This window comes from Rissa tridactyla, chromosome 3 (genome assembly GCF_028500815.1).
Source record: "Rissa tridactyla isolate bRisTri1 chromosome 3, bRisTri1.patW.cur.20221130, whole genome shotgun sequence".
Classification (NCBI taxonomy): domain Eukaryota; kingdom Metazoa; phylum Chordata; class Aves; order Charadriiformes; family Laridae; genus Rissa; species Rissa tridactyla.
Genome location: NC_071468.1, coordinates 50173111 through 50245199, shown reverse-complemented (window position 1 = coordinate 50245199; position 72089 = coordinate 50173111).

Sequence of the window (72089 nt, the reverse complement as noted above, 5' to 3'; positions counted from 1 at the left end):
CAGTTGTACCAGCACTTGATTTCTGAAGGAACTGGGGACACACCCTAGAACACATAGCACAATAGCTGCACAGTCCAGGGTAGCTTCCTTAGATAGAAGTAAAATTTAAAACCTTTCACTCGAAAATACGTTCAGAATCTCTTTTGACTTTGCTCACTGTTTTCCAATATGTCCAACTCTCAGGAGACTAAGAAGGGAGTTCAATGCTAGCACCATTTTTAGACTGCAAAATTTTATAATTGGGCATTAAGCTAGGCAAAGAAGTCAGGAGGCTCAAAAGTTTAGGTTCCCACAGCAACAGTAATTCAGCCACATTTAAGATATATAGCAGAGCATAAATTAACAGTTATTGAAAATGCTGCGTATGTGCAATGTGGCCATGTTAACATTGCTATGGGAACCTTAACTTTTGAATAGATAAGCATTCTACCAAAATAAAAACCATACAAAAGAAATAATAATTACAGATTTTTCTGGAAAAGACTACAGCCAATTCCTCATCTGCAATCTGTTGATGCAGAGCATAAGGATGCTAAAGTCTAAGAAATCCATAAAGGTGAAAAAAATCATCATGAAGAACAGTGGGTGCCAGAGCCATAACCATGGCTGATGCTGAAACTTTACTTCAAGTTTGAATTTACAGTCAAACAGTATGCAAAATCATTCCAGAAATTACAAGAGGAAAACAAGAAGCCCATGAACAGCTATCAGCCTTCCCTCTTTTCCTCTCAGATTTTTCATACATTAAATACTTTGGACTGGCTTTAGTCTTTTGCAGCACATTTCAATTTATAGAAAAAAATTAAAAAAAAAATAAATCAAGCTCTAATCTAGTATACATTTATTTAGTAGCAGCAAGTCTGCACTGTCTCCCTCATATTATTCTAACTACACCCAAAGTATTCACTTCAAAAAAGTTTTATTTGAGCAGACCTTTGGGGATGGAAGTTTTCATATTTTTAAGTGAACTTAGTGACAGTAAGGCTGCTACAAGGCTTTACTCTCTAGTGGACTGGACGTTGCTTTGGAGTAAAAAGGCAGCATTCCGCTCCTTGTTCTACCACTCCATCTGATTCTCTGTGCTGTATGATGTTGGGCAAGCCAGGCTCACTTCTCTACACTTCAGTTCCTTGAGCTGTGAAGCAGGAATAATGACACTCACTTCCTCTTCATGCATGGGTCCAGCGCTTTAACTAAGTGGGTTTTCTCCCCTTTTTAAAACAACAACGAAATCTTCAAGACAGTCCTTTTACACTATTTGAACAAAATTCCAACAGCATCTAAAATAATGCTTCTGCAAAAAATTCTGCCAACTTGCCACTTATGGAAAGAAAAACAAAAGAAAAGCTCCTTACTGCCACTCCATCCTTTTGTTGCTGTGTGGCATATATGGTTAGCCCCATCCAAAATCCTGTTGAACAAGTTTCTTCTCCAGAGTGACTGCAAGATCACCAAATATTTTGGATATTGGTTCCAGAGTCCTGGAACCACAGAGGCAAGATAAATAGCGTTCTTCAATCCAAGCCAGTGCAACAAGCCTTCTCTATGATATCCTGGCATGCACGCCTGGAATTGTACTGACATCAGCAGGATTTCCTTGCTCGTAGAAAAAGCAGGATATTGGCTCCAAAACAAGCCACACGGTTCAAAGAGAACCTAATCTAAATTATTTGAGGTGACCCTACTTTCTTGGTATTCATAGCATAGACAGACTTTATGAAGATTACATAGCCATATCACTTGAACGTGTTTTCTGTGTATCATCAAGATTTTCACTTGGGCCATAAACTTGAGTTTCCCTAGAGTGATTTAGAAAAAAGAAAATAAGGTAACACTGATCAGAATGGTGCTGCCTTTTACAAAGAGAGATATACACTTAAAATAGGTAGTGACATCCCTCACTAGTAAATGGGTGCCAGACAGACAGAAAATTTTGCCCATGCATGACTGACTGAGTTTCTCACAGCAAACAGCCACTATATTATTTGGTCAAAATTGAAGAGTTTATACTCCTTTATACCCAAAACACTGATTCCTCCTTATGTTCTCCCTCCAACCCCTCCAGTCAGAGTACTGTATTTTCTAGACTAGAAGAAACAAGGCTGCTACGAATGGAGCCTGTGAAACACAAAGTTTAGGTGGAAGTATTGTATTTTCAAACCATACTTAAGAGGTTGCCTGAGAAGAGGAGGAAGCATGGGTTTACTTGAAGTCCTTGCCATTTCAAGATATTTACAGTTACCTTCAGCAAATTGCAAAGTGCTTTGATAAGTAGTTGCCTTCTGTATTTAGTCATCCCTCATAAATGGTAACCTGCACACATTTCAACCTCCATACCACTATGTCCAGTACCCCAAAACCACTCTTTCACTCTAGCCAGCACCCTCACTGTCTCTGCTTGCCTTGACCCCAGCCCAGCCTCACAGCATGTAGGACACATTTATCTGGACAGCCTCCATTGCTGTACAGTTCCCTCCTGACAGCTCTATTCCTTACTGCTCCTCCTACACAGCTAACCAAAACATCCTCAGAAGCTGAACTGTTGCATCCCATTTCTTTTCCTTCAGCGGTTACATCAGCTGTGATGAAGTCAGTATTTGCTCTCTTAGTCCATGGAGTGAGAAAAAAGGCATCACATTTGCTAGTGAAGCTGGTAAATAAGTTACCTTTAAGTTACCTATTTTTCATCAATAGATTGTAAGTGAACTTCTTCAGGTGTGCAGGTGGTAAATTTTTGAACAAACGCTTCCCACCTCAGGAACTCAACTCTGATGACTCTGATGTTTTGGGAACATCCCTAGGCTTATAGTCTCACATTTATGACACACAGAAATTATTTAGCTTGGTTTTCTGGGACAGCAATGTGAGTCACTGACAGAGAAGATCCTTCCAGGTACTTTGTGTCTGTATGACAATATCCATCAGTCTGTCACAATTTTATCATGCTGCCTACGGAAATCACTTCCGCTGTTACAGTGTGTTTTCAGCCATTACCTGCCCTCCTGATCTCCAATAGCACTCCATTCTCAGAGGCATCTTCTGATTCCAGGATATATAAAGCACTTGTCTCTGCTGTCTGTCATACTCTGGAAAGCGTAGAGTACCAAAACCATCCTACTAGCCTACAAATTCCCTTTTCACTTCAGCATCCACTGCTGGGATGACTTACACTTGGTTTAAAAATTAATTAATTAATTAAATAAATCAAGATTATGTAGTAAAACTCTTCCAGACTCTAGAACTAATCCGGCACCAACCTCTGTCCTATACATAACATTGTGACTTTTGGTAAAAATGACTTCTTAAAAATGACTCACTACCTCAAATAACCACCATATAGCATTCAAACATTTAAAACAGACAGACAACATAAGTTTTTTCTCCCACTCTTAATTTTCTTTTTCCTTTCAAACCTATCCCTTGCTAAATGCAAGCTAAAAGTAGTTCGTGATTTTTCCCAAGCTATTCTCCCTTTCAATGGCATAACATAGTAAGGGCTAGAGCACTGGTAGGGAGTGAGGCAGATTATATATGCAAATGTAGCGCTTCCTGGGTAGATGCAGATGACTTTCATTTATAACCTGATGTCTTGTCTAAAAGCTACATATCCTGTATGCAAACCATTATGCTAATTTGCTTTATTGAATATCCAAATTCATCACACTAAAATGTTAGTAAAAAAAGTTGTTTCTGAAATGTCAATGAGATTAAGCTCTGCCTAGATGTTTCTGTTTAGATAGTACTAAGTGTACAATGATACATATCTTAATATACACAAGTTATAATGAACACTGGCAAACTGGAAACATCTGCATGTCCCTTTATAGGTGACTTAGTGCAGGTTTGTTTCCCTTCAGGTCACATTCCGTATTGCTTCTTAGTGCCCCGCCATAATAGCACATTGTTATTCTAAAACACTTTAGAGAAAATAGCAAGGATTGCCCAAAGTCCAGGTAAAGTTCCCATTCTGCATATCATTTAACTGTATGCCTCTTCTATCACTGAGATGTTGAACCTCCTTTTTCTTTTGTTGTCAATGACAAAGATGGCAAACACGGAAGTCATGTTTCTTTGCCTCATGATCTACTTTTGTAATCAGCCATCAACAAATTCCACAATGCAATGTACAACTGGAAACAATCCCTGAAGGCTTTTAACTCACTCAGACTTTGAGACAACAAAGAGAATCACCGAGACATTCAGTGTAGCCTCATTAACGTGTGGTATCCAAGTCTCTTCTTTTCCCAAGCTCCAAAGAGGGAAAGCGAACAGCAGAAATTCTCTGAAGACCTGAACAGTTATCCACAGTCTGTCTGTTACATGATCCAAGTCTCAGAAAAAGCTTACAAAATATGCAGGAACAAGCTAATGACAGATTTTGGTTGAAGAGTTAAATGATTTTTTATGTCATTCAAGATGTCTTCTGCCACCTAAAAGTTATGCCATGTTTCTTGCACATACCATCCCAAGAACAAAATTTGCTTTCCTTTCTTCCTTTGCTATTGTTTTTGGTGCTTATAACTGTAAAATAGTAATTAAATAAAGAGGACATGCATAAAACCACACAACTCAAAAGATGATACACCATCAATGACCAAAGTCGGTCCTAAAATCTGCTACAACCCAAGTCATGGCAGTTTGGCAGCAGCATACCATTAAAATTATTAAAATCAATTTCCACTTTAAAATGAACTATGCTGAATACCGTATCTCAGACAGCTAGGCCTGCAGACCTCTTATCTGTTACACATATACTTGATGAGAAAAGGACCAGAAAAAAAACTTCAAATATGACTTTTCTTTCTGCATTATTAAATCTCATCCCATTTCTACTGTTATTGAAGCCCTCAAGACAGTCCATTTTTCTCTGTGTGATAGCCTAACCCTTCTCTGTATTTACAGAGCTGCTCAAATTTCTGCCATCATCCAATTTCATCGTTACTCCCAATTTTCGTGCCTGAGGTCAACATCAAAACATTACACGCAGGAGGCTCAAGACCAGTTCTCAAGGAATTCCACTAGTAGATCCTCACTCAGCAAGCCTGGTGCTTTCTTCTTCATCTGTGCCTGCTACCCTCCTGACTTTATTTACATCCTTACATATCATTATAGTACCTGTTTCTTCTCCTTTCCTTCTGTTTAACCAAAAGTTCTCTATGTGGTACTATACTAAAAGTTCAACTTTACTGCCTTTGGAGACAGCAGCAATATTTTCCTCTCCATTTAGTGTGTTTAGATACCCATCTAGCCACAGAAGGGGACAGCTATCAAGTGGGTGAGCAGATGGGAGAAAAGCGTCCCCAAACAAGGTAGCCAGCCAAATGCCACTCGCTAGTGACAGCTGCCACCTTCTTCCCACTCTTACCAAACCTGCTTTTCCTATCCTGTATAGAAAGCTGCATGGTACAGCAGCCCTCGATAAACAAGAGGTGCAATATGTGATTATTTCACAGAATCATAGGGTTGGAAGGGACGTCTGGAGATCATCTAGTCCAACCCCCCTGCCAGAGCAGGGTCAGCCAGAGCAGGCTGCACAGGAACGCGTCCAGGCGGGTTTTGAGTATCTCCAGAGAAGGAGATTCCACAACCTCTCTGGGCAGCCTGTTCCAGTGCTCTGCCACCCTCAAAGTAAAGAAGTTCTTCCTCATGTTGAGATGGAATTTCCTGTGTTCCAGCTTGTGTCTCTTGCCTCTAGTCCTGTTGCCGGGCCCCAATGAGAAGAGTCTGACCCTGTCTTCTTGACACTCGTCCTTTAGATATTTATAAGCATTGATAAGATCCCCTCTCAGTCTTCGCTTCCCACCTCTCCTCCCCAAAAAACCCAGAACCTGCAAAGCAGCAGAGAGTCAAGTCTTATCCCTACTCCAGGCAATGTCCAGTTAACAGCAGAAAGCCAGCCACTAATAATAATTTTGCTAATTAAGCAAAAACATCTAACTAAAAAAGAGCTGATCCTGAACAAGCTGCCAGTAAACAGGGGCTTGCTTTCAGCTCTTCGGGCACAAGGCAGGATCAAGCCCCCAAACTGCCATGTGAAAACAGCAAGACAGTTATTTTTAATTATTTACCCATTCTAATCCTGCTTATTAAAAACATTTTAAGGATTAGAATATATGACATTGACCTAGCCATGAACTACAACACGAGTACGTTGCCCATTACAGTTATATTTTCACTGCCAATGTCATTCTCGGAATCCTTTTATTTTATTAAATGTTTGGGAGACTTTACCAAGCCAAAAGAGAATTTTCGCCAGCCATCCTGTGTAAGTGATTGCTTGTAATAAGGATAAGCAGTTTTACCTTGCATAACTTTCCACAAAATAAACAAAGGTCTCACAACATCAGTTTTGTAAGAGGTTTTTGTTACAAATTAAACCCAGAAAACTACTGGCTAAACACACATAATATGAAGACAAACCTACCCACCTTACAGAGATATTTCCATACGTTTGTTTAATACTTGGAGTATGAAGACATCCCTCTTCCGATTATGCTGAAGTAACAATCACAGACTCCAAGCAAGCAGGCAGCACCGCTCAAAAAAAATATTCTAAATCTGTCCAGTAGAGGGCAACGACATACACACACACATATATACTGAAAAGTTGAATTTGAAATGCACACTTGTAAAAATAAAATAAAATTAAAATAAAATAAATGCTTTAGAACTGTAAGGATATTTTAAAAATTGTTTTATATATAATATTTATATGTATATAGAATTTATATAGAGAGATCACTGTCCCCCATTTTAATGCTTCAGAGGACTTCAAACCTCAAAATTATACATTAAAAATCTTCCTGATGTTTTTGCAAAACTGACCACCATCTATACAGCAAAAGGACAGCCTTCCATAAAAGAAGAACATATCTCTATTTTACATTTGACTGTAGGATGAATGCCAGAAGTGTTTTTGTCCCTTTGGCAACCCATATTTTAGTTGCTAAAAACCTTGGCTTTTTGTTTAAAATTGGTCCAGAAGGATACTGTTAAAGCACTTTCTTCCTGCCACACACCCATCTACTGCAAAGAACGCTCACAGCCATTAAATAAGATATCATGTTTACATGGAAAGCTGTTGCTGCAGTCCAACTGTTTCTTTTACAATTCTCGGAGATCTGTGCTTTTTTATTATTTTTTTTTATCCAACTATGCTTAGAAAGAATCCAAAACTTTTTCAGGGGTCTGCAGCACGTTCCCCTGACTTGCAGGTACAAGGTAGTCAGGGGCTGAAGCACTGAGCCACCCCTGCCAGCTCCTCACAGACCCTAGGAGCGAGGTAGGACTGTGAGCAGTGCCCAGCACCCCGATTTCTTCAAGGACAGGAGGAGCCCCGCTGGAGAAAATAGACATGGTAGAAAACGTGATGGAGACAAGACACACACTCTTTACACAAGCCACCACAACAAGTGGCTGTTTACATCTGTTTGTGACTTGTTTCAAATGGTGTCACCTTGGGTTATTGAGCCTCCTAAAACTTTCCACTGCAGAGCTTGGTATGAGCTCAAGTCACATTCCCAGGCTTCCTACCTCCCAACTGCAGAAATGGGGCAAAAACATCTGTGACATATACCCCGCTAGCAGGCATGAAAACGAGAAGCTGCTCACAAGTAATGGCACATTTTCCGATTTTTTTTTTTTTTTTTAGGAGGGAGAGGGGGGACTAGGAGTGTGGCTGTTTGGTTTATGTTGTGCTTTGGTTTTGGGGTTTTTTTTTTAATATGGCATTGAATGGTTCGTGTCAGCATCTGAACAGTTTTTTCCAGGGTATCCAACTCACTTGGCTGAACGTGGTAGTTGCTAGGACATCTGGTCAGGATTCAGAATCTGCTACAAAAACTCCGCAATACACCCCCTCCTTGGAGGGAGGAACAAGCCTCCCAAAGCCCGAGTGCACTGGCTGCCGCCAGCATTCACAGGCAGCTGGCAAGAAGCCTCAAACTCCTGATATCAAGATGTTGATCTCATGATCTATTGGTTTCCTAGCAGCTGCCACAGCTGGAAGTGCGAGGGAGTCCCCCAGCCTGGAGAAGCATCCATGGAGCAGCTGCCCAGTCTGCGGAGCGTGGAGGCCCTGGAGTCTGAGGCACAGACAGCAAGCCAGCAAAAAATGTGTGTTTCAGTGAAAGCTCATCAAAGCTGAAACACTTCTAGGACAGCCTTACACTTTATATGGTTTGGATCTCACTGTGCAGAAGAGGCATTGTAGAAGATCCACAACTTGCTTTAATTCGCACCTCACGGAGCGACTGTTGCAGTTGTACGGTGACCCCTCACTGCACTGGTTACATTCACCTCACATATTTTATGTTTTCTTCATCATGAAGACACCTCAAGTGTGTTTTGTTTTTTAATCAAAACAGATGTTTTAAGAACTTGACTGCAGTTTCAGAGCAGCACAGATATGGCTACCTACATATGCCAACTGGTTTAAAGGCTTGGGTATAGTCTGTGTACAAAGCACCAATGAAATTTATCAACTGACAGAAGAATTATCTTACTGTTAAAAAATAATTCAGGTTAAAAAAACTAAATTATTTTTTATAATTTTTTAAAAGAATATTACTTTTAAATAAATTCAAACTCACTGAAGAATTTACTTTATAGGTTCTCAGAAAAAAAAACCCAAGACTACATATTGATACTGCTTTTTTGTAAGTTAGATGTTGATTAAATCTATTTTAAGGGAGAAATAATTTGTTGGTTTGTGGGGTTTTGGGTTTTCTTGTTTGTTTTTTGTGTGTGTGTGTTTGTGGGGTTTTTTTTTCTTACTATTGTACTTTATTTATGGCTCCATTGCAATAAAAGATATTAAAATCTTTCCGTTAAACAGATCTTAATGTGACTTAGCTATCAGAATGCTAGTTAAGTATAATCAATAATCTGCCTCTCGAACGAGGGCAACACCCCATTTTAATGAAATTATGCAGTCTTCCCTATTGTAGGCTTACCTTATCAGGAAAGCAAAGTAACTAGATATATCTAGAAAGGATATACGTAGAAACTGCATATGATTATCATCCAACTTCAATGAATTCCTATCTTTCAACATAGAGGATTTCTGTAAACTTGATTCAAGGAAATCCCTTCAAATTAGGCAAAGCAAGCATTTCAGCATTTCACACATGTACCACAAAAGCACCTGTACCTTTTGCTCATGGGTTTGAATCTTTTTTTTGTTAGATGCTATGCAAACACCAAACAACAGATAAATCTCCTACCTCAAAGAGCTTTTGGCAAACTATTAAGACAAAAAAAGCCAGCAAATAAAATATGTCCTCTGTGATACACAGGACCTTGTCAGATGGCACCAATCAGCATTGAGCCATGACAGCTAGGCTACATTCACCAGGTAAGAATTCAGGTACAGCATGCTGTGAACCACAGTCAGCATGCAGAAACTACATAGGAGGAATTTCAAAACATATAGTTTAATCACATAAGATGGCACAGAACAGAGCTCAAGTGTGCCTCTGGGGAAACCTGACAAATACACAGAAAAAGTCCGCACCCAACACGCTCTTACAGCACAGGAGGTCCTGCATCAGGAAGGCAGAGTCACTGCCTTCACATTAAGGCCTTGCGGGGCAGTTCCAGTACTTTTGCTTAATATAGGTGGAAAAAGTCAGAGCCACCAGCTAGAAAAAGCTGTTTTGTGTTACGTGAATGGGAATTTTTTGAATGTGGTAAAATCATTCTCTTACACTGCCAGGAGAGAGCAGTCCCCATGAGATACCAGCATACTGTCCTCGGGTCTAACAACAATCATTTTTCCCTGCTCAAAACCCCAGTGAACCATCTGCTCTTCAAGCAAAGGTATTTCCTGCTATAACTAACATACCCCAAAATAAATTTTCTATACATTCTCGTGAAGCAATTTCTTTTCCCATTGGGCAGCAACATGCTAACATAACTGCCCTCAAAAAGTTAACTTCAGCTAAACCTCACCTATAATGTAATTTCACCTCTTGAAGGCAAGCATACGGCTCACGTGATGCCTATCTCAGGATAAGACCTGCGCATGCATCCCCTACCACCTTGGTTCCCCAGGGAAACAAACTCAGGAATGCAGGCATGTAAGGAGCCACAGCAGGACACATCCTCAGTCTGGGCAATTAGAAGGCTCACAGCATACCTGATTTATAGACTAGATGTGACCATGTTGACACTGTTTTGAAGATGATGAAAATATAGCTTTGCTGGGCACAAACAATACAGATACCATTAAGGCAGGCAGTCTTTACACACACTAGCAAGCGAGCAGGCATACTGGTACTATTTTGCAGAAAGGGGATTTTCAGCCAGCTTGCCTTACAGCCTCAGGAAGCTGAGTCACATTGTATGAAATGCACAGCTTTGGGGAAGGTGAGAGATCCTCCAATTTCTAGATGGTTTGAAAAGGGTCAATCACATCCAGTACTAACCAGCTGAGACTGAAGAGAACCTAAGTAATGAAACTGTCTCCCCCTTCTGAAATTTGTTGCCTGGGTCATGAGCATCCTTTTACCACTGTTACGGCTTTGCAAGGTCTGACAAGAGCCCCAGACAGTGGCTGATACAAAACATTCTTTCTGGGGCTGATTTTAGCCCTTTAAGACATGTTCACAGATCCATTGAGCAAGGTAAAAGATACAGATTGCTTAATAGACCAGAAACAGCCCTTTTACTCCTCCCTACCACTTGGTCTATCCCAACTTTGAGCATGAGATGCTGGATGGTGTTGCAATGAAGACCCATAGACCTCAAGGTCCCCTCTTTGGAACAAGACTGAACATGGAAATATGTTCATCTGGGCCTTCATTGTAAAGCATGGTACTTATCAAATTCCACATTCCAGTATTTAAAGCCTAGCTCTGGAAATAACCTGCTAGCCTTAGCCATTAATGTCTATAGAACCTATTCAACTGCTTCTCTTTTTATACCTCACTAAGCTGAATCAACAAGATTGCAGAGATACATCTTGAAATCAGAGTAACTGCAGAGCTGAATATAGCCCAGTGGTATTTTTGTTTAAAGGAAAAGCACAGAATGGAGAAATACTGTACTTATAAGTGTTTTTTGGACTGCATGGAGGACAAACTCATTAGGCTGAAAAGCAGTATTTCTATCAATATCTAGTAAATGTATGGATAGCATCTTAACCAGTTCATCTGGAGGTTCCTTTAGTAACTACTGTTTTCTAAAGAAACTTTTTTTTAAGGGCTTTATTGCTCTGTAGAGGAAAGGAATATAGCAATTGAAATATAAGGAACTGTATGAAATGAGACATGCCTAAATGTCATATTTTCACCAATTCACAGAATTATTTCTTATTTCTTGCAACATACTTCAAACAAGAAAATACAATCCCTGCACCTGCCTCCTCTCGCCAAAGGGAACAAACAAAAATAATTTTAAAACACGATATGAAGGTGCTACATGCAATTCGTAAGATTATAGAATAATTCAGGTCAGAGGGATCTCTGGAAGTCTCTAGTCTCTTTTGCTCAAAGCAGGGTCAGCTAAGATCAGACCAGATTCCTCAGTTGGGTTTTGAAAACCTCCAAGGATGGAAGTTGAACAAGCCCTCTGGACAACCGGCTTCACCGTTCTCAGAGTGAAAAAGCTTTTCCTTGTAGCCAATCTAAACCTCTCGTTTCAAATTATGCCTGTTGTCTCTTGTCCTTCTGCTATGCACTACTGTGAAGAGCCTGGATACACCTTTTCAATAACCTCCTCTAGAAATTGGGGGGCTGTCATTAGGTCCACCTGAAGTCACCTCTTCTCCAGGCTGAACAAGCCCAAATCCCTCAACCTCTCCTCACCAGTCAAGTGCTCCAAGCCCCAGCCATCTTGGTGGCCCTCTTCTAAACTCACTACAATTTAGCAACATCTTTCTTTTATTTGGGGATCCAAAACTGGACACAGTACTCCAGGGGCAGCCTAACAATTGCTGAGTAGAGGGGGATAATCACATCTCTCTACCTTCATGCCATACTTCTGTTAATTACAGCCCAGGATGCTGTTGAACGCCTCCTTCACTGCCAGGACCATCAGTTTCTTTTCTGCAGAGCAGTTCCCTGGCCTGTACTGTTCCAAGGCAGGGTTTCTCCCCAGGCGCAGGACTTGGCATTTGTTGCTGCATTTCATAAAGTTCCTATTGACCAATCCCTCCAGCCTGTGTAGGTCCCTCAATGGTAGCTCTGTCTTTCAGTGTCCCCCCAGTTCAGTGTTATCTGCAAACTAAGCGCAAGCCCTCCATCACCTCCTCCAGGTCATGGTCAGAGATGTTCATTGACAGGTCCCAGGACAGGCTCCTGTGGTACTCGGCTCAAGCGGACACATTATTGAGAACGTATCCACCTGGTACATCCAAACTCTGAGCATTTAATAAGCCGGCAGGATTCCGAGGCTTAAGATTACAAGTATAGCAGTATATCCAAATTAAACATTTAATCTAGTCATAGAAATCAGCTTTTAGGGTGGTATTTACGTGACCTAACTTTAGCATTCAGTCTAGTCACCATAGGCTTCCTTTATACTCAGCAGAGAGGAAAAAAAAAAAAACACACACACACACACAAAAAACCTAGTACAAGCTGGGGACCAACGGGTTAGACTGGTTAGCAGCTCTGCAAAAAAGGACTTCAATACAACAGGGTGTTCGCACACTGGAGAAAGTAGAGCAGCGGAGCACTAAATGACTAAGAGTGTCAGTTAAGAATCTGGAGGTACTAGAAGATATACAGGGAGAGGCTAAAAGAACTGGGTTAGCCTTCTCTTTTTCAAGCTAACCTAAGAGCCAATTGCTGAACTCAACTAGCTAAAGGTGAGTTGTAGAGAAGGCGTCACAAAAGTCTTCTCTAAGGTGCACAGCAGAAGGACAATAGTCACAAATTCTGATGCAGAAAATTCTGATCAGACGAAAGGAAAAAAATTAATCAAAGTGCGAGTAGTTCTGCACTGAAAAAGGTGCCCCGAGAGACTGAGAACTCTCCATCCTTGGACATTTTCAAAACTCAACTGGATAGGCCCTGAGCAATCTGATCTAACTTGGAAGTTAGCCCAGATTTGAGCAAGGGGTTGGACCAGTGACTTTGAGAGGGCCCTGCTAGTCTAAATTTTTCTATGATTCTATGAGAAAGGCCCCTTCACTGGGTGATTCATCTTTTCTTAAAATAGGTGTCTAAAATAGATTAGATGAATCACCATCTGGTGGTGCCTGTGTCTCACTGAATATATTCTCCACTGAATACAAAGGCAACCTAAGCTGACCGGGAACGACTAGATGTCTTAAAGTGAGACATCTGTAAAACAGAAGAGATGAGAATCACCATTACTGATTTGTGCCCCAAAATGATGAAGATCTTGCCTTTTTTATATATTATGCTTTTAGGGCAATAAGTCACTTTCTTAATAGACAATTTCTTAATTGTGGGAGAAAGTGGACAAGACCCTCGTGTAAAATCTAAAATTTAAAAGTGAGAGTAACTTCGAATTTGACCTACACAGTTAACTTAGGTAGTTTGTTGCTGTATGAGCACTTACCTTCATAATGCAGTGGCTACAGTTTTATGATTGGTTATACAGATTATAATATGTAGTAGCTTTGTCTTCAAAGACATCTGGCTAATTAGAAGCTGATACGATATTTTTCCCTAGTATAAGGATATTTCTATTTTGACAGCCTTATATATTAAAGACATAGTGGATAAAGGAGAAAAGAATTTAAATGCTCAGGTCATCTTGAAAAAAAAATTGTAATTATTTTATGGACTGTAAATCCTTTAAGAACATAGTTTAGAGTTGTCTGAAATTTTCAATCTTTTTTCAGCCTTCCACATGAGCAGAAAACTTCTGTTTCTTTTATCTGAAAAACTGAAGCATAATTAAAAGTATTAAAATAATTTAAGAAGTCAACTTAAGTTTACTGATACTTTTCCTCTTTACCAGCTCTTTTTTCTCATGCTCTGCAACAAGACTATATTAGAGCCTTGGACCCTACCCATGTGAATTTAATCACAAAAATACAACAGGAACTATTTATTTAAACTGTTAAGAGTTTTGTTACAAAGGAAGGAGAAGGGTCAAATAGCGTATAGTGGGATGTAACACACTTACTGAGGTCAGCATTCATATTATTATTTACTTTGGCTTGTAATTTCTTTGGTTTTCCTTCAATAGCATTTTTACTTTTAATAGGTACGCTTGATAAATGCCTTTGGGTTTAGATACAGCAGTTTGAAATAACAAAGCTTCCAAAAAACATTGAAACTTTTTAAATGCACTTATGTATTGAAAAAGTAACTTAAGCATTCAAACTCACAACCATGAAACACAGAAACCCAGCCTTACTTCTTGGTTAAGACTCGAAAACTTATTTGGATGCCTTCATCTACGGTCACATTTAAGTACTGTCGAGTGTTCGTGTCTAGGGAACAATTTTCTGGATAGCCTAGTCTTTCAGCTGACTCCAAGGTATCTCACACCTTCATCAGCAGACTCCATTAACACACGTGGCAGGGAGCAGGTTGGCAAAACTCCCTTGTTCTCCCTGCCCTTTCTTTGGAGAAGGTGATGGAAACCCAGATGAGTATATCTGGCTCTAGCTTTCCAAAGACGACATCAAAATAATTGTCTTTAGGCAGCCAATATGGTGAATATGATGTAAAGGCTCTATTTTTCTATCTAGGCTCTGTACTGACCCTGAACTTTTACCCCCAAAAAGCTTTCTTGAGTAAACAACATCAATACATATTTAACAGTTATATTTTCCTTTTTAATACTGAAACCTTATCAGAGCAGTAAAAACAAGTCAGGTTCTGCAACAGCGAGGCAAACATTTCCTCGGAGTGAGGTACAGAGATACAGGATAAACAAATATTCTTGGTTTTGGAAAACAGCAGAAACTGTCTAATTAACATTTTTTTTACACCCAAAACAATGTCCCATTTCAATAGACAACTAATTCCTCTAGACCTTTTGACTTCTACAAGACCGCACTATGCTCAAGCCTCAGTTGTCTCTATCAGCACAAGAGGATACAGTGGGGAAGAGGAGATGAGCAAATGCAATTAGACCTCCTGTAGCAACCACACACAGCAAGAAATAGTGGACTTTTGGAGGTAAATTTTGAAAGATACCTGCATGATTGCTCTAAAAACTGTGATACTGCAGTTCTGGTATATAAAGAGGATATAACAGTTTGTAGCAATTATAAGACCAACCGATAAGCACTTGATAGCATAGAGAAATGCAAGCTAAGCGTAAGAAACATTAGTCTCTTATGTGCAGAATTCATTCTCAAAAGACAATAATGTACTTTTGCTATGTGGAGCGTACCTGTAGCCACAGTACACATTTATATCCTCTAACAAGATTTTGACTACCAGGTATTTGAGAACCCAGGAGCCATAATAAGAACTTCCATTAAGGAAAAGGAAGTTTAACACATGCTATACTTCTATATGAGTTTAAAAAAAAAAAAAAAAAACAAACGAAAAACTTAGAAGTACAAACCTTTCAAGTGTATATTTACTTTGCATCAAAATTCTCAAGAAAAAGTAATTCCTGAATTTACAAAAGCAAGTCTACATCCTATAGAAGCCAAAAAATGAACACAGAGGGACACCTATATGCAGGGTGAAGTATTCATTAAAAGTGTTACATTACCAATTGTGTCTTTCACATTAGCATCCCAAAGGTTTTAATTCATATATGGCTTCCCCATCAATGGACGTCCCTACATGTTACAATTTACAATTGATTTTTAATATTTACCCCAAACATAAAAAAACCCACTTCATATAGCATAATAAAAACATGAATTATTCCTTTGCAGGATAAATTACCCCAGTGCACCCTTCTTTTCAGATCTACCACAGCAAAACAAGATGCTTATTTAACAAAATGCACCCGATAAAGGCTTATGGAGAAATGGCAAAATCCTAGCCAACAGCATGTGTACGTGCATATTTTGCTACATAGGATGAAAATTCAGCTTGGAATTAATGATCAAGGTGACAGATTTAAGAGGAGTCAAACTTGAAACCTGTTCACAAGTCAGTTTTATATTCAGACAGGTAACTGCAGTGAGGTTCTGCAAGACACTCCTTCAGCTTTGTCCAGCACTCCTCTTTTCCAAAGAGCTTACTGCAGAACTCAAAAGAACACCATTTGCTCCCCATCTGACAGCTTGCCAGCACTTCTGAATTAGCTATTAACCTTATTAAAAAAGTAAAAAGTTAAACGGACTTCAGCTTTGCCAGAACAAACCCAGAGGGAAAGAGAAGGTATTTATCATGGAAAGGTTGAAGGATATTTTGAAGGAACTGTGACAATGCTTATGGGGAAGACCCATGTGCTAAAAGCTTCTACAGAATGTTATCCTCACTGTAAAACCTATTAGATTAATTTAAAAGAAAAGCCATAAAAAGAATAGTATTTTCTACTAAACAATTAATGTTGTCAAGTAATGCCTATAGAACTGTATTGGTTCCACATCTAAAAGTCAGAGTAACTTTTTCCTAAGGGAAACGGCATCTTTTTTCCTACATATACTAAAAAGTTCCCCTCTCCATGTTCCAGAGATTCTCCCAAAGCCAGCTTCCCTTTTTTTAACTAGATAGCCAGCATCCAGCTGTTTGGTTCATCGCATAGAGAAGAGGAAGTTCCCTGGCTGCAAAGAACGACCCAAAATTAGAGCACAGCCACAGAAAACTATGGTTGGAGGGGATGGGAAGAACAGAAGCAGCAAGTAACTTCTGCTACGTATGCTTTGTTTGGCAGCAGAAACAAAGATGGGCTTTGTTGGGCCTGCCAGGATGTGAGCAAATACATTCTGAAAAGGTGATCCTGGTTTCACCATGCAGCTGACAAAGTCTATGAAACTCTCACAGGTCTTCCTACCAGCCTGCTGGAAAGTCATTCCACACATTCTTGAGCAAGAGAAGAGTGGAGTGGAAGGACACAGAGACAACTGACAAACTGACATTTCCACATGAGAAATGGTCCCAAGCCAAGCACTACCTCTCAAGGCAACCTATTTGTTAATTTAGAAGCCAGACTTTCTCTATAACTACTTCCCTGCCACAGCAGTGGAACGTACCCAAACACAAGTGCTTATGCCTTGTTGTGACTTGGCCATCACTAAAAAAAAAGACCACGTCCAAAGTATCTCGGCCCAACCCTCAGGAGTCCCAGGCACTGGGGGAAGTAACGGGGAAAGAAGACGACTTCCCTTGGGTTGAGGAGGATCAAGTGGGGAATCAATTAGATCAATTAGATATTCACAAGTCCATGGGCCCCGATGGGATGCACCCGAGAGTGCTGAGGGAGCTGGCGCAAGTCATTGCTGGGCCGCTCTCCATCATCTTTGAAAGGTCCTGGAGAACAGGCGAGGTCCCTGAGGACTGGAGGAAAGCCAACATCACTCCAGTCTTCAAAAAAGGCAAGAAGGAGGATCCGGGGAACTACAGGCCGGTCAGCCTCACCTCCATCCCTGGAAAGATGATGGAACAGCTTGTTCCAGGCGTCATCTCAAGGCATGTGGAGGAAAAGAAAGCTATCAGAAGTACTCAACATGGCTTCACCGAGGGGAAATCATGTCTGACTAATCTGATAGCCTTCTATGATGGCATGACTGGATGGATACATGACGGGAGGGCGATAGATGTCGTCTTCCTTGACTTAAGCAAGGCGTTTGACACGGTCTCCCACAGCATCCTCATAGGGAAGCTTAGGAAGAGCGGGCTAGATGAATGGACAGTAAGGTGGATAGATAACAGGTTGAAAGACAGAGCTCAGAGGGTTGTGATTAGGGGCAGAGTCTAGGGGGAGGTCAGTGACGAGTGGTGTTCCCCAGGGGTCAGTACTGGGCCCAGTCCTCCTCAATACATTCATCAATGACCTGGACGAGGGGACAGAGTGCACCCTCAGCAAGTCTGCCGATGACATGAAGCTCAGGGGGTGTGGCTGACACACCAGAAGGCTGTGCCGCCATACAGAGAGACCTGGACAGGCTGGAGAGTTGGGCGGAGAGAAACCTTATGAAATTCAACAAGGGCAAGTGTAGGGTGCTGCACCTGGGGAGGAATAGCCCCACGTACCAGTACAGGTTGGGGGCTGACCTGCTGGAGAGCAGCTCAGCTGAAAGAGAGCTGGGAGTCCTGGTGGACAACAGGATGACCATGAGCCAGCAATGTGCCCTTGTGGCCAAGGAGGCCAATGGCATCCTGGGGTGCATCAAGAAGAGTGTGGCCAGCAGGTCGAGGGAGGTCATCCTCCCCCTCTACTCTGCCTTGGAGAGGCCTCATCTGGAGTACTGTGTCTAATTCTGGGCTCACCAGCTCAAGAAGGACAAGGAACTGCTGGAGAGGGTGCAGCAGAGAGCTACCAAGATGATTATGGGACTGGAATACCTCTCTTATGAAGAAAGACAGAGGGATTTGGGTCTCTTCAGTCTGGAAAAAAAGACGACTGAGGGGGGATCTTATCAACACTTATAAAATACTTAAAGGGTGGGTGTCAGGAGGATGGGGCCAGGCTCTCTTCAGTGGTGCCCAGTGACAGGACAAGAGGTAACGGGCACAAACTTGAGCATAGGAAGTTCCACCTAAACATGAGGAGGAACTTCTTTACTTTGAGGGTGGCACAGCACTGGAACAGGCTGCCCAGAGAGGTGGTGGAGTCTCCAACTCTGGAGACATTCAAAACCCGCCTGGATGCGTTCCTGTGCAACCTGCTCTGGGTGACCCTGCTCTGGCAGGGGGCTTGGACTAGATGATCTCCAGAGGTCCCTTCCAACCCTATGATTCTATCTTTTAGTTGTAAATTTCTGGGACAATGATAATCTGAATCAAAACTTAACTTTTATTAGGTTGAAAAGCAGCCTACACTGATTAAGGAGAAAAGCTAATCCTACAGAAGTCTATGACAAAACCACCAAACCCAAGATTTTACATTTGACTCCTGTTTCAGACCCACCATTGGAACTTTTACCTTTCAGCTATGCCAATATGAAAACTTTATTCTTTTACAACTAAGAGACCAATGCACGCATGTTTATTCTCAGTAAGTACCAGTCTTTACTCCAGAGGTGTTCTGTTGGCTAATTGTAAAACAGGAAATTACTCGGTATGAACAAAAAGATTTCGGTGTCTGGGTTTTATTTTAGAGCATTAAGATTTCTATATTGACACATACCAAATACTGTCAGATCTTATTTTTGTTTTGATCTGGGAACTATGAAATATTGTTTCCTATGCAAGAACATGTGTAACACTTCTGGTTTTAAAAGAAGTTTGCCCATGCTTTTCCTATAACAAGGCCAGATCAAAAACTGCAGGGGCAGGCTCTTCGAATTTTGAATGAGTTGTAGTCTTACGAATATCTTCGAGCACGTTCAGGCAGTCAGCTTTAATCCCACATTCTGGGAAAAATATTTTTTGTTTTGTGTATTGTTTCTAGTACTTTGTGCTGACAGATCTCATGCTTTATTATATTTTGTGTCTTACCCTGAAATGCCATCCTATTTTGCGTGACTGAAATTTTGAAAGCTCTAATTGATTCATTGTAACTACAGTTAAAATCATCACGTATTATGTTATTCTGTTAAAAGTCCCTGATCCCCACAAGGAGGAAAAAAAAAAAATAAAAAAATCAGTTAGCCATAGTTGTGAAAAAAAGAAGAGGAGAAGAGGAGGTGTATATGAAATTGCATTTTTTTCTAGCTTAGCTATTCAAAACTTTTTCCGTCATAATCTCACAGATCAATACAAAATCCAGTTTAGGACCTCCTTGTAACTTCTAATGGCTAAACATTAGCAAGATACCAGTACCTACTCTCCAGTGGGGACAAGTTTGTGATAAAACTTGAAATCAGAGTCATCATTGTTTTACTTCAGCAAATTTTACTAGTCCTGATTGTGACAAAAAGAATTGGCGCAATTTGAAAGTGAAAACATTTGTTTTATCAAGCTTTGTAACATAAAAGTGATGGAGAACCTCATTTATCAGACATATGAAAAATTGGTAATGCTACTGAGCAATAGCTAAGTAAATACAACCACCATTTATCAAAACACTCAGACAGAAAGACCAGCTGCAATCTAGGAAGGCATTTCAGAATGTAAAAAAAAAAAATACTTTGAGTCAAGAGAACTTCGGGTTTCTTAAATGTTTTTACATAAGGATTTATAGGGAAAAGGAGAAAAAGAGCCACCAGATTATCAAAACCAAAGTCAAAACCAATCTGCATAAAGTCCAACTGCGTATCGACGTTCATGACCACAGCTTGTAAGCACTACTGACATATAAATAATAAAATACTGAAAGCGCCTGGAAGGCACAGACTCAAGACACAGAACCATTCAGTAACAGCTCTGGTGATTTTCAGACCAAGTCCCTGATCTCCCACCCAAACTTTGCAGAAATTCAGATCTACACCAGAACTTTAGCATATCTTCAGATACACGAAGGGGCACAATGCTATAGCAGAAAATCCTAGAGTAACCGGCATAAAACCTTTAGGTTTTAAAAATTCACTCTTAAAAACTTAGAGAATAGAAACTTGCATACTTTCTAATGAGAGAAGGGAGACAAGTCAGACACCTACAAAGCATGAATCTTCTAACAGAAAACACTATAAACATTACTCAAACAAGGTATCACTTAACTCTCCCAGACCACATGCCACTAATCACAGCACAGTAAGTAAACATGGTCAGAAAGACTGTTAGCCAGAGGAAAGAAACAACGAGAAGGCACAAAACAACATAGGGATAAGACAATGAACTGGGGGGGGGGGGGGGGGGGGGGAAGAGAGAAAGAAGACAGAGAACCAGTTTATCCCTATCAGTTATGTTTAACTTTCCAATACAGTGAATGCACAGAGAATAATTTAGCTATTAAGGGTCAAAGTAACTTTACACAGAAAGGGTAAAATGAAAACAGCCCTTTGACACCTTATATATTCTAAGAAGGCTTACAGTATATGACAAATACACACTACAAATTCACACAGATATATGGAAACATCATTGTGCTAGGTTCACATGGGCTCTCAATTGCTTTAAAGCTTGGGGGCTGAATCATCTCAAAAACCCTATGTAAAAATTTTGTTTGGTATTGAAATAAGATTTTTAAACACAACCAAGCCTGAGGTTGCTCAGCTCAGCCTGTGGGTTTCAGCTGAGCTTTCAGGCAAGCTGAAGCCTAGGTTAGAACGTGTAACAAAACAGACAAGCAGCTCGGGCAATAAGTAGCCCTAGGTTTCCTAGGCACCACCTTACAAAGCAGCTTTTTGTAGTAACGGACACTAGCGCATTCCAAAACTCTAAAGAAAGCTTGTAGCAATAGTATATGTATAATCATATAAATTCCATAAACTCTATGAAATAGTCCTGAAATGTTTCTATGCAAGCTATAAAAGGAACGGGATGTGTACAGTGGAACGGCTTAATATTTCATTAGATATTCCAGGACTTTTTCAAGACAATTGGCAAAAATTGTAGTGCATGTTTCAGCCGCTCCTACCCTTCAACACTTAAATAACAGTTTCTGCAATACACGTTCCTGATTTTTTTAAAACAAGCAAGCAAGGTCTGATTCAAAGCCCACTGAAGAAGTCAACAGTTCCCCATTAAATTAATTACATATATAAAAAAAAAACCACCACACCTTCACAGATGAGCTTCAGCACCCACCAAAGTAAAAGAAAAAAAAACAACTTACTTCCATTGTGTTTTGGAGATTGGACTTTTGAGTCTAAGGAGGCAGGAGGAAGCCAGTTGCTATCAGAGAGATTGCTAATAGCAAATCAGCTTTGAGAGCAATAAACAAGAAGAATCTCCTTCACCTCCTAGCTAAAAATGGAAGATCAAAATCATTTTCAAACCATTTATAACCTCAGCACTCCTTTCAGTCTTCCATCAATTAAAACAGACGTTGTGCCACTATAATTGCTATTGAATTCACAGGCTTCCAATTAATATATGAATGCTTTTTGTGCATGTGGGGTTACCTTCTGTGATGACTTGCAACACACAGCAGATAGCACTTCAAAAATCCAGTTGGGTTTAGGACCACAACCAAAACTCCCCCACCCACTTTATAATGGCCAACTCTGATCACCTGCACCTTCTGCCAAGCAGCCAGATGCTATACCTCTGTCAACATGAAGATAAGAATGTCACCAGAGGGACAGTGAGAAAGAAATGGTTAGGGGAAGAGCAGAGAAGGAAGACAGTAGCATCTTTTTCACCCACTTTTAAAATAGGACTCTGGAGACAGAAGCTTCACTTGGGCCCCATGGTAGACCTGTAACATAATCATACAACAAATAGGCAATACCAAGCACTCATACGTAATCTATTTTGCTCCTATTGCAAATGATGTGATAGGACAGAAAAAAGGGCAGAAATGTTTTAGTAAAGATGTAATTTTTAGGGCAGAAACATCTTGAGGAAATAACTGTCATGTGATAGCACCAAACACACTGTTTATTTAATGAACCTTTTCTCTTTTGCAATTCCCTCTCCCCTCCCCCACCAACGCAAACCACCTCAACAAGCTTATTCCCCACGAGGTTGCACTGAGGTCATCAAGAGTTTAGCATCAATCAAAATTACTAAACATGAACAATGAGGATATTTACTCGAACCAGACAGGGGCAATCATTCTGCTCCAGAGTACAAATCAATCCCCTATGACAGGTGTCAGGAGCTAATTCTAATTCCATTTCCCCACATAAGAACCTCTTGCCTGTTCTTTGGGAGCATCTAAGACCACTTGAGACTGCAGGGTTACATGGGCTGTCCAGCATCAACTCTTTCATCCTTTTGTCCTACCTCTCAACTACAACACAATTTTTTCAGTAGCTGACTGCTTCCGGCAGCGTGCAAGGGCATTCCTGGGGCATGGAGTGTAAGTTACAGACCCTCCGCGGGACTTCTCCATAGCGCCCAACCCCAGCTTGGCAGTTCCCTGCTGAAGGGTTTTCGCTCCTTGGCAGGATAAAGCTGATGGGGGAGCAGTATGACTGCAGCAGAACACGTTACCCTAACGTGTCAGACTATCTAATAAGTTAAAAAAAGAATACCCTAACTTCATGCTCAACACCTCTCTCTGTGGCTGTTCTTGGCATGCTATTTTTATATATATTAGAATAAAAAAGTTTACAATGTGTTCAGTAAGCTGAGAGCCAAAGTGAGGCCATCCTTAAAAAATGTTCAGTTTCCTAGACTAATGTCTGCAACTACACTCTTACTACTAAGATGGAGTTTTTAATTTTTCATAGAATTCTTGTTTGTTGTGGTGGGCTCAGATTGTAGAGGAGCAAATTCATCAAAGGCTGCCCTATAATAAGAAAACAACAAAAAAATAACCCAAACCACAGAAAAAAACAGAACAATTTCTGAAGGACAGGTTGTGTTATACCTAGAAGAATTTAGAGACTGCACAGAAGATTTCCCAGAATGAGTTCAATACACTGACCATGAATGAGGAGAAAGAACACAGCACATCTGAAAAGGATGATAAAACACACAAGACAGACTATAGCAAAATAGAATAACATCAAACTGATTTTGCTAAGGCATACTCTCAGTTTGTCCAAATTTGATATATTTGCTTTTGGTCTTCTAAAGTATTCTGTTTGAAAAGCACAGCTGTGAGGCTATTGTAAAGCTTTGGTACAATCCTAGTCATTCTCAACAATGATTTTTAAGCCACAGCAGTACTGGCCAGATCTTGATTTTTATTTATTCGTTAAGTAATCTGGCTAAATGAAATACTACTATGCAAGGCTATACTTTATAACATGACTGGAAAATTTTGCATAGAACCAAAATTTGCTGACAGATTGTCAGCAATATCAGATTCTGATCCATCATGCCCAATAAATGCACACTCTTGACTGTTTTCTTATTGTAAAAAATAAAAAAAAAAAAAGGCAGCCCATAAAAAACAGTAAGAGAGTTCAGGAAATGCATTTCAGTGTGATTACAATTCTTCTTGGGTAAATTAAGTCACAGCTTTCGGCCATAACATGACCCAAAGTATGTTGTAATGGTCCACAAATTAAGTGCCTTCTATGTGTTATGACTTAGGTATGTACAGCAAAACTTGGCTTCATCATACCTCAAAATATTAGAAGAGAAATTTTTATGTCCTATGACAGAATGCTTTATTAAAAATAATGAGGTTTCAAGAACTTATAATATTTGCAGGAAAGAACATTTCAGCAGGGAAAAACATCTTTGCAGCATTTATCATTTTACAGTGAAGCAAGTTACATCAGCTTTAAAAAAAAAAAAGTCACAACAAAACTTACCAGCCTACACAAATACATTCAGGGCCTCTCTCACTACAACATCAACGTGAGAACCCCCCTTGTGTATACACATACACCAGCTAGACAAGTCCTCTCACACACATCCTTTGACACAAACACTCCTGCCTCTGCATGCTTGCACACAAACACTGCGCTCACATGTTAAGCTTCTCACGCGTAATCAATCCTCCAAGCTCTGGCGCTCTCTCACACGAACACAGACGTGCTTCATACCTTCTCCTCCATTAGAAAACCATGTGAACCATCTGTCACTATTTAATCTCCCAACCCAACTCAGCCAAATATGCCCCATCTCAGCCCCTGATTCCCCAGTCAGCCCTTCAAGCAATACACTCCTCACAAATAGACCATTCTTTTTGCTACTCCCTACCTAATAATAATTTGATTTCCACCGCATCTCTTCTCCTTTCACTGCCATATGCCCCATAGAAGGAGGATCTATATTGCTGCTCTTTCCAGCAGTCAGGCCTCATGCAGTCAAAGTGTATGCAGGATAGCCAGGGCCAAGAGATGTTTTGCAATGTGCAGCATACCACAAACTAGCTGCTGAGATCAGTGGGCACCACAGATTTCCCTCTTAATAACTTCACACTTCACTATTCTTTAATTGGTAAGTGTTTGGGCAAATGGGCACAAAGAAAGAATCTTTTTTTAAAAAAATCTAGTAATCATGGGAAGACTAGAACAAGACCTACACTTCAAAACCTCGACTGACTATGCTTTCATTTCACAGGTTAAAAAGGAAGAAGGGACCATTTTAATGTTTGGGGCAAACCCCTCAAAATGCAGCCTCAGGACCAAGGGGTCTAAAAGTGACCCAAAAGCTTTGGTTTCAGTGTGTAAAAGATATGCTGGGCAAAACAGAAGAAAAAAGAAAGACCACTTTGTTTATAGGGATCTCAAAAGTGCTGCTGAAGGCAGAATGCTGGACTTTGAAGGAGCAGGATCAAAAGCAAGGCTTAAGTACCTTTGGCATTTCAGGGAATGTTACATACCCCTCCAACCAGTGCAGAAGGTTGCTATTACTCACAAAGGTGTTTAAAATCTATGAAAGACCTCTCACAGTTAAATGTCACTTTAAACCACTTCTCTTTCTCTCCCCAGATGCAAAAGAGAAGTCCAGATCTACCCTTTGTACCAGAGAGATCCCTCAGTATCACTGGTGGTGATACTCTCACACGGGAGCTTTTGCCAGTCCTGAAGAATTGGTACATATTCCTACCTGGAGACGGAACCAGAACATAAACCTCAGCATCTCAAATACTGAAAAGTCTCCAAATTCAGGATTAAATCACAGAGTTTCTTCTTGGCATAGAGTGGACCAAACCCACATCCACTCCTAAAAAGGAACCAACTCATAGTGGACATTTTGTTGCTTTCTTCTCAAGGTGATTAAGTTGGTGTGTGCTTTAAGAAAGGCTTAGATATATCCAGAATCTAGCTTTACCTAAATATTCACTTTATTATCAGGGTTTTTGTTTTGATCTGCAAACTCTTTGAAGAAGGAACTGTTATGTGACTTCTGTTTGTACAGCACTTGGGATAATGGCACCTACCAGAGCTGTGACTTACAGCAAAGACTATGGAGTCCCAAGAAGATCTGGGAAAAGTGTCCACCTCCCTCTTTTGGGAAATGGAGCCACAGTTGGGGATCTCTGCAGGCAACGAAGTAATTTTATTAACGAGTGAAAGAAAAATGTCCCACTGGGGAAACTGTCATTCAAAAGTCTGGGAACCATACACTTCCAGCACGACTAGCAAGCAGCCTTTAGACATTACTGCAAAACAGGGAGCTTTTAGGCAAGCAAAAATCTCAAGTGTAAGAGTGCTCTGCATATCAGACTTTGCTGAAAGCAAAGCCCCTAGAAGCCACTACCTGTCTTCAGTACATAAAGCAAGTGCTACATGCAGTGGTATGAGCACACTCCAGGATAGAAAAGCCTGTCTGCTCTATGACCCCCTGACCTAGGTGAAATTGGAGGTCCCATTTCTTCCTTGACTTCAAGCTTCTTTCATATTTCACACCACACAGCATCTCTCACCTAACTGTAGCTGTTGTCCATCCCTAGTAGAAACTAAATTGAGACACAAAGCCTGTGCAAGGAACAAGGACTATTAAGACTATTAGTGAAAAAAAAATCCTGTGAGGACTGTTCGCAAATGAAAGAAATATCATTCCATGATATTCTAGTTGGGGCCACTCTTGTTAGGACTTTTTTATTATGCTATTGTAATAAACATTGATTCTGAATTGTGCACAAGCCTGAAAGGAAAGAGATCTTCAAGAGGAGCTTCACCACAGAAAGCTATCAGCAAATGAAAGATGGCTGGACCATGGCTAATCCCCAGTTTGTGTCCTGCCACTTCATTAGTAGCAACGTCCCAGAAGCTCCCATTGCAAACTGCGTATGTTTCCAACACAACAGGCCAAAATGGAACTATTTCAATGGAGCAGATTGCTACAGGTGGAGAGATCATTTGTAAAGGCTGCTAAAGAGAGTGGGGTCTTTGGCTTCAACCTAAAAATTACAGGCAAGTGGTCCATACTCTTAGCAAAAAAAAAGGAAAATGTTTGCCTTTTCCAAATTTCCTAAAAACTTCGCTCTCAGCTTTTTTTTTGTTGGAACACCATGGAAGCTGTCCCTCCTACCTAGCACTTGGGTGTTCAGTGAGCCAGCCAGGAAGCACCAGGTAACATTTCTCAGGCTGTCTGTGGTCCTTCTTAGGATATAAGAAAAACCTAAATAACGTCAGTTGAGAAGCATCTGGTCTTCTCTTTTCCAATGCTGTCCTGCCGTGAACTGCTGACAGAACCTACCTCTTTTATTCCTACATACATATGAAAACATGAAGGGAACAAAATTAATACAGGCCATCTCTTCTCTTAAAGCAACCACTGCTCAGTGCTTTAATCAGTGATAGTCCTCCTCCAAAAGATCCTAGTGCTAGGAAATAATTCCAGTAAACACAACAGAAGACATGTCTCAAACATCCATTTTATTTAAAAACAATCCTGACCTGCAAAAATCCCTCCCTTCCCTTACACCCCAAGGCAATCCAAAGGATTTTCTAAAGCAAAGGGATTGTTTATACTAACTGCCTGTCACTTAGACAAGAAGCGGGAGAAGTCAGTAACCTTGATATAAAACATCTGTTCAAGCTACCACAAGATAAATGAACCACTATTGGAGGCAAAAAAAACTCCTCAGATGAGAAAAAAAAAAAAAGTTTGGGAAAACCCAAAAGCCAGACTTTCAAACAGTAACTGACCCCCAGACGAATGTGAAGGTAGAACTGTCAAAACAGAGAACATGGCTGCTTGCAACTCCTATTAAAGGAGCCCACTCACCATAAAGATAATCCGGATAATTCACCTCCTGCAGTGAAAGGACTCTCATAACATGCTGAAGGTGTTTGAAATGTGAAACTTCCATGAAAAGACAACAGAAGACATCTGAATGCTGTAGAAGTTTATTACAGAAAAACATATTCAGCAAACATTTATAAAATTTATTACACACTGTATTCAAAAGTGGTATCTGTATCTGTTGCTTACAGTCTCATGCCAGATTCAATTCAATCACCTTAAATATCACATCAGGAATATTCATAGTAGGCCCCTCACCAGCTCAAGCAAGGGTGAGAACAGTGGATGAATGTTCATCCCAATCTCCCTTTCCCAAGCAGCATCAATTTGTTGCTCTAGAGTAGTTAAGCAGATCCCAGTTGTGCTGGCCAATGCAATACCTCTAACACTTTAAGATCCTCTGTAAGGATATGGCTTAATGTCACGTACCATATTCTGTGCCATGTCAGCAAGGACAACATTGATTCCAGAAATAAAATTCTATTCCTACCTATGCTAAATTCAAAGTATTGCACTTAATAATTTAGATTTGGAAAACAAAGCTAAATATCAATATAATATCTAAAATTACCAATTTAAAATCAGTTGTGGTAGGCTGGTAGAAATAATCTTCTTAGAGAAGAAGAAAAAAATTCTACAGATTCCTGCAAACAAAAGTACCTCTTCTGGCAGGTATAGAAGTTCTGACCCACAGTTAACCAATACCAATAGTCAAGCTGAGGAACTCTGGGGTACGAGAAAAAACGGCATAAGCAGTTTTTCCACAGAGAGATTTCAGACTTAGCGAGTATAGCAAATTATTTTTATTATTATTAAATATATGTATGACTCCATTCTTGTAACCATTTCTTCTATTCTTTCAGTACATCCTTGAACTCTTACTAAGTATCATCTGCTCCACCTGGATAATTCAGCTAGCTTTTTTTGCAGTAGGTTCTTCTCATCTTCTGCTAGCTGAGAAGCAGACTCCTAAGTTTAAGTTACTTTAAAATACAAATGCCCAAATACAACAAACCAGTATAAAAAATAGCAGAATTCATTCTGCAGAATGAGATGGAGATGACACCAAAACTCGTCTCTTTTTCCTTCTTCAGTCTCTAACCCCACTCCTTACCAAGTCTCACATCTGGCAAGATGGTGATCATTCATGCTCTAGAAAGCAAGTTCTGAGCAGAGGAGGTAGATTTAGAAAGAGGATGAGGAAGAAGAAGTCGTTTTACTGGGATGAAAAAGCAGAAGAAAGCAAAATGAACAAAGATGGGTACAACTACAACAACATGTAGACAGCACAAAGAGACATTTGGGTTTGTTCAGCGTTGCCTTGTTGTCTTTGTGCTTTTCAGTGATCAGCAAATTGTGAGAGAGAATATCTGCTTTTACTAATCTCACCAAGCTGATGAAACAGATAAAGAAGTTCATAGCTTCTGACCTCAGCTGAAGGGCTGGTCACGATAGCGTAAGACTCATCATGTCTGGTCATCATTTAAATAAAAATAAATGAAGCCTTGTGAGACAAAACTTGACAGTTAAGGCACAAAAAGCTACTTACAAAAAAACCCCCACAACAAACAAACCAATCCCAACAGCAAAAACCACAAAAAAACCCATAAAACCTAACCTGATATTAATACTGTGTAGGCATATCATCACAAATATTAAAAACTTATGCAGGACTTTAGTAATAACTTTTGGAGTTTTATAAATGCCACGCTCCAGACATACGCCATCTCTAATAGCCTTCTGTACCACCACTGTACAGTTCAACAGCACTTCTAACAGCACTGGCATGGCATTCCCTTTCATGCAAGGACATACGGTAGATGAGGGGTTACTTAATGTCTCTTACTATTTTCTAATAAAATGAGACAAGCTAAGAGAACTAAAAGTTACTGAAAAGCAGAGATGTGCCAGCAGTTTCCAGTGATGACCTGACATGATTTTTCCTCCAACTGACATCCATGTGGTTATGGAACTTATATAGTCCAGCCCAGCACTCATTTAAAAATGAACTTTCTGTACCATGTTGTACTCTAGAGACATCTGGAGGATGGAAGAAAATGGTTAAGGAAAATCATTAGCTTATACATTATCATAGCACTTATTTAGGTTTTCTAAATAAACAATCGGAGAGTAGGAAAGCACAGACATGTCCTGCAAGAGAATTTGAAGGATCATTTTAGAGGGGAAAACTAAAATGGAAGAATACAACATGAAACACCAGAAATATGGTGAAGGGAGCTGTAAAACGAAGTCACAGCATTCCCTGTTTGGAATTTTTTCCTGGATTTCCATTCTCAATAAATCTGTATAAAAATCTTTATTGTGTCCTTATTGTAAGGAAGCAAATACAGCTTGTGTTCCAAGAGCCACACTGAAACCCCTCCCCACTTTACCCAGCACCACAAGCAGTAGCAAAAAGCTCCACTGGTCAAACGAAACTCTAAAATAACCTTCTACTACTATAGCCTTCACAGTGTCCTACTCCTCAGTAACACTTACTCAAGCTTATTATCTTTCATAAATTCCCTTGCATAACACCCAAAAAAAAACCCCACCAAAAACACACAACCAAAAAACCACCAGTAAACCACTCTCCCTGATCACCAGGTGGGTTTTGTTTCCTTTCCACTAGATTTAGTGGGCAGCAGAAAGTACACAAACAACCCCAACCATCCTAAAACAATACTCCATCATGGTAAACAAAAGGTTTCTAAATACCCCCAGCATGGTGTTTTAATGAGTTTTTTCTTTCCACCTCTTTTTTTTTTTTTTTTTTTTCCGGTAAGAGAGAGACTTTTAACAGTAGAATAAAATACTAAGAACATTTAGTTTCCTTTAAAGAAAGCATTAAAGAAAAGCATTTTCAAACAGATAAAAGAAAGGATGATCAAACAAGAATTTCTATATGTCTAATATCATTACTTTCAAAAGCACTGACTTTTGGTTTTAGTAAAAGGAGATGGGATATTAAACTCAGTGAAGAACAATCACCCTCAAATGGTAACATAGTGCAAAAGACCACCTTACCATACCAAAATGAACCATAAGCTATTTCAGTTTACTTTGCATAAACTAACTGGTGTCATTCAAGCTGAGTCATGACAAGCCTGCAAAGACTTGAACAGTCTATTACGTATTTGGAAACAGAGGTCACTTAATCGAAGGTCACAAAATGCCACGTAAAACACTACGTGGTTTGCCATGACTATGAACACAGCACAACAAGGTGAGACATTTTTTCTGAGCTTTTTTGGCTTAGAAGTCTTGAAGCAAAACATCCTGGACAAATCCTGCTTGAGTTTGTTTGACTTTGGATATTTTTCTCTCACCTACATGCCCCATTCCATCCTGCCATTTGAACAGCAATGTTATCACAGAGCACAGATGCAGCTGACTATCACAGAGACGGGCATTTTTGAGGAAAAGTGAAACAGTATCAGGAAACTGTAAGTAAAGGAGAAGGCTGGAGCAAGGACACAGAACTTCCTTGTCCATCCTTCCTGCTCTCCTTGCAGGCCTACCAGAAAACACTCTCTGCCTTGTTTGCTGCCTCCCTTCTTTCAATCTCATGGTTATCTTCACAGGACTTGATAGTATTTCTGTGAGGTAAAGAAAAACACTTTGCACAAGACTCACTTGTTGGAGTACTAGGACAGAGAAGAGATGAGTAAATAGAGGATGATAAAGAAGAAAGAGTTTGATGACTTCAAACAAACAAACAAAAAAATAAACACCAAAAAAACATAAAATGAGCAATTTTAAAATTACAGCCCTGTATGTTTGTGCCAGATTATTAGATTGCAGGCTTTTTGGAGCAAGGACCACGCAAGACAAGGTGCTTATTCAGTGCTCAAGTACAAGCTTGCAATCAGCTGAGGCTGCCTTTGGACATGACCTCATTGTAAAAACATTACCCTTGATCACAGTGGTCCTTGAAAATTGCCTCCTGGCTAGTTGATCCTTATTACAGATTTCACAGTAGCTATTAGGTATATTTGCATCTGTGTCTTTAAAAAAATGAGAGAGAGAGAGATACCTAGGGAGTTGTGGGGGGAGAAGTAAAAAAGCACGTCTGAACAGATGATCTTTACAGTCCGTCCCCCCCTCCTCCTGCTGCTAGAAGCTTCCCACTCAGCTTCTGCTCCTATTTGTTCATCTTTCTCTGGCAAGAACTACTCTTAACCGTGTTAATTTTCTTTTTTGTGGGTTAATGTTGGGTAACGCGTTTTCAATTGCCCACAACTAATAGATTTCCAGCGATTGACTTTACTGCACTCCTGGCAGTAAGTAGGGCATATTTCTTGAACCAGGGTCATTTTAAGGGATTCCAGAAAGTACCTTCAGACATTTCATGGCTTCATTTAAACAGTGACTTTCTTGGTTCCATGCAGGATTTTGAGCAGGACAGTATCTTCAAAGGGAGGTCACTATCCCCTAGAATATTAAGTAAGAACCATTTCGAGAGTTTGAACAAAGCATGAAGCATGACCTTTTTTCATTTATTTATTTAAGGCTAAACTTGGCAGATATGAAAATATCCAACTGTAGTTAGACAGCCATGATCTCAGCCTCTGGCTGTGCAAAGACATCTTAAATCTGTAGGTTCTGTGCAGATCCAGGGGATTTTTGCCAAAATGTTTCCTGAATAAAATTAAATATTCCTTCATGTTAAGCTTTACATTTTTTTTCTTCCTCCTTTCTTCATAGCCTATTATAATCCCAAATTAGAAATATATAATGCTTTAGGATTAGCCGTGCTTATTCTGCAGTTTCACAGCCAAAAATGACTCCTATCATTCTTTAATGATTAAAAAAAAGGTTAAGTGTCACACATATCTACCTTTAAAAACCAGTGAGGCACAGCCTATTCCTAATTACTCTCCATTTACCTGGGAGTGATACAAGGAGAAGGCGAGAAGACATATTCCTCCCAAGAAAAATCTCGGGAACACACAAAGCCCACATTGCAGTTGCAGAATTAATGGTATCTCTTAAGAGCATCCTGTAAGAAGTTGCATACCAGAAGCCACTTGCATCATTAGCTGCAAAGGCCTAGATAAAGGGTTATCTAAATTTTTTGGCCCTTCAAAACCCAATAAAAACATTATATACAGTGTATATATATATAACCACGTTGATCTCTTCCCAGTGTTAATCCACCCCTTCCTTGGATTTAGCAGCTTCACATCTTTATGAAAATCTTTTCCAAGGCTGCACATGCAGCATTAGCAGAGGTGTACATTTAGGTTTCTCGGCAAGTAGTAGCTACTACCAGTCAGGACTGTGGCTTTCTATTTCACAGAGTAGAAAGGAAAAGATGACTACCTGTAATTTTTTCCCTACCTATGCAGGCTAACTGCAGTGGGTCTCTCCTTCCCCAAGATGTGGCAAAGGAAGGTGTGTGGCTCGGTCACAGTTGTCTTCCTGTGTAGTTTTAAATCTGTGGAGCTGCATGCTGCCATTGTTGATGTGTCAACTGTAGGCTTTTCATCTAGTTAAATGCTTGTGTCTCGTGTGCACCTTCAACTCCCTGCCCAAATCTCAGCATGTGGTTCTTGCATATGGCCCTGAAACCCCAAGTATTTTCAAACTTCCTCATGCTAAGGTAAGCAAATACAATTTGAAGCTAACAGGCTATGCAAGTCAAAGGACAAGTGGTATAACAAGGACCAATATTCAAATAGGACCTTCTGCAAAAAAGTAACTGGATCTTAAGAATTAGCCTGTTTCAGGGACCATGACCAGAACCCAGTGCAATCCACATGATTTGCCTCAAAACCCTACATAGGGCACAGCACCGTCTCCTGGAATCAGAAGTTCCATTGCAAGAAAACGTCGCAGTTCTTCACATACACAGTTTGTTCACATACAGAACAGAACAAAACAAGACAAAAAATCCACCAACATCCCCAAAACAATGAAGGCAAGGGCCTTGAGTTAACCGACGCAAAAACTGGCCTACGCACCATTTTTTGCATTTCCAAGAAGATACTGAGCTTCTTAAGAAGCAAGGACTTCCTTATGCTGAGGAAGAACGGCAGAGCAGAGAGAACTATCCACAGCTCCCTCCACACAACTGATGACACTCTTCATGCCCTGCAGGCACATTCAACTGTTCGCTACCACTGCCCAGACACCATGATGCGACTCTGTGAGCCCTTTTTTGGTTTGGCCTTGAAAGAGACTAGAAGCACTCATGCTGTCTTATGTAGACAGCAAAAAAACAGCTGAAAAGCAGGAGGAAGGCCACTTACTCAATTGTTTCTTGACAGCCTCTAGGTGTGAGTGCTCCTAGTCCCATTTCTGGCAAGGTCACACTAAGTTGAAGCCACCTGTAACTTATGTAAATTTTTTTTCCCAAAGACAGCTGAAGAACTTGCATGGACAGTTAAAACAGAGACCTACCATCTGATCTTACTCGTTTGCAATCCTTAGTTACAAAACATAACATTAGAAAGTGATTAACAATTTACAGAGCAGATCTGCAAAGCCTGAATAATAATTATAGACAGTATAAGCCCATCTTGACTGCATCCATGCTAAAGGAAATATGACAGAAAAATAAGGCAGGTGAATAAAAAGTGAAAAATAAGTCAGACTTTCCATGGGCAAGGTCTAGAAAGCTAACCTGATCACAAATAGAACAGAACAGTCAATTTGCGTATTTTGCATAGATATTAATTTGTTGTACTAACCTAACAGATACATAAAGATTAAGACAATTGCATAAAAATGATTATGAAAAAGGGCTATTCTTGAAGATAGTGGTATTCTGACATGTAGCCTATGCTCGTGCAGGGTTGCCTTCTCCAGGTGCCTTGATATTTTTGCTCTGTCATTTTTCTACCTTCATCTCTAAATTTAAGTAAGCCCTCCCTTGAAGACTGAACGTCTATTAGTGCTTTTGAAGTACAATCCGAGGATTATCTTTGTTTCCTATCTCATTTCTTATAATTATCATTTCATACTGCTGTCATGTATGACGCCTCCACCTCTGATCCATATTGTACTGGTTTTCATTTTTAATTTTCCTGTATTATGTCTGAGCCCAACACTAACTGAAAACAATGTAAGAATCAATCTATTACCAACTGCCCCTCAACTGAGATATGGTACTCAACTAAAACATCATGTGGATGGCTTTAATACAGCTTGACACCCAAAATTCAGCTGCTCCTTCCACATGTTAATAGACATACTAGGAAAGAGCTTAGGAACACAAGCTCAATTGCCCAATGTGTGGGCATACCTTAAATGTCAACATTATTAGCCATCACACTGTGACTGAACTGATAAACACACAAACCGACTGTATTCTATCCCATCAAACCCCAACAGCATCCCTCCTCTCCTCCTCCAGCATAAAGCCACAACTGTTGCTCGCTGAGTTGCCAAGGTTTCTGCGTTATCACTAGTAACTTGAAAACAGGATTACGCCCAAATAGTACAAAAACTTTAAGGTCAGAGGGTGAAAACGCAAAGTGACTTTATTAATAAACAAGTACTTTGTTACACATTATTAGAGTCTCTGGTTTTGCATATTAACAACACAATGCCTTTAAAAAACAAATACATCTGCATTTTAATGTCACTTGGCTTGTGCAACTCTCCTCCTTTCCATATAGAAGCAGTGGACTCAGATATGTTCAGAAACCAAGGCAAGGTGGTATCATCAATAAAACACAGCCTCCTGCCAACACTGTGTGATCGGGTGAACGTGGACACCATAACAGGGAGATCAAGACTCTTCCTCATAGATTTCATAGTAAGGGTAAATACGCATTCCTTGGCTGACCAGGAATAGGGAAGCAACTTCATTTATTTATTTACTTACTTACAGAAAGAGGAGAGTGGCTAAGGAAAACAAACAGAAACAATACAACACTTGGTTAGTACATCCAGGAGATCCACAAAGACTTTCATTCTACCAGAAATTAAAGGAAATCTGCAAAGTTTTTACAGTTTCAATTTCACTTCCTTTATAATTCTCTCACCTTTACAACTGTCCTCCCTATTTAGCTTTTTCTGTAAGTTTTAGAAGGCATCCTAGGTCAAGAGTCTTTCTTCTCTGTCAGCCAGGGTCTCCATTACCCAGGCAGTACCTCTACAAGTCAGGGGAGCACCTGAGACCATGCGAGGGTCAGGCTCTCTAAAGACTAGTCCTAGTCCCCTCTGGGATGCCACTCACGCTCGCTGTGCAGTCAGGGAGTCAGTCTCCACTGAACACCTATTTCAGAGCCGCCCTCTCCCCACTGACTCTTTAGGCAGGGAGACAGCAACCACCAGGTGTTGACTCAGCCAACTGCACAACTTAACTCCATTTAACAGCAGTTGCTACCTTGTGTTAACACTTACTGGTACATTGGAGTATCACCCTCTGCAGGCTGGGGCCAGCCAGGAGGATGGACTCACAGCCAGATGGAAATGGGACTACAGCACCATCATTGTGGTAACTATCCTACAACTTCACAAAGCCCAAAGCAGAGTCACAAACAGTTATCACAAAGCTTCAAGAGATGCTTTTCCTGGAAAGGCTGGTTATTTAACTAAAGTCCCATTTTTAAAAGTCACTCAGGAGACTTCTCCACTGCTTTTCGCTGAAATTTCAATTCCTGACTCACTAGGCGTTTTTATAGCGTTACCATACACGCTACATGACCAGCATAGCTGAAATGTCTAAATGCCCACAAATAATTAAAAAGTCATCTCCATTTTTAAAATGTTTGGATAAATTTATTTATAGGGCAAGTCAGTAATTCACCAAAAATCACACTTTCCAACCAAAGCAACTATGTCAAGTACTTAAAATATCACCCTTTTCCCTATGGCTCTGCCTCATGACATCAGTTGGGATAGCATTTTTCAGATACAGATAGTGACCTCACTTCTTGTTAGCAGCGGCTCAGGACCAAGCTGTTCTAGGCAGTACTGCACTGCTGGACAGAAGAGTCCTCTCCTACGTGGAAACACCAACTCAGCAAAATGCTCAACCATTAGCCTTTGTATTTTACTTCAAACAAGGCTCATAAACTTATACCTAGGCAGACACTGACATACCTTTCTGAAACAAATGGGAACAGAAAAGCTCCTCAACAGTCTTTATGAGACAGTGGCTGGGAAGGCAAGTCAGCAACAACACCTGAGGAAGATATTTTTTCCAGGGAGCACTTGCAATGCTATTTCACAGCATATATACCTTGTCCCCACTCTCTCTTCCCAAACATTTTGGATTCTCCTTAGCTTTATATCTTTTCAGAATTCTTAGTTTGCAATGTCACATACATTGAAGTGGGTTGGTAAAATTGTCTTCCTTTTCAGCATGTTGAATTTGATCCTCCGAAACCAGAAGTTAGACCCCATCTATCATTCACAGGATCTGGAAGGCAGATCCCTGACTGTCTCAGGAGAAAGTGATCAAAAATCAAAATCTAACACAGGGAACTATCAGTAACCATTGAGCTAATCAGCTTTGGAAAATGGTTTCTTTTCCATTAACAAAGCCCTTAAAAGGCTGTCGCTGCCTTTTTTTTTTCCTTTTCTTTTTCTTTTGGTGACACAAACGTTTTGTTCTGAACAATCAAAAGGATCACTTTTTCACTTTTTCTGTGCTATTACAATACCAGCATAAAACCCAAGCTGTACAATGATTCCTTTCTCTTTCCCATGTCCTCACAAATGCATAAGCCTCTGTTGCTAAACACCTTAACTCTGAGTAGCCAGATCTTGCGGAGTGGGATCCAGAGACAAGAGAGGGCTTGTTTGTTTCAGGAATAAGAAGCTAAGTGGAAAGAGAAGAATGGCCAGGACACAGAGGATGGAGAAAAGTAAGTACAGGAGAAACTGAAACCTCAAATCGCGCACACGCAACGGAAGAACTGCTTTGCTTTTCCACCTGTATCAGAGAAACATTAAGATCAACAACAGTGTGCAGAGCTTGATGGAATCCCAATAGTCACTTGCATGATAAAACAACAAATGGAGTAAAGACTGTAACTTTAATTGTATTGATGAAGACCAAGTACAGGGGGAAAACTGTCATGCAAAAGTTGGGTTCAATTCTGATTTCCATTACATCAATGTAAGCCTTGAATAACAGGGCAGAACTTGGTTTCCGGTGTCTGATGATCCCAAATTAAGATTTAATAATAATCAATAACTTAATACCAAAGTTCAAGACAAACATGAATGCTAAGCACTCACACAAATGATCTAGTATTAGTCAGAGAGAATAGTTTAGTATAAACTGCTCCCTCTAGTAATTACTAGGGAAGTACCCTTCACATAGAAGTGACTCTCAAGAGGGCTTTGGTTAATAATAACTAAGACCCTCAAAATCCTGCAAACACTTCCTTATGCACATGATTAACTTTTGTGCACGTGGCTGGTCCCACTGAATTCAAAGAAAGTAATCATGCCTTAAAAGTTACTCTTGGGCAGACAGGATTTCAACTTTGCCTCTGGAAGAATTTTGCAACAGTTGTCTCTTCAGAGACCAATTTTGTAAAGCACAGAAAACTCTCAACTATCACTCATATTTGTGACAATGGAGACCATTCAGCACTCTGAACAACTGGACCACAGGGGAGGTGGAAAAAGAAATGCATTTATTTATCTTCATATGCAATCCAAATAGAGAAAGAGCAGCCCAATGAGAATGTAGAGATTCTTCCTTCCCTGAGACCCTCACGCTCAAAAATCTCTGCAAGAAAATTTCTAAAATACTGTATTATACTACATCCAGGAACTGCTGGATGATGGTAAGCAGCATTACTGAATAATTTAGGCACAATGTCATGTTGCATTTGGTCTTGAGAAGCGTCCACATTTTATTTGTTTGTTTTTAAACCAACACCCTCCATTTTTACATCTTCCACACTAGCTTTCAACACATTCATAGAAAACAGTGATTCACAGAAAAACAGGATCCTTCTTCAATTTTTTTGTGCTACAGTTTTGGGCAAAAGGGTTATCACCAGAATGGAAGACCTCTGCTTCAAATGCGGCTGAAAAAAATATCTTTGCCATTTGACTTGCACTGACGCCTGAAAGATCTGGTCAAAAGGCAGGAGTCATCTGCAGAAATACAGTTGTCTACATCCATGCTAGATGTTTGTGCTACCTTTATATTCAATTGGCAGAAACATCACTTCTCAGATCTGATTCTGCTGACTAAACAGAGACTTCCACTTCAGGAAGAGATGAATTGCTCCCTAGAAATATTCTGCTTCCTGACTATAAAGAGAGTCTAGAGAGCTGCATTTCAACAGAAGAATCCCACCTTCTCCATGCTGGGTATCACGCTGAACAACCATGTCTGCTTTCTCCACTAAGACCCTATCAGCTTTGCTGGAGTTTCTGCCACTTAGAGTGGTACAAGTAAACCAGTGTAGTTACCCTAGGCTCCATGCACAGACAATGGAAAAAAAAGGGGCACCTCCAAGAGGCAGTTCAGCTCATGTAAAAATCTGAATTCTCCACGGAAATGCCACTGTGTCTCCACAGATTACAGGAATGAGCTTTAGGAGCTCACCTCTTAGTAAGGTGAAGCAGTGAAGTGCCTTGAGTTAGACAGACAGGTTCAGGCTCTCACTGTTGAGAAGTTGGGAGATGCTGAGTATTCTCATCCCTTATCCCCTTTCTGCACCAGTGAGGCTTGAAACGTATAGTATCAGACCCCATAATAAAAGGCAAGGTTACAGTATGGATTACAGAGTCCTTCATAAAACACTTTGAAAGAGAGTAAAAACAAAACCACACCAGCGAAGTTTGAAAAAATCTGTATCGTGGCCTACATAGTGTCTGTCCACCCACAGCTTTGCCAAGTGAGGATAAACAAGAGCTGAATGAAACTCCGCAAGCGCACACTTCAGTTGGCCAAATATCCAACACAGTCTGGAGCAGCTAAGAATTAGGCTGCATTCTCTTAGGATTCAAAAACAGAAGAGCAGACCCCCAAACGGGTCTGAGATTCACCTGTTAGCAACGCATGCCCTCAGCTGACCAGGTGACACAGAGACGTAAAATGGCAGACCTGGATCCAGGCACTCTGTCACCAAAAGAAGTCACCTTGTTAGCTGAGGACAGCAGGGCTTCTGCATTCGACTTCTGCAGGAACACAGGATTTGGCAGCCTCCAGAAATCTGAGCTCTCTATTTTTCTTCCCTTCGTTTACTAATGCCCATTTCCCCTTCCCTGCCTCCCTGCTCCCAATGCACACACGTTTTAATGCTAAAACCCAGGAGTTACATGGCTTTTCCATACTTCTGGGCAAATATTACACACTCTCCCTCCAAACTAGCAAGTATGCCTTCTCCACTGAGGTAGTAAACCTGCTGTAAGAGTACCGTGCTTCATAGTGAAATACTTCAGAAGAATCCCAAAAAATTACCTGCACATCTCAAGTTTTAAGACAGCTTCACATCCACCATCTCACACAAAAATACACTCCCTACAACATTGTGATACATTGCACACTCTTAATGGTTTCTACAGTTACGTAGTCACAGACAATGTAATTAACAAGCAACATTCCTTCCTGTAAAATAGGAGGGAGAAAATAAACAGAATAAAAGTTCACAAAAATAAATATGAGCTCAGAAATAAAACTACATTTTTAAATTTAATTTCATCATTTACTGTGTCAAAGATGACACAAGCCTGGATTACCTAGGTGCAAGCACAGGTTTTCAATCAGTTTGATTTACAAAATACCTTGTGTCCCCTTACGAGAGAAATGATACCTTATTTACTTTCTTTAAATAGACATCAATGCTTCATTAAATATTTTTTCACTTTACATTTCATTTGTTTTGTACACACTGAGATCAAGAAAAAAAATAATCCTGTTTTAAAGTTACATTTTGTTTTCTGTTTCTTGTTACATAACCAGAAGTGTTATAGGAAATACTATTGTGGAGTTCAAAAAAAAAAATTTTTCAGAAAAAGAAAATGAAAACCAGGCACACATCACTGCATCACAGTAATGTGTAAGGTGCTCCTGCACCCACTATTGGCATACATTTAAATTAAAATTACATGTAATCTATAGCCAAGTTTCAGGTCTATGCTGAATGCCCTTTCTGTGTTTAACCTCCTCCATTGCTGACAAAGAGGTAAGATTTTCCAGGTTAGTAACAGCAAAATTCCACATTGCAAAAACACTGAATGCTGTCATGCAAACAAAGTCAATCACCAGGGTCTGAAAATGTCCCTCCCATGTCAAGACTGGTCTTAAGCACAGAAATGATAAGAAAATATGAACGTGGATCTTATTTTCTTGTGGGAGAGCCAAGCAATTTAAAACCAACCACCACATAAACCCTAAACCATATCTTTTGAGAGAGATGGTTGAATCACTACCAGTGCTCCTTTCTAATGAAACCAGAGGAGCACACCAGCCACTGTGCTGGAGACATTTCCTTGCAAAAAGCAAAAACATCCATGGTGGCAAGTGAATTTCATGATCTGAGTGACTTGTGACATTATGATCCTTCATATCCTTTACAAAACGGGCCACAGACTCCATGTTGGAGAACACCCTCATTCCATCCCTCTCTGCTCTGTGTACACCTGCCCAGGCAAAAGCACCACATTTCTGAATTCGAGCACGCACAGACACACATTCACGTCGTCATTTGAACCCACCACACACCCACCATCTCCCACCGTAGCCTCCAGAGCCATTCGCAACAGGCTGAAACACTGCTCTGAATCCAACCGGTATTTTCCTCTCCTCTCTGCAATACAGCCACAAGCCCAGAGCCCTGTAGCTCAGCTTAGTTCATTTGGGCCCACTTAGTCAAAATAAACACAAAGGAAGGGAACCCACTGGGCCGACTGAACAACAAGAAGAAATTTGGCTGCAGAACTCCCTCACACTTGTGTGCATAGCTGATTTTACACCACTCTGCTGCTACATTGATATTATCTTGTCAAGAAGTACAGAACAGCTTTCACCACAAATACTTGGAGCTTGAAAATTACAGCAGAGCAGCAAGGCTGGGGAAAACCCAACTTTAGCTGGATGCAAAGTGCGCTGCAAGTGCAGCGTTTGAAGCCTCAACATGACGCAACCGCAGTCGTACCAGGGAGAGGGGCTTGCTGAAGGAAACTGGACCCACGCAAAACCACAACGTATATATTAGGTGCCTATAGCTCATTCGCTGCCCAAGCTGGGAGCGCCCTGCAAACAGAGATTTACACAAGCTACAAATCAATGAGGCAGCGTGGCTATGCCCATACCAGTGACAAACTGCAGTGGGGAAGGGAGCCTGGACCGGTTCGGCAGATCGCTGTCCCCTCAGCCTCCCTCCCTCCCCTTTCCCCTTCCCCTTGCCCCCCCTTAACCCTTCCCATCTCAGAAGTTCAGTGTCGGTGCAGTGGGAACAGCCCTGCAGTTTCAAGCCCGGTGGTGGGAGCAGCCTGGCCTAAACGCCAAAGTCACCCCGGTGTCGGCGGGCTGCGGGAGGCCATCCAGGCTGACGCGCCCCTGCGGTGGGCTCCCGGCTGCCAACCGCCCGGCCACCTGCAGGCCTCCGCCACCCTACCTTGCTCCTCGCCGGCCCCAAAACAGGCTCTGGGGTCCTCGGGGGGGAGCCGGGCTCCGCCGCCCTCCAGGGCTTTGCGTTTCTTCGACATCTGGTCGGTGTTTGGGAGTTGAGTTTCTCCTCTCTCTCTCTCTCCGGGGAGATGAGTGTATATGGAGAGAGAGGGAGAGTGTGAGGGAGAGAGACACAGGGAGGGAGAGAGAGAGATTGAAAGAAATCGCTGCTTAAAGAGAGGGGAAGAGACTTTGGAGTGGCTGGAGAGCAAGTAGGAGGCAGGGACTAAGTGGAGAAATCCTACAAATCACAATCCCATCAATTCAGCCCCACGTCTAAAGGGGCTGTTGAGGTCTCACCCTTTCTTGCTCATTCATCTGAGTGTGTGAGTGAAAATTAGAGAGGCGCAATAGTCCTCTGTTGATTTTCCAAATGTTAGCGGGTGGTGCTTTTTATTATTGGGGGGGGGGAGCGCGGGAGGGAGGAAGGAGGGAGCTGATTGATATTATTTTCCCCTGTTGGGATTCCTTCTGGTTAAAAAAAGAAAAGGAAAAAAAAAAAAAGGTAAAAGCTGAATGGATGGGGGGGGGTGGAGAGCCGGGAGGGGGCGGGGGAGGGAGGGGGGAGATGAGAGGATTAAAAAGAAAACCAGGAGCAGGGGAGGAGGGATGACAAGAGCCTGCAGGTGCAGGGAGGCTAAATTCCCTGCAGGGGTCATGTGCTCTGGAAGCCGGGGATCCTCGGTTCCCCGGAGGCTGCCGGAGCCGGGCGAGGAGCCGGCGGCGGGCAGGGGCGCGGCGCGGCCGGCGGGGGCGGCTCGGCTCGGCGGGGGCTGCGGCCACCCCGCTCGGCACCTGCGGGAACGGCGGAGCGGTGCTGCTGGGCTCCGCAGCCGGCTGGGAATATTCACGAATTCACCTCGCACCGTGCAAACTCCGCCGTGAAGTCAGTACCCCCGCAGTCAGTCGGTCGGTCGGTCTTTCTCTCTCCCTCTGTAACCCTTTCAGTCCTGGGTGCAAGATGTATCGCTCCCCCAGGGAGTCCCGTCTCCTCTTCGCCCCCTCCCCCCATCCCGCCACCTGCCCCCTTTCCTGCAGGATTTCAAGGTTCGCTAGCGGGTATTTATTCGCGGAGGGAGGGGGCGAGGACACAACTTACCCTCCAAACTATGCACAAGCTCGTCTCTGCTTTCCCCTTCAGATCAACTTTAAAGAGCAGATTCTCAGTCCGGGAGGCAAAGAGGCAGGGGAGGAGAGGGGAAATGGTTTAGGAATAGCGGCTGCCAAGTGGGTGAAGTTCAGGGCACAATCCTGGCTCTTCCACGCTCCGGCAGACCAGCATCTTCCCGGGGTCTGGAGAACAAGGTGTTCAACAAGTCTTCCTTGTTACCCGAAATGGATTGCTGATAGCTTTCCCGCCGGGCTGTATTTAACAAAACGATGCAGAGAGCTACTCTGACGAGCAGGAAATTTTAGAGGAGCTTGCAATATAGCTGCGGCTTTAATTTATCTATTTCTGTCTCTCTATATACATTATGTACAAACACACATACACATGCACACCTGTGTATGTGTGCATGTATGTATAAATAAAAAGATATAACTCTATCGATACAATGTTGGGTCCACAGGATCTTAGAAAAGCCTGCCTGTCGGCTGCGTGGAAGTTAAAGAGTTTTTCTTAAGCAAAAGGGGCTGATGCTTGGACACATCTCACGTCCAACAGGAGGCAATGACGTCTGTAGCTTCATTGCTATAACAGCACCAAGGCTGCAATTGCCATTCACTGAAATGATAAGGGGCGCTCAGACGTAAGCAGTCTGGACCTCTAGCAAGAGACTGAAGCGAAGATGATTTTTCCCCTCCCAAAACAAATAATAATGCTAAAAAACACCTAAGGAAAGAGACGGGGGAGCAGGGAAAGGAATCTAGGTCTTGCAGTCACACGCTTCTGCAACATGATCCTCGAGCTCCAGAAACATTTATTTTTTGCAGCTGACTAGACTTTGGGAAATTTCAATGTATTATGATTGCTCGGGCGGGGGGAGGGGAGCGATTTTTTTTTTCTTAATTATTTCTGTCTCTCTTCAAGCAGGCATTGATGAAAGCCGGGTAGAAGTGCCCTCCCCCCATCTTTCCAAATATATTTAGGCTCGGGAACATGCTGAAGTGTTTCTGGTGTGTGGCTAGATCTTCTTAAGTAGCAATTTTTTTGCTGTATAGGCTGCAACGATTTTTTTTTTTTTTTTTTTTTGCAGCACTGGAAGGTGCTTACAAAGAAAAGCGGGGAAAAAAAGCCGATGCGAAGCAGTCGGCTCCCTTCCATGTGGGGGTCACACTCCCACTGCCACGGTTTTGACCGCATATGGGGACCGCTGCCGCGCTCCCGAGCCCTGGCCAAGCCGCGGCGGGGGAGGCGGTGGCGGGGGTTGCGGGGGCGGCCGCTCCTCGGGGCTGCCAATCCCCGCGGGTGCTGCAAAGGCTGCGGGGGTGGGGGGCTTCCCCCCTCCTCCCGTGAGCCGCTGTCCTAGAAATGACAGCCTGGGTGTTAAATAACCCCGCCGCCGCCTGCCAGCAGCGCACCCGGCTGCCGGGCGGCAGCGGGCACGCCGGCACCGCGCTCCCGTGGCGGGCAGCGCGCCCGGCCCCGCCGCGGGGGAGGGCAGCGCCGCTCCTTGCTGCTCCGGCCCACGCGTGTCTGCGCTGCGGGGCCACCGCGCTGGGCCGCAGCCGGGCGGGGAGAAAACCGAGCAGCCCGTTCTTCGCGGCTTGCCTCCGCCGAACGGCGGGGTCGGGGGGTAGGGGCGGCGGCGGAGAAGGTCCCCGGAGATGCCAGTCCGGCTGGGTGCCGTCCTGCTGCCGCGGGGCTCTGCGGTGCTGGGTGGCCGAGCGGCTTGTGTGGACGGGTCCGTTTTTGGAGGTGTCCCGTGAACGCGGCTTTCCGCCCTCTCTCTTCATCCCCCAGCCCCACGCTCAGTCTCCTGATTTTTCCTTCTGTGTCCCGCCAGGTCTGGGGCATGGCTTGTTCGGCCTTCCAAATGGCTACATGCTGCAAGTGGCTACTTGCCCAAACCATTAAGCCAGTTCTTTGCTGGAACAGTTTTAGATACTGGTGATTTAAGTGGTATCACCACAAGCCCAAATCAGGTTGACTGTCTGGGGGAAGCACTCACACGGTGCTGGGTTCTCTTTCTCTTTTCCAGGTTTATCTTGGTGAGAAGGGACAGACAGCGAACAGGAGTGTGGAGCAGAGAGAGAAGGCAATAAGGACTCTCTTGCTAGCATGGATGTTAAATGTGGCACTCATGATGGCCTTTGAGATACCTGTTACGATACTCTCCCACACAAGGCTTTGGTAAGATTTGGTAGCATAATAAAGGAGGAGATTTTCAAACCACCAGCAGGAGATGCTTACTTTCTTACACAGTCCGAGTTAGCAAGGTATTTATTTTTGTGAATGATTTGTGGAGTTTTTTTGGAACCTAGTAGTACATCCCTTTTCTTCAGAGAGATACCCTAAAAAATTTTCAGAGATGTATTTGCCGAGCTTTAGGGGCAACCCTATGCTATGTTACATTCCATTTTATCTGAAGTACTAAATTTCTAAATGTATTTTTTTCACCCATTCAGCACACAGAAGTCACTATATATCTATCACAACAAAAGACATTGCATTATCTCACATCTGTGTTTTAGGAAGTTCCCATCAAGATCTGCCTTTACACAAGAGTTTCCACTAAATTGTTACCATGCTGACAGATGATGTTTTTATCAAATGGAAATCAGGGATGGAAATACGGAATAGATCATCTCCTGGGGGGAGGACATGGGGTGAACAGGATAATTCCATAAACAATAATGTCTGTGGCTGTACCAAGCCAAACTTTAACTCTAACCCCCTTTGGGATTTTATTCCATCGTTTCTATTAGATGATGCCAAAGGAAAGCCTTCCATCTGGTTACTCCTAAGCACTCTTTTTTAAATTTCTTCCCACTACGTACAAGATTTGTACCATCTCAAGGAGCTACCTTCTCCACAGTTGAACTCTTTGACACGTACAATAGGAGAGAAGGAGGAAGAAAAAAAGGGAAGGCAGTACCATTTTCCATGTTCTGTACCAACACTAGCTTTTCTGAAGTGATTCTGCACTTCAAATAATTTTGGGACTGTCTCAGAGAGAAACTGAAGAAGGGGAGATGACAACACATTGCTGGTTGACTGGATACAGCCCAGAGGAGAAAAGCAAAGAGAAAGCTTTGTGGGGGGAGATAGTACCGGTCTGAAAGAACTTCTCACTCCCACCTCCAAATGAATGCTGCCACCTTCTCCTTTAACACATTCCACCTCTGCCTGGCACTGTGATTAGCTATCACTCAGGTAGGCCTCAAGGAAAAAAGTCTAATGTGGTACACGACAGCTCTTCTAGTAGTTCATTTTTAATGCTCTGAAAAGTAACTTATTTCTACACTATTACTCATTTAAATGCTACCTGCTTTCAGTGACTTCACTAACTTCTTTTTGATAGGATTACATGAACTGTTTGCTTTTGGTGGGCTTATGCAACCAAACTTAAGCAAGTGGCATTCCATATATCAAGTCTTAAGTCTTTTCATTAGAAGAGAAGAAGGTCCTGATCTAAAACTTTTGAAGGTAAATGGGAATCCTTACATCACGTTCAGTGATCCCTCGCTTTGGGATTCCGGAACTAGGTTGGTGATCCCTCATTTTGGGATTCCAGAAGTAGGCCTTGGGACCTGGAGTTTAGGCCCTACTAAACTCAGTTGTACTCAGAGAGAGACCTGAAGTGTTTTCAGGCTTATGGATTTGGACTGGGTATTTGCTTCACATGACTCAATATCTGAAATCATCAGGCAAAAGACCTTCAATAAATATAGCTCAGTTTGCAAACACTTTACTTTTTGCTTTATTTTTTTAAAGCATTACCAGCCTAGCCTGTCAATCATGTTCACAAAGGACCATTCACGACAGTTTTCAGTGACTAGTCACTCTGAATGCAGCATATTTTAAAGATACAAAATTAAAAGTTCAGAGGAGATAGAAATAACATTGGTTAAGACAAACCCACCTCTGTACAAAACACTGCACAGACACCACAAATAACCAAATGCAACAATCCTAAGACAGAGAGAGTTCTTACATCACAAGTTTGCTTTCTCTTACTTTTTCCTTACATGGCTGACTCAGTTCAGAACTATTTGACCCAGCAGTATGTAACCAATACTTAACAAACAGCATGACGAGAGAATCAATTCTCTTTTATGCAGTGCTGCCATAGTATCACTTTTCCCCAGCAGTTTGTAATTTTTTCTTTGTATGTCTTTATGAGGTGACTTACAACACGGTGTTCCAGATATTGTAGGCATCTGTATCATTAAAGCCTAATTCCTGCAAAAGCCCTCTCCTCACTCAAAGCCATTATTTTGGTACGCGTCCCTGAACTGTGAATACACTCCTGCACATCTTGACAGAATCCTTAGCATTTGTATAGCATTTGGTTTTGTCTTCAAAGTGATTTGCTAGCATGAGCTAATGTATCCTTACAACACCCAGAACAGTTGGTAAATTTTATTATCCTCATTTTATAAATTGGGAAACAGCAGCAGAGAGGTGAAGAGTCTGTTCTATCATCTTTATTCACATTGATTACTGACTTAATCCCTGGCTAGTTCCACTGCTTTCAGTGGGAATTCTTGCACGTTAAGATACTATTTGATAGGACTGAAAATCACAGTGTCTTCCACTAAGTGATTTGAGCAAGGCCAAATCCAAGAGAGGGAGTTTAGTGCAGGTTTAGAACTGAAATCTCTCTCTCACACACTCTTTTGCTTCACCCACTTTCCCAATTTAAAAACAAAACCCAGAACATACCACCATATCAGTCATTTTTCCACCCCACCAAGCTAATTTGCAGTAGTAGTAATGGTCAAGTAGCCCTACTGCACTGACATTACATACAAGTTGACACATAACACAAAGAAAACTCAGAGGACCAACACAGTTCCCAATTTCTTATGCTACAAAAACGACCGCCTTTTTGATCTTGTAATTTAACAATTCAAAGGACACGGGTGAAAGGGGCATTTAAAAGCTTCATATGAAATTCAGCACAATGAGGAAGGTGGTACTAAGTGAATTTCAAGATACAAAGCCATGTCTCTTTTTTTTTTTTTTAGTATTGTTCTTTCAGTATGAAATGTGTACTCTAATTTCACAACATTCATCTTTGTATTTTCACAGAGCAGACGAAGATCGGTACATTAATCTAGAGACCTTGCTGAATTTGCTCTGTCAAGTTAGAGGGAACTGGGTGTTCTCACCTTCCAGAATAAAGATATTTTGTCCACTTTTCCTTCCTACTTCTGCAAACATATCATATTTATTCAACACATATGGCCACCAAGTCTTGATCCATGTCTCCTCATAAACCTTAGCTATCATTGTGTAGTAGCATTTTTAATTGTAAAAATATGGTGGCTTATTTGAGCCTTTACCAATTTTTAGAACGGGTGAATTTGTTGATTGCATTTTCACGCACCTCTCTGTTGAGAAGGATGGAAGTGTTCAGGGCAGCAGCTACTGCTTAAGACAGAGAGGGGAGTGTACAGAAACTTCCCCCATCTCCTAGTGGCAGAAACTCTGATTCTCTAGCACTTTTCCTCCCCTACCCTGTTCTGTGCTCCAGTTCTTTCCTCTCCTCTATTCCTGTGGCAGGAATTTCACAACTCCTTTGCTCCTGGGGGGTAAAATCCACTGTCCCCTACCCATCTGAGAAGGCATGCACCTGCCTCCTCAGCGTCTATAGCATCGGTGTGATGAAACTGTAACTATGTTGTTTTGTAAAAGACACAGTGGGCCATTCTGCTCACAGGTTTCTTAGACTCTAGCCGTGCATTGGAAGGTCACTACTGAGAGTTTCCATGATGGGGGTATGCAGAACACTATGCTTGAAAAATAATTTGTGGTACCTTAGGTAACCAAATGGGCTGGAATAGGAGAAAACAACCTGCAAAGGTGGCTTGTCCTCAAACAGTGCCACTCGGGGCTTTGTCCCTGCCGTTTTCCGTGACACTTTCTTCCAATGATACAAGACCTGTCTTTATTTATTTATTTACTTACTTACTTCTGTAGCCCTCTTCCTCATAGCTTCCTTTACAGATGAAAGTCTCTACTTTCCAGCAAGACAGAAGCCCACGCTAGGTCCCCGGGGGATGCTGTCAGAGTTTGGTAGGAAGGGAGCTGCCCTGCGGGGAGGGCCACCAGCACAGGGTTCTGTTGCCCACTCCCAGAAGCTCAGCATTAGGCTGGGAGGTGGGACAGTGAGGCGTTCCGTGGCAGCACTGGCCAGCCTGGGCCAGCAGGGCTGTACCGGGGCCACTCTACCTGAGAAACTGTTGGATCTGGGAAGTATCAAGGTGGCTTACCTCCTCTGCCTCCCCACTTCTTCTGGCCTGCATTTTTTGCAGCACAGAGCCTGTCTTGGTGTCTCTTGTACTCAAATGTTTTGAGCAGCGAAGGGCAAAACCCTCTTAAATTCATTTGGGTAAACCCCGTATTTGATTATGTATATTTTTTATAAGAATAAGCATAAGCAATTGAAAATCAGGTTCTCCTTGGTTTTCAGTCAAAAACCTTCATTCGAGATTGGGGGTGAGGGTGGGGGTGGAGTGGTCAATATTTTAGTCTAAATGAGTAATTCCAGTATTGAAAAAATCACACAATTTCCACTTACTGTTCATTCAGCTTTCATTCTGCTTTCAAGCTACATCTCCTCAACCATCCCAGTGTCTCACAGGAGTTATGCTTTTAAATCCTTGCCTCGGTATCCAACCTACAGGTTTTTTGTTTCTTCACATTTTTCTGTGGAAGAAGAAGAAAAAAATCAATTCTAACTGCGTGTTTCTGCAAGATATGCTCCACTCTATATTTCCAATGATTTTTAACCCTTTATTTAAGGATGTCAGAATAAAATCAAGTTCTATCAGAAACATGTGCAACTCCTATTATGAATTCTACTCTGCAGCAAATCATCTACCCTTACGATTTTGACTCTCAGAGAATAATTGGTATTTCCATCTGAATGTATTTGGTAACAGAAAGAAAAAATGAAAAACAAAATACACACTAAATCTAAGATACTGTCAAAATACACTGTAACTTTAAAGGAGTAGTTACAACAAAATATTTATAGTCTGTCTTTAAAATGCAATTCAGTAACCATACACAAAGAATCTTTCCTTTTGATTCAACACCATTGGTTTCTCCTCTCCCTTGTACTAGTATAGAGCAGGAGTAACTGCATCCACTCCCAGAAAGCATAAAACTAGTGTAAGTGAGAGAAAGAAGAATGTGGCTCCTACTGTGCAAACCTATGACCAGTGGCAGCTCTGCTAAAACTACTACGCATGTGAGAAAAGGGCAGGTTGAGCTGAGCAACTTGGTCTGATCTCTCAGCTGACCTTGCTTTGAGCAGGAGTTAAGACTGGATGCCTTCTGAGGTCCTTGCCCACCTGAACCTGTAATTCTGCTCTGTAAGTTCTTCTCACTTGCATCTTCACCAGTGAATTTGATGGAAATAAATTCAGGCTTTTCTAAACATACTCTTTTTTTTTTTTGGTATGCTTTTTGTGTTGAGGATTTTTTTTAAATCAAAATGTTATGGCTTCACTTAGAATCATAGAATCATTTTGGTTGGAAGAGACCTTTAAGATCATCCAGTCCAACCATTAGTCTAACAGTGCCAAGTTACCACTAAACCACATCCCTCATGACCACATCTACATGTCTTTTAAATACCTTCAGGGATGGCGACTCAACCACTTCCCTGGGCAGCCTGTTCCACTGCTTGACAACCCTTTCAGTGAAGAAATTTTTCCTAATATCCAACCTAAACCTCCCCTGGTGCAACTTGAGGCCATTTCCTCTTGCCCTATCACTTGTTACTTAGGAGAAGAGATGGACCCCCACCTCGCTACAACCTCCTTTCAGGTAGTTGTAGAGAGCGATAAGGTCTCCCCTCAGTTCCCCCCAGCTCCTGCAGCCACTTCTCATAAGACTTGTTCTCCAGACCCCTCAACAGCTTCGTTGCCCTTCTCTGGACACGCTCCAGCACTTCAATGTCTTTCTGGTAGCAAGGGGCCCAAAACTGAACAAGGTACTCAAGGTGCAACTTCACCAGTGCCAAGTACAGGGGTACAATCATTTCCCTAGTCCTGCTGGCCACATTTTCTAATGCAAGCCAGGATGCTATTGGTCTTTTTGTCCACTTGGGCACACTGCTGGTTCATAGTCAGCCAGCTGTCAACCAACATCCCCAGGTCCTTTTCCACCAGGCAGCTTTCCAAACACTCTTCCCCAAGCCTGTAGCACTGCACGGGGTTGTTGTGACCCAAGTGCAGGAGCCAGCGCTTGGCCTTGTTGAACCTTATACCATTGGCCTCAGCCCATCGATCCAGCCTGTCCAGATCCCTCTGTAGAGCCATCCTACCCTCAAGCAGGTGGACACTCCACCCAACTTGGTGTCGTCAGCAAACTTACTGAGGGTGCACTCAATCCACTCATCCAGATCATTGGTAAAGATATTGAACAGAACTGGCCCCAATACTGAGCCCTGGGGAACACCACTTGTGACCAGCCACCAGTGGGATTTAACTCCATTCACCACAACTCTTGGTACCCGGCCATCCAGACCATTTTTTACCTAGTGAAGCGTATGCCCATACAAGCCACAAGCAGACAGTTTGTTCAGGAGAATGCTGTGGGAAATGGTGTAAAAGGTTTTACTAAAGTATAGGCAGGCAACATCCACAGCCTTTTCCTCTTCCACTAAGAGGGTCACCTTGTAATAGAAGGAGATCAAGTTTGTCAAGCAGGACCTGCCTCTCATGAACCCATGCTGACTGGGCCTAATCACCTGGTTGTCCTGTATGTGCTACGTGATGGCACTCAAGATGATCTGCTCCATAACCTTCCCAGGCACCGAGGTCAGACTGACAGGCCTGTAATTTCCCAGATCCTCCTTGCGGTCCTTTTTGTGGATGGGCATCACATTTATTAGTCTTGAGCCAACTGTGACCTCCCAGGTTTGCCAGGACTACTGGTAAATGATGGAAAGTGGCATAGTGAGCACATCTGCCAGCTCCCTCAGTACGCTTGGATGGATCCCATCCAGCCCCATAGATGCGTGTGCATCTTAAGTGGTATAGTAGCTCACTAACCTTTTCCTCCTGGATTATGGGGGGTTCATCCTGCTCCCTATCCCTGTCATCCAGCTCAGGGGGCTGGGTACCCAGAGAACAACTGGTCTTACTATTAAAGACTGAGGCAAAGAAGGCATTAAGTACCTCAGCCTTTTCCTCATCCTTGGTCACTATGTTTCACCCCATGTCCAATAAAGTGTGGAGATTCTCCTTAGTCTTCCTGTTTTGTTGAAGTATTTATAAAAACACTTTTTATTGTCTTTTTCTATGACCATCCAAGTAAACTATATTTGGCTGAGGAAACTGTTACACTAGTGCAATTCACACTGCTTCACTACTTGCATCTGTGTAAAAGTGAAAAGGTAAGGCAGGAACAGTAACAAACACCAGCACTCGTAGTCATAAGCCTCAGCGGTGTTCCACATAGCATTTCTGATTTGAAAACTCCATAAAAAACCTACAGCAAACCTCCTTTCTTCAAGGACAGAATTTGTCTTGCAGAAGGTTTGCTTTCTCAAGTTTGGTAGAATGAGGACCTAGAACACAAGACAGAGACCTCTCTGGGAAGAGCAGAGAGGAGGAAAGAAAGGATTCTCCTCTTCCACCAGCGTTAATCTACACATTTGACAAAAAAAGCCCCCGAATTTCTCCGATGGATGTGAGAGTACAATCAGCACAAGCTCATATGTGCTCCTACCTATGTCCTCCTTGCTCGAAGAAAAAGTAACATACTGTATGGCTTAACACTGGCTAGGACACAGCCACCAGCAGCCTTGCTTTCCGTTTCCTCCACAGATTCTGCCACTGTATTGGCATCTGATTTTTTCAGTCAGGGCCTGCCTGCGCCTTACATTTTTGCCTTCCTTCAGAAATCATCCTGCTTGACAGAGGGTAAAAAACTCTTTCCTGTACTGTCCTTCTGATAAAAAGGTTGTAGTGAATACAGAGATAGAAGTTACCAGACTGATGACCCCCAAATGTGAGGTCCTTTCTAAGTACTGTTAGGGAACAGTACAACATCAGTCACACAGACAAGGAGATATTTTCAGGGTTGCTTAACAGCAGTTGGAACACCAAAGGCAGAGAAGCACAGCAAAAAATTTAGTGTTGCCACCTTTCACCGTTTTATGATAAGTCTTTTGGTCCTGAAGACAAACGATTACGTTGTAGTTGCTTGCAGAGAAAAGCCTGGGAATGGGATTCAAGTTATCCTTTCTCAAGAGAGAAAAAAGTCAACCACAAAGACAAGCACACCCTAAGTGTTTGTATACCAGCAATACAATCATTGTTTTCTTTTGCATCTTAGAGAGACTGTATGGGAAAAGCCTTGAGAAATTTGCAAGGAAAGATTAATTTCTCCCCACTCAAAGCCTACAGGCCCCAAACTTCCTATGAGTGGTGAGAAACAAACCGCAGGGACGAATGGGTGTTTTCCAGCGGCGCAGGCCAACCTTTGCTTCCCAGCTTGTGAAGCTGCAACTCCCAGAAAAATTACCATGTCCTAGCCACGGCCTTCAGGTGGGTAGACCTGGAGGTCTATGAAGGCAGTGGCTGAGGTAACCCCTCAGCCCACAGGCCTCCACACACGGGGCCTAGGCTGGAAAGATGCAGCCCCTGCCCTTGACGAGGGCGTGGGGGGGGGGGACACGACACACAAAACCCCCTCCCTTCACCGAGGTCTGAGGTGACACACCCCACCGAGGCGCTCAGGCGGATCGGGGAGAGGCAGCCCGCACGGCCGGGCTCGCTCTTTCCCCTCCACACGCACCTTCTCCCCTCAAACGCCCCCCTCCCTTCGCCGCTCCGCGCCCGGCACAACGGTGAGCGCCACAGCAACGGTCTGCCGAGGGCGGGAGGGGGAGGGGGCGCCGCGAGGCGGTCGCCTCGCGGCGCCCCCTCCCCCCTCGCGCGCGCGCCCGCCGCTCCCATTCAGCCTCGCGCCGTCCCCGCCGCGGCGGTTGCTGACGTCAGAGCTGCCTGCGTCAATGCTGCCTCAGTGACACGCACCGGGGCTCTGCGCTCCCCCCCCGGCCCCCCTCGCCGCCTCCTCCTTTTTTTTCCTCCCGTTTTGTGGTGGTTTTTTTTTTCCCCATCTCTTTTTTTTTTTTTATCCTTTTTCCTCAATGAGACGCCTCAATGGGATTTTTTTTATTTTATTTTTTATGATCCTGCTTATAAATGGGGCCTACGGTTAACGGTTCCTTGGCGGGGGCGGGGGGGGGAGGGAAGGGGGATTATTTGATGAATAATTAATATTTATTTATAATATTTAATCCATGGCTGGTGGCATACATAGGGTCCTCTCAGGTACTGGCCACCCCACCCACCCACCCACCCACCCCCAGCTCTCCCCAGCCCTGGGGGGGGGGGGGGGGGCAGCAGGAGGCCGTACCCAGCCCCCCCCCCCCAGCCTACTATATTATAACAGGTTTCCCTGTCTCCCAGAAAAGCAACCTTCCCTCCCCCCCCTTTTTTTTTTTTACCCCCGATAGCCCACTCATTCAGCATTTTTACACTGCACACCCACCCTTATTTCTCCTCTCCCCCCCCACCCCCAACGCTACGAATCATCAAGTCCCAGGCTGTAAAGAGTGGTGGTTTATAAAATGGTTGCTCGGTGCATGTCCTCAGTTGCATGCATCACCCCGGCTGCCCTCCTTCCTCTCATGCTTGTCAAGGTCAGAGGGAAGGCTCAAGGGCACTGTTAAACCCAAAATGTATTTTATTTACATTTTCTGCCCAGCCGTCTCCCTTCCAACCCCTTATCTTTGGCTCTGGAGAGTCGGATGGCAAAGCTCCCCGGATTTTTGTGGGGTCAGGCCTTGGCCTACTTCAGAAGACACCTGGACCGGGCTGGGCCGGAGAGGGGACAATATCCCAGTGCTGTTAAAGTCAATGGGAATCGGTGAATTCGAGCGTCAGCGGCTTTGGCTGGCAGAGCTGCAGCAAACTCCACTCTGGCCAAACCCTGCCCCATTCCAATCCAGCTTAACCACTGCCATGCCAAGCCCCTGCCAGACCAGCTTCTGCTGCTGGCCAGCCCAGCCCTGCCTGCCCTGACAGGAATCCTTGGTGACGTTGGGTGGCTGGAACGGGTCCCACACCTCCCTGCTGTCACCAGGCAAGGAACCTGAAACCAGCTTCCTCCTCCTGGCACCTCCCCAGCAGATAAAGGTCCTTCGAGGTCGGGGATTGGCTGTGCAAATGAGAGCAGCCTAAAGACTATATTAATTTAGACTGCAAACGAGCCTGGTGCCATCCAAGTCCCAGTGGTATGAGGCACAGCCATTTTTATATCCCCCCTGCTGCACCTACCTACTCCCGCTCCCTTCCAGCTCGGGACTGGGTGTATTAACAATCATACAGTAGCAAATCTTTTTTTTCCCCCTCTCCATGCAAAAAAGCAACAGTTGCAGAAACAGTTTGGTTCTGTAGCGCCAACTACTTTGAATAACCCATTTTGCTTCAAAATACAAGGGAAAAAAATTTTAAAAGGGCAAGCAATTAGACCACAAACTAGATTTCTGAAGCGAAAAAGGAATCTAACAACTGAATAACTTGTGCACAGCAAGGGCTTCACTGTGCATTTGAAACTTATTGTTCTTTGCATTTTTTACACAAAAAAGGAGGGAAACAGAAACCTGGTATCATAAAAACAATGCTGGATGGCAACAGGGAACCTTACGACAACAGGAATGCGCTTACGCATTTTAATACCCAGCTTATGCATAAAACTGCATTTATGTTACATCTCTGTTCAACTCTGTTTTGCTTCATTGTATCAGCAGGGATTCTCCCCAGTAAATATCCATTTAGCAGAGAGGCCACAAAGCCCCATAGGACAGAGGTTTTCAGGGAATCAACCAAGCCCAGGCTGGCTGTACCCGCTACGATTCAAGCACACAAGCAGTTCAATCTGCTCCAGTCACAGGACACGTGAGGAAAGACAGGCAAGCACAGGGAAAGGCTCCTGCAGAGTCCCAGGGACAGCAAACAGCTCGTGGTTCACCCACGGTCATTTACATTCTACCACCATGACTGCGCTTTCTTACCATTTTCTTTCAGTGCAGCAAAACTGACCTCGGGATTTGCTTGTGCCTGTTTTTCACGTTATGAATGATGTGGCTCTCAGTACCCAAGCACATTAAATGGGAGAAGGGACAAATAGTGTGGCCTAGTACGTATTTGTAAGGGTGACTTTGCTTTTTATTTCCCCACATTAAAAGCTGACCTTGTGAGAGTAAGGGTAGCCGTTTCCAGCATGTGCCGTAAGATATTGACGGGGGAACGATGGGCGCAGAGCGGGAAGTGGCCTCCTGCCTCTGCAGAAACAGTCGCTCTTTGCTGGGAAGGGGAACAGTGGCTGCCGCATGGCCGAGGGGGAGCTCCTGGCTTTTGCGCAGAACATGGCACTGCACTCCCTGGGTCCGCCTTCAGAGAAGCAGGTTTGAAACAAGTCAGTCTTTGCTCTGCCTTGGGAGTTGCTCCAAGTTTTGGCTGCAGATTGCAGGGCTAAATTGAGACCATTATTTTGCATTGAGCTATTTTCATCCCAAAGTGCTTTAAAGGCTTTGCAGATATACAGACTATGGTGCTATATGCACAGGAATCACTCCAGCCACTAATGAAATGCAGCCACCTATTAACCAGAGCCCTATGATGCTTTGTCCCTGGGCGTGATGACTGCCAGAAGATTCTGTTTTATCCAGCTGAGTCAAGTCTGGTTTTTGGTTAGTGGAATACTTCATGCCATTTGTAAAGGAAAACTGTCAGAATCTTTTCAATGCAGAATAGAAGTAGGTATGGACAGTTATGCTCAGACCTGGAATTTGAAATCCCACCACTGAGACAAGATCTTCTCTGGCGTCTTGCTTTGTTCCACCACTCTCATCTGATATTACTTATTAAAGCAGTTCTCCTTTCACTCGGTGGTGCAGGGAACTACGCATGAACATCTGGAGCCTTTCAACCCATGGGGCAGTTATTCAAAGGCCTCCAGGGCCAGATGTGGACAAAACACCATGGTGTTTTGGTGGTCTGTAGACAATGAATTAATAGTTTCACTGCAGTTTCTCATGGACAGGTGCCTGTATGGGTAAAGCACCACAGCCACCTGCACAACTGGCTTTAACTCACACTTGACTGTTCTGTCTAGAAGAGGCAAGAAAACTGAATTACTGCATATTTGTCATTATGGAAATTTCATTTTAAAATGCAAAACCACAGTGAAATATAAACTGTATGCCTAAAATGAGCAATATAATATCCACCCAGTACTGTACATACACCTTTGTATAGAATGCACACACTGCATTAAATAAGCATGCCTCCCTGTCTCTAGTTAGGGTAGAGAGGGAATTGTGTGGTGAAAGACGTAATTTGTACATTAGGAAGTCTCTGTTGCCAGATCAGCAGCAGCAGCACTGACGTCTGTACTCTCTCGCTTTGTTCCTGCTGCTATAAATCAAAATGACTACAGTCCAAATGCCTCACTTGTTTAACTATAAATGCACTGCTAGTCAGAAAAATCCACACCAGGAGGGATCCAGATAATCTGCATACACTTTAAACTGATTAAATAGAGAAAGTCTGAAAAAAGACAAGAACAACATTCATAAAACTATGGTTTTAACAACAACAACAAAAACTTTCAAAGGGTGGAATCCAGCAGAGCTGTAAAAATCCTATGTCTACAGGCACTGATGTCTTTGCTAAATGAACTATCAAATTTGCCTTTTTTAAATGCGCGTTGGGATATTATTATTTTTTTTTTTTCACCCGTATTAATGCAACCTCTTCAGAAACCTGTTTTCCCCTGTGTCCCCATGTATTTTCCTGCTTGTGTAAACTACTGGAAGCAAGTTAAAACAGGATAGATGAAATGCGTCACGTTTTACTTTCCCTGATTTTATACCCCTGTGTATTTATAATAATAAATGCAAACATATACAGCTGAGGTTGGCTCCCCTTTATTTGGAATTTCTCCTGAATACCTCCTCTGCAGATGAAATGAGCCCTCAAAGCCTAAAATACCCCTAGACCGCTTCCAAGTTCTAAAAGAGGACTCAACAGTCACATAAAAATGATGGTGCCAATGCCTGCTGCTAACCTGTTGGCTGGGGAAGAGCAGGGGAACTCTCCTCCTAACACCTCCCGAGAGCTTGGAATCACTGTAGAAAAACGTAACGGAGTTTCTTGACTAAATGGAAAAAGAATGAGAGAGAATAAGGAGGTAACCTTCCAATACCAACATTAGCTCAACTGAGCTGTAAATCCTGTGTATTGGGTGGCATAGCCAGAAATATGTTGAGCTGTACTTCTGAAGAGGAAATAACAGGATCAGAGAACAGCAGGTGAGCACATTGTCAATGCCATGCTGACGTTGCTGTTGGAGCCACTGCGTTACTGTTCCCAAGACCACCCGATTTTTACAGTAAGACATTCAAAGAGTACCAAAGCAAAAAGGGAAGGTATTTGGGCTGCAGAGGCTGTCCTGTTAGGCCTTGGCTAATGAATTTGCAACCAGATGTTCATTTTAAGACCTGATCCAAAAAGCACTGAAGTCCATGGAAAGTCAATTGGAAGTTCCAGGTTACTGGAAAAAAAAAAAGCTACTGTAAAGCAAATATTTAAAAAACCAAATCACACATCAACAGAACACAACAATAAAAAAAAATAAACAGGATGTAGCCATTGGTCATCCCTAGGCAAAACTGGAAAAGCAAAGGAGCTAGCACAGGGTCGTCAATTATTATGTGCCCCCGAAGTTGTTGTAATCGTTATGTGAATGAGTAGAGACTAGAACAAATGGAAAATAACTGGATTTATCTTATGTCTATCTTATTGCAGGCCAGCCTAGCCAGGATTCCTTCTCATTTGCCATTGATTAAGAGCATGTACACATGGTTAATGCAGCTCAACTGGCAGAACTGTAACATTTTAGGATGTGGTAGCTATGTAAAATAAAGGAAAGTAACACAATCAACCAGTTACCAAAGTCTTATAGAAACAGCCTAACAGGCCTCTTCAAAAAAACATGATTTTTTTTTGTTTTCTTTCTTTTTGTAAATGCATATGTTAAAAGAGAACCATCTTGAGGTAACAGGCTTCCATAAATCTTTTGGATCCAGTTACATGTGGCACTGGTTTAAGAAATTAACTATAAAAAATAAGCAGTATAACACATATTGAAGAGTCAGACTGTGATCCAGTGTCTGAAAAATGAAGCTAAACAAAGTCTTCTGTGTTTTACAGTCACTAATTAACTGTTGCAACCGCTTCCCCAGGACACAATTCACTCTGTCTGGGTCTTTAACTCAAGACTGGTTGGATACCTTTCCCGAGATTATAATCTTGTTGCAGAAGTTTCTAGTTGAGATTCCTTAGGCAGACAGTTATCCTAAGGGTCCTTCTAATTCTGAATGCATGGCACCTTGATAATTGGTGAACAGTGAGCGTAGATTAGCCTACTCTTATACCTCTTAGGTAAGGTTTCCCTTGAGCAAAGCCAATTTCCTCTTTTGCATACATTTGCATCTATATGATTTGCACGTAGATCTTAAAAATAACTCTAACAAATCATGCAGTGGCTTTGTATCACAAGGAGGCTGTAGGTTGTTGGACAAAAGATTAAATTTACAGGAGGGGGGAGAGAGAGAGAGGGAGAGGGAGAGAGAGAGAGAACACAGCATAAATTCCAGGGGAGTATAACCTTAGTTTAGTGCAGTCCTCCCTCACATCTACTGGATTAGGAGAAAAATGGAATTAAAGAGAACAAATATCCATACAAAATCTGGTGAGAACTGCAGTGGAGTGGAGACATCTAGCTGCCTGCTGTCTACCAACAGCATTTGTGAGTCAGGAAATCCCGACTCTGGAGAAAGACTATAGATATCCACTTCTTTAGGAGAAAGCAAACAAGAACTTCCCCGCCAGAGAGGGAACATAAAACTGGGATGGAGATGAGATATGTACTGCTTACATTTTCTCTTGTTCTTTCTGGAGCCTTACAGAACAAAAGCTTATTTCCTTTAATTTCTTAAGTTTGGTTTCTTAGGAGAGTTTTTTATTTTGGCAGTTTTGGTTACGTGGTCTTAAAAAGCAGCTTTGAATGTGCAAATTACCATGAGAAACAGTGCTGAAAATACTTCCTTGATCCAGAACTGCAGAGGACTGAAGCGCACTGATGGAGATAGTGTGAATAAGCCTGATTGCCATTGTCCAGGCTGCACCCTGTCCCTGATTAGAAAGTCTACAAAAGGGGCAGTGTGTCATTACTGTAGTATACTCTCCCTCGCATTGTAAGCGGAGCCAGTTCCAACCTGCCTCTACATCTCTAGAGGCCCAGCAAATGTGTAGCCTCCACAGCAAGGTGGACTGCATGCAGCATTTCACACCTGCAGCCCTATGAGGAGCGACCAAGCAAGCTGCAGGGTGCCCTGCTCTGCAGGGGTACCTTTGGGACTCTGTCCATGGACCAGAACCTGCTGAATGACTGCATCCACGTGTGCGAGCATAGATTTAAACGCACCATCAGCTGAGGGACTGAGGACTAAGGCAGCTTGCAGCATATGGACTTGAGGGCTTCAGAACATCAGGTGTGCCCTCCATTTTGCACAGCCCCCAGCTCCCACAGCCAGTTGTCACAGGCTCTGGGACTGCAGCAGTCAGCAGCAGGATATCACAGTAAGCCTACAGCCTTGTCTCTTCAGCTTCTTGACACGTCTCCTTCCAACTTCAGCCTGAGCCTGCTCTCAGAGCACAAACACATGCATGTGCTACCTCCATCAGTAACCAGACTTTCTACGCTCACAAATTCTGATTCTACAGATGGGAAACTATCCAAAATTGCAGTTGGAGCCCAGCTGTTCCCTACCATCACCCGATAAACAAAGGCCACACGACTCTGCATATACACTTCTCTGAGAGAGACAAAAACTGGGAAGCTCTGAACAGGTTTTGCGTAAGAAAGTACTGGGATTATACTAGCTACAACTATCTAATCACAACAAAATAATCCCTGGGACTGTGGAGGTGAGCCCAGTATTCAGATAATGACGTGCATCTAGAATGAAATAGGAGATTTAGGACATCAGGACAAAGGAAGGATAATAAGAATACTGGCCCAAGCTCAAACGCTAATGCATACCAAACATGAATGGGCCCCAAACAACAGCCACTTCAGAGGAGTGTTTTCAATTTTCTTAGGGAAGAGATATCACCAGCAGAAGGGAAGCTGCTGTGTTATTTTTTGGTAGATGAGGAGGTAGCTTGTGTTCCAAGGCCTGTACCTATGTCAGGAACAACATCAGGTCCACAGTTCAGACTAAGACAGACACCTCTAGCTCAAAACTGGTTGAGTCTGCAGTTGTCTCTGACAACATAAGCAGCAAGGTCACAGGTGCAGGAAAAAGAACATTTCTCCTCTAGAGAGCTCCCTTGAGAATGAGTTTGAGGGTGCCCTTGTGGCATCATATCAAGCAAGGAAGCCTGCACTGCAGCATCTACTGCTTTTTCTGTCAAAGGAAGACTTCAGCCTCTAGGGATGTTAATTTAGTTGCTGTTCCCCCCTTCTCCTTTCCTCCTTGTGTCAGCCCAAGAGTAATAAGAGAGCCAAGTGAGACCTACCAGCTCATTCGGTCTTTCCAAACCAGTGCTTGGCTAGGACTTTCTGCCTTGCGCCTTCAGTCCCCAGGGTTTTCAAGTGTCTCCGCAACTCTTGGAGTGGTCTGAAACCACTTGGCATCCAAGATTGAGCATATTCATTGTAATATAAATGAGGTTTAACACTTTTAGCCAGAGTTAAATTTATCAAAAGAAATCACAAAGTGAGCTAACCATGAAGGTCATTACTCTGGAAGGAAAATGTGTGCATAAGGACTAAACTTTACCTGGAAAATTTGAGCTGAACATTTCTCCCAACGATTAAGACAACAAGAAATTAAGGGATATATTTGTCAAGAAAGCTGTGGAGAGAAACACTTTGTGGAGGATTCTCACCATTCTGTTTACAGGTGCCAGTGTAAGCAACTGTGTGGTTTGCCAGTGAAAGAAAGATAACTGAATGAATGAATCTGAGTTCAAGCCTTACTTGTAAGAAGCCCTCATATTGCCATGATTCATTTTGGCAGCCAACCAAACCTGAGAGAAACTCAATGGACCAGCATAATCCCAGATCACTGAAGTTAATTGAGGTCAAGTCACAACTGGAACAATCTTGCCCATTCATTCATTAACAGGAGAGGAGACAAAAAACACTATATAGATTGTTTCTGCTATCTGGGGCAAGGTGTGCTAAGAAAAGACATTTCTGACTTAAAAGCACAAGCCAGCCTTCCTTCCATTCTCCCTAGAGGGGAGATAATGCAAGGGGAAAAAATTAATGCAATTTCGTAGGAAATTCATATCTAGGCAGTGAAGTTATCTCAAAGTCAGTACACTACCTTGCCACATGCAAGTCCAAAGTCTATGGTGATGTGAATGAATCTTCACCACCTGACTGAATCCACAGTAGCTGCTTTTTCCTGGACCTGCTATAGTGCACAGTGACAATTAAGTGTAACATAGTACTGTAACGGGGACAATGCCCGCAGTAGCAACAGGAGAATATTGGAGTAATGTTCTGCCACTGCCTTGACTTTGACTCAGTGCTTGTGCCTGCAGGATACTTTGCTTATTACCTTGAAAATGCCATTACCAGTGAAGGATTCCACATAAAAGACTCTTGAAAAATGAAATTAAGGAAGTTTTCTCATGCTGTGTATGAAAACAGCATTCAGCCTCGTGCATGAAATTGCTTCAAGTATCTTAAGTTTCCAGAGAACAGCTTTATTGTTTTCATGGCAGTAAGCCCCAAAGAATTACAAATCTACTTCATAATTTGTCCCAACTACATGTATTAGGCTCACATTCTTCCTGAACTGGAATATTATGATAGTCATTCAGTCACCTCAATTAAGAAATTACTTTATAAGCCAGTTTTGAGATAGCTCCAGTTTTGGGAAGTCTGTAATCAACAGTATCTTCCAAGGAGACATTTACCTTGGGTTCTTGACTATCTTGGAAACGAGCCACCGGGCTGGGACTTCACATTAGCAACATAACTCCTCTATGTTCTTGTCAGTGATGGAGTGTGCTAGTGTCTTTGAAATAACTTGGTGTTTTACTGAAGCTACATACATAAAAATAGGAGCATTTGTCCCTGGTTTTTACCACTGTGCTTTTTGAAAAAAATCTGTGTTCCAGAAAGGCTTTTGAAAAAACCAAAGTGAAGACCAAGCCTAAATGTTCTATCCCAGGTTTTACTCGATACTCGACTGCTTCTGGAACAGGACATCTTGGGTTTTTTGTCAATTCCCTGTAGATATCTGGCCAGGATGTATGTATTGAATAAAAAAAAAAAGCAAACAACCTTCAACTTACTTGCTACAGCAGAGTACTTCAGTTATCTCTTTACCTGAAGTAATAAATTAAAAGCAACCCATTATCTGGGTTGCAATGCAACTCATTCTTCTTTCAAAAGCCTGACATTTACAGTAGAGGAACTCAAATACATAAACATTTCCCACTTTTACTAATACTATTAATCTCCTCATTCACTTCAACCACAAATGATTTTAAATAGCCAATAGATCTTGAGAATTACTTTTATTTGCACTTCTGGAATAGTCATCTAATGTCCTAATATATCTACAGTAAGAGAATATGTCCTGAATATAGTTCTAAGAATAATTAATTAAAATGGGAAAATATTTGGAACTGTTCTAGTAAGATTTGTATATTAAAGCTGTTTCTGTGGGCAGGAATAAGTGTGGTACTCAAGACTTGAAAAGCACTTTAAAAAAAAAGTATTTACAACTAACTGGAATTAAGACTTTTCAGAAGACAGACAATGACTTCTTAGAGTCAGGAAAGTCATCTACTACCTGTTTTTTTTTAAATGAAGACTATTGCCTTTCATAGCAGGCTTAAATGGATACCTCATTATGGTGTTAGGAAACAACGTACTACTTTTCAAAGCTTTGCTGAAGCTCTAATTCCCATAGGACACAGACAGAGGAAAAATAGCGACATTCACAAAAATATCCATGTGTATTGGAAGACCAGCACAGTCACTGATAAACATCTCCGCAGCAAGAAGCCACACTTAGCATGTCAAGAATATGCAGCAGACACAGAGCAGAAGAGTTGCTATTAGAGCAGATTAGGAACTAGAAAGCCAGTCTTTTGGAAAATCCTCATACGCGTTTTTGCCTCATATTACAACAAACAACTGCAATTTCAGATTTTCTCCCAAACTGGTTGTGAAAGCAGTCAGCTAAAAGAGAAAACCTAGCACATTCTGTTCCATTTCATTTTAACTCTAAGTCCTTCATCTGTCACTGCATTTCATGGGAACAGCTGTTTGGGTGCCTTTGACCCTCTTTTCTCCTAGAGGCCATGCCCCTGCTACATCCTTCCTCCCATCCCTGGCAGCGGGCAACAGGATACCCAGAGAGCCCCATAAAGGTAGAGCCCCTGGAAGAAGGGGATTACTGATTGCAACAGAAAGCAATTAGCATACAAGAGATTAATTACAAGCCCAGAAACCTTCAAATAATACTCAGGTAGACTGCCTGTGCTACCTCTCTTATCTCCATACTCATCCTGTATATGCTGGTGTTTAACTTTTATTGCCAGGTTAGCTTGAACACAAAGGTATTAGAACACAGTTATGATTACAGCAAATTGGAGGGAGTGTCAGAAAGTGGAAATATGTCACTTACTGTGTTCTCGTCTCAAAACCTTATGGCTTACCACCCTGAAAGGAGGCAAGAGAGCCAGCAGCAAACAAAACCTTCCATTGTGAAAGGACTGACAGGTCTAATCATCATTTCTGCTTCAGAAATTTTTAAAATGAAGTATGTGAAAACATGCTGACCCTTGGGAAATAAGTGGGACTGTTAAAAATAAATAGGTTCCAGCTTTTCAGGAAGAGCAGGATTCACTACAGTGACGTAAAAACACCCAGCAGCTTGTCCCAGCCATTTCCCATGAGACACTGCTGATTTAGGAAGAAACAGCAGCTCACACAGCTGCCTGGAAATTTAAATGCCAGGATGTTGCTTCTTGAATCTCATTTTTTCCACAGCTCACCTTTGACACAGTGGCAGTACTTGCACAGTCCCTCCGTACCCTCAGAAAGACCCTTTGAACACTTCTAAAAAAAGTAATTAACCTTCATGGAACATCCCAGTATACCTTAAAATACATTACAAGATATGAAGAGTCTTAGTAGTATCCTCTTGTTGGGAAAAGATTTAATTAATGAATAAAATATTTCGTATTGTTCATTTTGGAGTTTTTAAAGTTTCTGTTGAAAGTGATGATGAGTCCCAAGTACATTTTGGGTGTTGTGTCCATGTACTTGCAGAAAAGGACCAGTGTTGTGGTATGACACATTGGTGCACAGAGGGGTGGCCTGTGGTCAGCCTGAGCCAAGGCAGAGACAGATTAAAAATCAAGTGCTGAAACAGAAATTTTCTTCTGCATGGACTTACTGATTTGCAGCCATTTCTATCAGTTACAGCAGATATTTCTGTGGCACTAGAGCCACAGTCTTGATAGTGACAAATAAGATTTCTTCATTTCAAAGCATATATGTGTATCTTTAATTCAAAGTGGTTCGTTTTGGGCCCATGTGGAGACTGCAGGGGTGAAGTATTAAGTCATTTAGGAAGATAGTTCTTCCAGTAAACATTTCATGACTTGTCTGGTTTCTCTCATGTTAATTCATCAGGATCAAGTTCCTTTACTGTTTTCTTAGATTTCCACTCACTTCGCCCCCCCCCCCCCCCCCCAAAAAAATCCTGTTAAATCCTAACCAATGCTTTCCATAAGTCAGAACGCATGAATTAGTGTTTGTTTATAAAAGGAGTGCAGGGATTATATTGCTGGAACAGATTCTTTATACATAATCACTTCAACACGTGTCTTCCCACCCTGCTTACAGTAAGACTGCAAGTCATGTAAACATCTCTACAACAAGAAGAATGCTGCTAGTTGGTTTGTTGTACTTCTGCTCAGAGAGAATGAAGAATGTGTATTAAAAATTTAAGTATTCCTAGAAAATATAAACCCATACAAATATATGTCCAGAAGGAAAACAGTATCATCAATCAGTTCTTCTTGCTAGATAAGGAGTCAGATGAGTAACATCAGGCAAAATCTATCATCTTGTCATTTGCCTGCATAGCATACACCCATTGCTAGACAAGCAGTACATCTGTACTGGTCTTCTCAGACCAGGACGTTTCACAGAAAATGGTGTCTCTTCAGAGAATTTCTGGTGGCAATATCTAGTAGGAATAAATCACAATAAAAACCCCACAAAGATGTATTGAAGTTACACACCTTTGAAGAGAAACCCTGTGGCCTGTAATTTTTACGAGACAGAAGTTAACACACTCAAGTGGGTTGTCATACATACAAGGAATAGGAGGGAGCAACAACCAAAAAAGATCCTGTGATTTCTACCTGAAAGAGCTTCCCTTGGCCAATTCACCATGTCCTAAAAACCTTCCCTTCTCAGGCATCTTTATCAGAAAAGGGAGACCCTTAAACACAAATCCAGTCATCCCTGTCATAGGAAGACTGATGTTGTCTACAATGATTTCAAAGGCTTGAGGTCCTATAGGAATAAACAAGGAACCCTCAGGTAAAACCAAACACAATGGGAAGGCCATCATAGTCTTGCTTTTGGCTTCAGTGTAGCCAAGACCTCTTTTTGTTGTTCTTGCAGAGTCTAAGAGCTATTTGACTAGTGATACAAGTGCAGCTCTGTATGTGGCCAGAAGCAGCAAAGCAGGCACAGCAAACGTCTGAGCAACTGAAGAAGTCAGAGGAGCAACACATCTCCATGCCTACTCTTGCTAAGACATTGTTCTGAGAGCAGCACAGCTCAGGAAGCCTGGTTTCCTGCTCACACACCATGAGCTTTACTTCTTAACCTCCTCTCCTGGCAACAGCCCAGGTCCCCACAGCATTCACCCAGTCTCTGGTGGGGTGTGAGGCAGCCCACGCTGTGTACAGTCACCTTCTAGGTAACCAGCAAGCTGACCAGCCAGCTGCCCTGCTGTCCCTGCTCTTCTGCCAGAGGAAAGGTAGCAGCAGCTCCTTCCTCAGCTCAGTTCCTGGTGTCACGCAAACCAGTAGAATTCAATGATCATTGAAGCCTTCTTTCAGAGTTGGCAAAAATTGAGTAATGGGGCTAAAAGCTATGGGAGGGAAGGGAAGGGGGATGGCTAAACAGACAGTGAGCTCACATATGTCTTGTTTTCTTAGCAGTTCAGGTTAAAAAGGAACATTTTATGTATACATATATAAAGGGTGAGTAACTGGCAAGATTCTCAGTATCAAAAGAAGCTTGGCCCTGTCTCAAGAAACCAACAGCCTGTTTGAAGTTAGCTGGTGTGTTTTTTCTGTGGTAATGACTTTAACAGTGTTCTTACTTTTACTAGCCACACTGGGCAGTAGTCCATCTTCCAGACTGAAGCGCTCAGTTCTCCAAGTAACTCTGCGAACCCAATAAGATTACCCGCTGAATTCAACCAGAGATGTTGCATTCCTTCCCAACATGACACTGTTGTTGGGGGGAGGACAGGACACATGGATGGACACACAACACAACTAATCTGAATCACAACAATCTCCTCAGACAGAAGATTGCTCACAATTTGAAAGCATCCCTTGTTTTGCCCTGCTTCAGGTGGAGGCAGTCCAAATTTACCAGGATGGCAATTAATTGGAGCAATTCTACTGTAAGGGGCTTTGCTGGTGCTAGACGCCAAAGAAAAATGTTTTCCAGGCCTTCAACACAGCTGGAGCATTGAGCTTTGAGAAGTCTGGCTTTGATTCACAAAAGGGTGTAAATGTCACAACATTCACTACTGGGGCCCCTAGCCTTTTTGATAAATTAGTGGCTCATCAAATCTCTAACTCAGAGGCAGGGGGCAAATAAGTGAGCCTGGGATTTATTGCTAAATTGGAATTCAAAAGAAAAAAGTTAAATTTGAGTTTAAGGGTGAATGCACCCTTTATTTTTTTAATTTTGAGAAGTTTACTTTTCCTGATCGCTTTAGACTAAATATATTCCTGAAACAAACTCAAAATCCCAAACTTGAAATAGAGAATTCAGTCCTTTCCAGAATTTATCACTTTTTGGAGAACTTAGAAGCTATTAATCACATTCAGTGTGACTTCATGGCTAATTCTGATTGAACCCAATCTGCTAGAGCATGAAAAAATCCCGTCTGCCATAACAAAGATATGTGAACAGGTCCAGACCTCCTAAACTAATGAGTACTTGCTCATCCCAAATAGTTACTTCTTTTGAATTTATTAGTATTAGGAATATCCAGATGCCAAACCTATGTAGTTTGTTATCCACTTTATCACAGAGGCAAGAAATCGGACTTCACTATCCGTTACAACAACTTAGCCTGCCACACTCTAAATGAAGATTCAGAGTTGTAACTCAAGTTTTTCTCCTTTGGTCCAGGAATTGTGAGGTAAATTGCATTCCTTTCTCTGTCACTGACGGCACATGTGATCTTCATGTAACTTTCATGCCCAGCTTCCATGTTTGTAAAAGTGGTGTGTCACTCGTTTTCATAAAGCACCTTGGCTCAACAGCACTCAGAACAGTCCTAGATAAAAGATGATCAAAATTATTCTTCTATCAGCTTATCGCTCAGCCTAGAACTCACTACTGAGTATAAAACAGCCTTCACAAGTTTGTTGTTTTCTGTGTACATTTCATAGATGATATGCTGAAGTATTTACATTAACAAAATGAATTTTAACAGAGTCCTGATTAAGGAAATTGCACATGCAGTGGTTACATAAAACATAATGGTCTCATTTTAGCTTCCCCATCTCTGGGCGAATTTGAAACTTCCAAGTAGCCTGCAATATTTTACATAAAGGGCACTCAGGAAGTACAGGATCTGCTCTATTGTGTTAAAATTGCAGTGTTATCCAGCTCAGTTTTCATTCTGTATTACATTGTCAATGAATCTGCCTCAGGAAAGGAGCACCTGCTGTTTCTGCACTAAATTTTAGTATTTGCAAAGGGAGACTGAAACCAAACTCTGAGTGCTTATAAGGACTTGAGCATCAGACACCAGGGTGAAAAGCAACATCTGAAGTTAGGGTATTAAACCTAGAGGAGCTTTTATGCTTGTGCAAGGAAAAAAAAACCATCAAACAAACAAAATACATAAGAATATTTTTACGTAAAGCCCTATTTTTCTTTAACTCTTGTAGAAGAAAACTAAATCTGACCTCTCTCTACAGAATAAGCATCATACAGACACGTCCATTTGGAATGTAGAATGAAATAAGTTACATTTATGACTAAAGAACTTAAATACACAAGAATTGCTCCTCTACATCAGAGCCAGCTGCTTCAGAAGAGAAGCAAGAAAAACTTGATTAAGCAGTTATGAAGTAGCTTCTTAATCGGATGGTTTCTGTTTGACTTTAGTTAGCAGTTAGCTCATGCCCCATCCAAATCACTCTCACAGCTTTCAAATGCTCAGCTTCATAAAACCCAATAGAAGAAAGAGAAATGTATATTTTTAAAATTTTCTTTTAAGGTCAAGTTAGGAATGGAAGATCAGTCTATGTCACAGGAAGCAAGCCTGTTAAATCTTACTTCAAGATGCAAAAATTAATGTATTTAGCTCTGTGGTTTTGTATTCAGTCAAGATAACCAATATGATGGTCATCAGATGCACACACATGTTAAAGTGGATTCCACCAGGATACCACAAAGCAATTGACCTAATTTTACAGTCAGTGCAAGCCGGCATTGACTGTTAAAAAAAAAAAAGCAAAGAACAACCATGCAGGAAAATAAAGTCCAAACTGTACTGTGTTTTTATAAGCTATATTCTCACATAAGTAAGCACACAGCTCTTCTCATACTAGTGAGTGACCCACAGATCTGACTTTGTATCTCTTACAAGGCAGGTTTGGGTTTTATGCCATTTCATACCATCTACTTTCACAGTTACTGTCTCCTTTTAAATCGCTGGCACTTTCCTGCCTTCAAAGAGAGAGCTTTTCTCGTTCTCTTACCTAAAATCCTCAGCAGATCTGATATCTAGACACATAGGTTGCTGCAGTGCTGAACTTACAAGTCAGCCCTGAAATGCATCAAGGGTGGCTATTATAAAGCTCCTAATTCAAGGTGGTCTAAGCTATACCTAGACACAGCTGTATCAGACTTCATTCAAGAACATCAGCAGTTACAAAAGCATCTAAGAATGTTTCTTGGGTGTTTGTTTTATTTGCAATTAAAGAGAGACACAAGAGGTACAGAAATACTAAATTCAGCCTACCTACCTGCTGAAGGGATTATCATTGTACTATCATTAACCAATTTACCATTAACCACTGCACTGTAGGAAAACAATGAAGGATAACCCCCTCCCTACATCACCCAGTAGGATCAAATTCTGCCCGAAAACAGAGCTGCTGACCTGATTGCAGTCCTGCCTGGAAACCTCAGTCCTGGATCAGGCACCCGTCAGCTAGGTGTCCTTCAAACACAGTGCCAAAGACCGAGAACAATTTACTGAGGAAGATAATCCACAAAACCTATACTCTGATGTTAATAATCTATATGAAGAATGCACAGCTCCTGTTGCTATGACAGGTAACCCACCAAAAAACATGTGAAAGTCAACGGCAGGCTAAAACTGCACCCAGCCATCTCAGACAGCAGAGTAGTTTAACACAGTGAGACCTGTTCTGTCACACTTTAACATGGCTATGAGATTGCTGGTCATTGCCATTACAACAGAATATTAATTATTTCACCGCCAGTGTGCACAGCAGAAATATCAGGCTGAAGTGTCTGTCTGTTCCAATCAGCTGATCCACAGATGAACGCTGTGACATGATGGCTTACAACCATGACCACTGTGAAAGTGAGTGGAAATTGCAAAGCTCAATACCACATGGGTTGCATTTGTCCCGAACCAAGAGAGTGAGAGGGAAAGAGTTGCTTTTCTCTCATTGCTCTCAAAAGCTTTAGCTACCTTAAGTTACCAAAACCCTAGCCTACAGTTTCCTGGCTAAAACCTGAAACTTTCCTACTGTTATCAAAACCTGCACAGTCTTTCCAGTGTACCCGAGTGGCACAGACCCCCTACATATGACCCATTGCAATCAGACTGCTAAAGAGTAACATAGCAATACAATGCTATAGTGAATATGCAATACTATGCTATAGTGAATACAATCACAGAAGGCAACGCCTCTTGCACAGATGAGGCAGGGGTTGTATGATTGAGGTTCTAGGTGTTGCATAGAATGTAGAGTTTTTCTGTAAGGCTTCCTAGGGTAACAAAGATTTTTTTTTTGGTCTCTGCTTTTTGAGAGCAATCCAACTGAAACATTTCCTCAAACTTTTTAATCCAGTATTTCACTAAAGACAAGAGCACGCAAGCACATCCAGGTATTGTTCTGGGAGAATACACTGAAGCAGTATCTCTATACTTTGCTCCTATCCTTTATTTCCTTGGCATCAGCTGTTGGTGATAGAAACACAATAGATTCAGGTCTGACTCAGTATGTCTCTAGTA